At 42.8% G+C, this 72,089-nt stretch overlaps 1 protein-coding gene across 1 annotated transcript; it reads left to right on the top strand.

Annotated features, from left to right (window-relative positions):
• The first annotated feature begins 37,136 nt into the window (after positions 1-37,136).
• Positions 37,137-58,331, top strand: MAD2L1 (mitotic arrest deficient 2 like 1). The gene is made up of 5 exons (XM_077476829.1): positions 37,137-37,324; positions 39,727-39,873; positions 41,884-42,004; positions 51,553-51,656; positions 57,698-58,331. The coding sequence occupies exons 1-5, from the start codon at positions 37,255-37,257 to the stop codon at positions 57,865-57,867; spliced, it is 612 nt and encodes a 203-aa protein (XP_077332955.1). The 5' UTR covers positions 37,137-37,254; the 3' UTR covers positions 57,868-58,331.
• Positions 58,332-72,089: the final 13,758 nt, after the last annotated feature.

The raw sequence follows: 72,089 nt of genomic DNA, 5'->3' as shown, positions 1-72,089 counted from the left end.
ATTTGTGGGGAAATGCCCTACTTAAACAAGTTACCGTAATCAATCTATGTCTTCTCTTCAGATCATACAGTATTGGTGGTATTTAACAGATCCATGTCGAATAATGTAAGTCTGCTAAATGCATTCCACCATAGTATAAGAGCAATACAAACAGGGCAAAGCAAAAATTTGCATTCCTACCAATAGGAATGAGGGCCATTTTCAAAATTTTCCCATAAGCGTGTCATAGCTGGCCAGCTTGTTGCAACAGATGTGTTACTGAAAGAAAAAGAGTTTGTATATTTTTAAGGGGAAGCAAATCCCTCCAATTAAGTATAATACAATATTTAGTGAAAATTTGACTTTTTAGGCACCACTTACATATAAGTAAAGTGTTAAAATATAATATTATGATGGATATACCAATAAACGTTTAACACTTTATTTGCTGTATGCAAGTAGTGCCTAAAAAGTAAAATTTTCACAAAATATTGGGGGAGATTTACTAAAACTGGTGCACTCAAAATATGCGCAGCTGTGCATGGTAGCCAATCAGCTTCTAACTTCAGCTTGTTCAATTAAACTTTGACAATAAAACCTGGAAGTTGTTTAGTTTCTATGCAGAGCTGTACCAGATTTTGCACTCTAATTTTAGTAATCCCCACCACCCCCCATATTTTTTTTAAGAATTTTTTTTTTTTTTAAATAATATGCTGACAAAGTTCCCCAGAGACAAGAGATGCAGCCTAATGTGTACTGACATAGTAAATAAAAGTATAATGCCATATTATTAGTAGTACCCAGTTGACCAATGAAGAATGTTTTAGAGCACCAGGCAATCGGGGCACCCAGGACACTTACCCTGAGCCATTTGGAGGTGCAAATTATGTGTTGATAGTGCTGGATTGGATAGGTAAAACACTTCATATTCCATAATCCATATTTGATAAGTTTTTTTTAATTTACTTCTATTAAAGTGAAAAATGAAGATAAGATTTGGTAGGTAAAGCCAATTTTTATTCTGGTATCTAAAAGTTATACAGAAGACACTAAAATCATTTGCTGCAAAACACAATTCATTATGTCCAAAATTGTACTTTAGGAAGAGTTCCTGTCACATTTTAGTTAACAATCAGGGCCGGACTGGCCTACGGGGATACCGGGAGATTTCCCGGTAGGCCGCCTGCCCTGGGGCCGCTTTTGGCTTCGGCTGCATTGCTCATCTCTTCTCCTATATGGATCACACAGTGTGGGCTGGCTGTGCGTTCGGCCGCTGTGATGTAACACAGTCCCGCCCCCCCAGACCTGCTCGTGTGATAGGCAGAGTGTTGATTCTATCTACTATCATACGAGCAGGTCTGGGGGGGGGGGGGCGGGACTGTGTTACATCGTGGTGGCCGAACACACAGCCAGCCAGCACTGTGTGATCCATAGGAGGAGATGTCGCCTGTACAGCCCGTTCTGTGTGCCTGGATAGGAGGATCGAGGGGGGCTGCAAATAGAGGAAATTATCTTTCTATATTCCTCCATGCAGCCGCTGAATACTTGCAGATGTGAGAGGAGGAGAATCAAGCATTCAGCGGCTGCATGGAGGAATATAGAAATATCATTTTCTCTATATGCAGCCCCCCTCGATCCTCCTATCCAACTTATTTTACTGCCCCCCAGTTCACCTTGTGCTCCCTGCCCCCCCAGTGCTCTGATCCCCACCACACTCTCCTGCCCCCCCCTGCTCTCCACTCCCCCCAGTGCTCTTACCCCCCAGTTCTTTCCCCTCAGTGCTCTTCCCCCCGCTCCCCCCCAGTGCTCTCCCCTATGCTCTCTCCCCCCAGTGCTCTCCCCTCAGGGCTCTTCCCCACACTCTCCCCCCAGTGCTCTCTCTCCCCTCTGCTCTCTCCCCCCAGTGCTCTCCCCTCAGTGCTCTCTTCCCTCAGTGCTCTCTCCCCCCAGTGCTCTCTCCCCCCAGTGCTCTCCCCTCAGTGCTCTTCCCCCCCGCTCTCTCCCCAGTGCTCTCCCCCCTCAGTGCTCTCCCCCCCAGGGGCTCTCCCCCCCCAGGGCTCTCCCCCCAGGGGCTCTCCCCTCAGTGCTCTCCCCCCCTCAGTGCTCCCCCCATGCTCTCCCCCCAGTGCTCTCTCCCCCAGTGCTCCCCCCGTGCTCTCCCCCTCAGTGCTCTCCCCCACGGTGCTCTCCCCCACAGTGCTCTCCCCCTTGTTCTTTCTCACCCCCCAGTGCTCTCCAGCTCTCCCCATCACTCTCCAGCCCCAACCCAGTGTTCTCCAGCCTCCCATCCCCCCCTGTTCTTTCTGGCCCCCTGGTGCTCTGAAGCCCCACCCATCTCTCTCCATCCCCCCATGCTCTCCACCTCTGTTCTTTTTGGCTCCCCCCAACACTCTCCACTCCCCACCCCTTTACTCTCAACTCCCCCTTGCATTTTGCCCCCACCCATGTGCTCTCCAACCCTGCCAGTGCTCTCCACCCCCCATAGTGCTCTCCAGTCCCCCATTCTTTCCACCCCTGTTCTGTTCTTTCTTGCCCCCACTGGGGCTCTCAAGCTCCCCCCCATTGCTCTCCACTCCCCCCACTCTTTGTACCCCCCCAGTACTCTCCAGCCCCCGTGTTCTCCAACCCTGTTTTTCTGCCCCCCCCCCAGTGCTCTTCGCCACCCCACACTCTTAGCCCCCCCCCCAGTGCTCTCAGCCTACCGTGCTCTCTGTGTTCTTTTTGGCCCCACCAGTGTTCTCAAGTTCCCTCCCAGAGCTCCCTACTCCCCCCTGCTCTTGCCCCCACCCATGTGTTCTCCAACCCCGCCAGTACTCTCTGCTCCCCCTTCTCTCCAGCTCCCACCCAGTGCTCTCCACTTCCCCAGGACCAGAAGACAGGCTGACCGGGGCCGGAAAATGAGGACGGCTGAAGGTGCAGGTGGCCAGGGACCACTCCATCTCACAGCAAACATATCCTCTGGAAGGAGCACCATCCCCATCCAAAACAAGAACAGACCCTGCCTGCTGCTGGCCATCATGGGTATCCTGCTGGCATGCAAGGTACCGTACCGAGCATCAACAACACACCTTCCCACAGACAGGGGCTGCAGACTGGGACATGGGGTGCAGGAGGGGCTGCATTCATAGGCTTAGTGAGGCTGCATTCATGGGAACAGTGAGACTGCATTCATGGCACAGTAAAGCTGCATTTGATGGGCACAGTGAGGCTGTATTGGTGGGCACAATGAGGCTGCAATGGCGGGCCCAGTGAAGCCGCATTTGTGGGCACAGTGAGACTACATTCACGGGGAGAGTAAAGTTGCATTTGGTGGGCAAAGTGAGGCTGCATTGATGGGCACTGGCGAGGCTGCATTGAGCTCTTTTATCAAGTCTGCAGTCTCTGACCATCTCCTGTATCATGTCTGCAGTCTCTGAGGGATTCTGGAGAGGAGTCAAGAGTGGGAGTGCCACCAGGATGGGGGTCATGGGAGAAGTCAGACTTGTGTGGACTGTGGAGAGGAGACTATAGGATAAAACCAGAGCCACCAAGCTGGAGCCGACTGACTGAGCCCTGCACAGTGCATCTGAGAGGAGGTCAGTGAAAGCACCGCCAGGCCAGTCTGAAGGGGGGGGGGTGACTGATGTAAGGGGGGAGTTAATACGATAATGTAAGGGGGCACTGATATAAAGTTTTTCCCCCTTATATTAGTAACCCACCCCCCCTTACCTTAATGTATTCTTTCTGCGGAAGGTGCCCCCCCCCCCACGTTCTGAGTTCCCCCCCAGGACGATTGACCACTTTTAACTGGAATTTGCACATATATATATATATATATATATATATATATAAGCCCTGTGGGATTTCATATCTATACATAATACACGCTTTATCAAATGTTCTTTAAAATGTATGGTTTTTGCTTTCATGAAAAGGAAATAATGACGTTATGCTGTTGAGCTGGTATAATAATGCTGTGGGGCTGGTATGAAATTTTTTCCAGGGCTGGTTTTTAGTCCCAGTCCGGCCCTGTTAACAATAATTTCTGAAGCCTGACTGAATATGAACTGAGCCCTGGTTTTACATTGATGCTACTTTGAAATCACTCCCACTTCACTTAAAGTAGCGTGATTTCAAAGTATTAAGGTCAGCGCGATTTCAGTTGCTACTTGATAGACATCTGTGTGTCTTAATGCATATGTCTATTGAAGTTGCACCTAAAATAGGCAAAAGTAGAGCAGGAACTACTTTTGCAAATCGGCGTGGCGCCGCAAAATCGGTGTCGCAATCATTTGAATAGTGTCTTCGCCTCCAATGGGCTGCGACTTGCCATGCATTTTGATTTCTCAAATCGCATGACAAAACACTCCAATGTGAACCTAGGCTGAATGGAATAAAGTAGAAAGCTTTGGGAATGGTACTGAGACAGATGAGGTAAAGATATTAAGTTGACTCTTCTAGCATTCACTCCAGAGACATGGATGTATCACTCACCATGTACTCATAATTACAGATACTTCATTGACACAGTAGATAAATGTATCATACTCCTAACTGCAAAGGTGGCAAACTCTTTAAATTATTATCCCCAAGTCAGCAATCACTGGGGATCAATAAATTATATTTCAAGATGTTATACTCTCATGAAGCCATGCTGATATATACAAATCCAGTATATTAATCACACAGATGATTTGGATCAATATATGTGTGAAGGTCATAAGAGGATCAAATTATCAAAGCTGACACATGGCTGAAACATTATAGCAGAAGTAAAGAGCTCAAAGTTCAGGAAAAGTATCAGCTTAAGTGAGCGTGGTTATCTACTCCATGAAACATTCCCTGGTATAAGAAGACAGCAATATTTTTAAGATATTAACCCTTTTCATGCCCAGAGTTTTTTGATACCTATATGCCCATACCAAGTTTAACAGCATTGGTACTTTTCAGTTACTTTGACAATAATTCTTACAGAAAATGACTTCCCAATAAGACCCCTTTCACACTGAGGCCCTTCTAAACTGGCAGTAAAACATTTGAGGGCATTTGAAGAGCTTTTCAGGCGCTTTTGAAGAGCTTTCCATTAATTTCAATGGAGAGGGGTGTTTTTTCACTGCCCTGCCAGCCCACTGCCCCAGTGTGAAAGCATTCATTGATTTTAATGGGAAAAGGTTTTCATGAGCTTTACAGGTACTTTTTTAGCATGAAAGCACTTGAAAAGTGCCTCAGTGTGAAAGGAGTCTAAGCCTAAGTAAATAAACCTAAATTTGTACCCTTGCTTCAGTAATGTAAAATACATCAAGAATCACTAAGGGGTTATTTAAAGATGGCTTAGATGTTCATGCACTCAGATCACAATCCAGTATATTTATTTTGCTGTGCGAAAAGTTCCCAGGAGGGTAACTTAACTTAAAACAGGCATGGGGCCAAACTGAGACTAATGCCCCGTACACACGAGAGGACTTATGTCCGACAGACTTCCAAAGGAGTTCCGCCGGAGTTCCGACGGAGTTCTGACAGACTTTTCGGCCGAACGGACTTGGCCACACACGATCACACTAAACTCCGACGGATTCGAACGTGATGACGTACGACCCGACTCGAATAAGGAAGTTCATAGCCAGTAGCCAATAGCTGCCCTAGCGTCGGTTTTAGTCCGTCGGAGTAGCATACACACGAGCGGATTTTTCGAAGGGGACCGGGTCCGGCGGAGTTCCGTCGGGAAAATTTGAAGCATGCTTCATTTCTAAAGTCCGTCAGACTTTTGCGAAGCTAAAGTCCGTTGCAGCCCACACACGATCGGATAGTCTGACGGACTCGGTCTGACGGACTTTGGATGTTGAAAAGTCCGCTCGTGTGTACGGGGCATTAGGCTACTTTCACACTGGGGCGTTGCGGGCGCTGGCGGTAAAGCGGCGATATATTTAGCGCCGCTTTACCGTTGTTTTAGCGGCGCTATTCAGCCGCTAGCGGGGCAGATTTAACCCCTGCTAGTGGCTGAAAAAAGGGTTAAAACCGCTCGCAAAGTGTCGCTGCAGCGGCGCTTTGCAGGCGGGTTTGCAGCGCTGGCCCATTGTTTTCTATGGGAAGGGTCGCTTTAGGAGCGGTAAATACACCGATCCTATAGCTCTCCAAAGATGCAGCTTGTAGGACTTTTTTGACCGTCCTGCAAGCGCACCGTTCCAGTGTGAAGGCCCTTGGGCTTTCACAAAAACAGCTTCCACCGCCCCCTCGCCGGGAGAACACAATGGCTCTCATAGGATTCATAGGATTCCCCTGTCAACACTGACTGTGATTGCAGGAAAGAAATTTGGAAAGAAATTTGCCTATGGCCGGCTTAACTTGATTGTCTAGCTACTATTACAACTACTAAGCCAACTTCACTGATATCTATTGAAGGCAAGAAATTGGTTCCTTAAAATATGGATAAAGCGATTCAGCTGGGATTATCAGCGTAGCTATTGTTTTCTACTTCAATATGGTCATTTAGCATGGAGAACCTCCTTAAACCTCCTGGGTACACATGAGTGGAAAATTATCCAAAATCAGTTGATCGGCAGGAACTGGCTGACTTTTGGCCTGTGTGTACAGCTATCCGTTCTTATGACCAACTTCTGTCGATCAGGCATGCTGGAAAACCAGCATCCGATCAGCTGCCATCACTGATCAGTGTGTTCTGGTGGGGGAGCAGACCCCCTGTCAGAATGCAATAGCACAATGGGGGAGGTCGGTGCACTAACATTGCTGGTGTTAGTACTGCACTTTTTTTGTTCAGCCTGCTGGGTTTAACGAAAAAAAACTTCTCGTGTGTACCCTACATAAAGGTGTGTTGCACTATGTGATCAGTATCAGTAGAGGCAGGAAATGGTTCTCTTTAATCTGTAAAGGGCTGTGACACATGTTGGTTATATGTAAATAAATTAAATATTTAGATAAATGTTTAAAGGCCCTTGATTTTTTTTTTTTTCTCTCTATATAAGGAATGTTTCAAATATGTGACAGTATTTCCAAAAGAAAAAGCTAAAAAGTAGGGGACATCTTTTTACTGGGTTGTGGTTCTCTGCTTACATATGGGCTTGCTCTAGCGTGTCCGGAGAGACCAATTCTGAACAATTCTATGCAAGAAACTAGTGGATCATAGAAAGGGAGTGTTAAAGGAGTATTACATCCAAAACCAAAAATGAAATATATTGCAGTTTACCAATCATTAAATGTGGTGGCTGCATCACTTTTCTTTTCTTAGACTTTTTTACTTATGTTTTCACCTGGTTATCTGGCCAGTAACACACCTCCTTTATTAGAGTGCCCCCACTCTATATGAATGAGCATAGGGGCACCCATAAAACAGCAGCATTCGATGTGTTAGATGTACTAGCAGATTTAGCTAACACTTTAAAATCAGTTACAGCAAACAGTTTTTCCTTTAGCGATAAAGGTTTTACTTAAATAAATAAAAGCTGATCAATGCCAGCACCCCTGAACGTGTTAAATGGTTTGTTTCGTCTCTGTAACTGATACATTCTGTTGGCGAGCTTGTTCTTTTGAAAAACAACAGACTTACTGGCTGAATCACCAGATGAAAATAGAAGAAAGCCTAAAAAAAGAAAATGAATGCAACCATCTCATCTAAGAAATTGTAAGCTGCAATATAATATATATAATAATATAGCATGCTTGCTTTTGGATTTAATACCATTTTAACCTCTCCTGAGAAAAGCACAAAGGCTGTGAATGCTGACTTCTTCTAAAAATGCTAGTTGCCTTACTCTCATGGATTTATTCTTTTAAGTCTCTAAACAGGTATGCAAATAAGGTATTCTGACATTTCTCTCACTTTTTTGATCTACTTGCTTGTTCCAGTGACCCAAAAAATATATTAAGTCAGAATAATATCCAGGCAAATAGCACTTATAGGACGTCGGCAATGAATGTCTTCATGTTTCTCTTTGGAACTGAAAAGGAAAATCCTTACTACAGTAGCTATGGGAAAACCAAACCTAATTTTTAGGTACACATTGGTCTGAAGTCTTGAGATTCTTCCCCTTGGACACCAATAAGTTGAAACCTGCCCTGAAAATACATTCCCTAAAACACATCTGACATACAGTATAGAGGTTAGATGAGCTCAAACGTCTCCTTTTCCTGTTGTCTGCAGTAGACACTTTGCTGCAGAATTGGGTTTTGTGTCTGCAGTGGACGTCACTGAATTCAGCTTGACGTCAGGAAGAGATCCAGACAACACCGAAAACTATATTTGATGATCCCTAGACAAGATCGATCTGTGGATACCTCTGGATATCAACTGACTGATGGGGAATCAGTGTCCCATTTATACAAAAGGCTTCACTAGGCCCGAGGGGGTCTCTGTATGAGGTGAGAGGCTGGGGCAAACTATTGGTACACAGCAGATGGTGACACTAGGATAAATTGGATGTCTTCTAATCTGCTTTGCACAAAGCACTTTATTTTTAATTTGTATTCACTACCCTTGTTTGGACACCTTTGAGCGGATGGTGACAACACTTTCTGTTTACTTGCACAAGCACTTTATATAAGTCTTTGAGTAATAATTTTATTTTTTATTTTTTTCACTTTTTGAATGTTCATTTTGTTTGATGTACTTATTATTACTTTGATACACCTTTGATACAACAGTCATATACAAGATTTTTTCTGATTTTTTTTCTGATCACTGAACTTTTGAATATATGTGAATTTGCCATTAGTAAACTGAACCAATTAAGAACGTAAATAGAAATAATAAATTTAAAAAAATTACCATAGGCTTTTTTGATTTGGTTCTATTATACAATGTAGTCTACAAAGAGAAACGAGTCACAAAAAAAAGACAGTCAACAGTATGAGCTGGAATGGCTTATCTAACGAATAAGATAACTTACAGTCTGTTCATTCTGTGCTTTGAATTGCATAAGATTAGTTCAGCAAAATTCAAAGAGCTATAAAAATCAAGAATTTCCTAATGTTTTTTTTTTCTTTTGCAAAGGCTACAATATATTCCAAATTGTTTGTAGCCATAAAATAAAAAGTTTATTACATTTTATTTGAAGCCACACATTTTGCTGTTTCAAGACTCTATTTCTAAGGAAAACTGTAATTTCAGCAAAAAGTACTGACTATATGGTAAAATAAAAACCATTAACAATCATCTAGTCCCTACACATGTTTATTTGCTTGCATGGGCTTCTCATGGGTCTATAGTGAATATTTGTTAGTAGAGGCCCCCACATGCACAGGAATAATCGTCATCCACTATCTGGTAGGTTTGGCCACAGTCTTGTAAACACAGAAGCAGCTTCATCCCCTGAGCTCATAGTGATATCTTCACTGTATAAGTCTAAAAACCCATTTGTTTATTTGCTTTATCTTGATCTTTTAAACCAGGAGTCTCCAAACTGTGGCCCGAGGGCCAGATGCGGCCCTTTGCGAGCCTTTATTTGGCCCTTGGGGCACTATTTCTCCCACTGACATCAACAATGGGGCAAGGTTTCTTCCACCGATACCAATACCAATGACGGGATACTATTCCTTCTCCTAATAGGGGCAATACTCATCCTCTTTGACCACCAACCCTCAGGCCATATTTATTCTCACTAATGCCAGGCCTGTGACATTTTTGCCCCTGTTGGCCACACATTCCAGCCCTCCTAAAGTCTGAAGGACAGTAAACTGTCCCTTTGTTTTAAACACTGTTCCAATCCACTACGTTTTCAGTACTACTCTCTACAGTATTGTTACGTTAAAATATCCCAACACTTGTGATTGGTGCCTGTGATAGCCCTAGCTCTCAGGTTATGGTGTGCTACATTAAAGTCTTTTCCAGCAGCAGCCCTTACATACCTTACTTCATTTTCCATTTAAACTCAAATTTAAATTATACTATATTTTGTGGGAAATTGTTTAGCAACTTTTCTTTATTGTGGTTATTAACTTGCAGTATTTCTGACGATCGCTGTAATAAAAACAAACCTCAGCTGTAATAAAAATCCAAAGAGAATTACTCTATGGAACAGGTTTCATACTCAGCATAACACTGAACAAACTGCAGCCTGCTTTTGCCATCTAGTGGTCAATTTTCAGTACAACATTAAGTTAAAAATAGCCATAATGATTGCATAGTAAAACTTAAAAGATGGCTAAAAATGTGATAATCTATATATTAACAAGCCTTTACTAGCAATGCTATATGATGCTTTTCAGACAATTTCTTGTAGTCAGATTACAAGACTCATATGCATGTGTCCAGTGCTTAAAACCGATCTTCATTGCATCTGAGCACCACAAACCAAAAACACTATTTAATTAATTTCTAATATTTAAAGCAAACTTCCCCATCCATCCATGTCTACATGCTTTTTTTTGTTGAGAAATCACTTTGAACAAAAAAAAAAAAATTTTAGCATTTCTGGATGTGGTCATCTTGAGTAAGGGCAGATGATTAACGTAGCATTTACTTTCTTGAATACATCTGCCCTTAGCTCAAGCATGCATGCAGGAGAGTGTACTTAGCTGTGAAAACCCCTCCTCCCCTCCCGAAGACTCCTGGATTATGTAAAATAACCCAGTTATTGACCCTCTTGAAAGGGGGGGGGGGGGTAGGTTCGCGCTTGGATTATATATGTAGACTGCTGCACCTGGAGTAGGTTCCCCTTTAACATTATATTACTTTTGTGGCTACTGTTTTCTATAAAACCAATATAACACTTATCTTAAACTCATAATTATTATACATGGCCTAAACTTTCAACTGTCATAAAAAAAAAAAAATGAAAGCCATTGGCAAGTGCTGTGTTCTAAAATAGATACTGTGCTATATCTATTACAAAAATCATCTGTCATAATGGGCAATTTCTCAGGTTGCAGTGTATGTCTAAAAAGTAGCAATCAAGTGAAATAATGGATCTTTTTAACTTTTCTATGTTTATCAATACTGGGAGAGATGTGTAGTATGTTGTACTATACTGTATGTTGCCATTGCTGAATGCTCCATCTAAAAATTTTAAATGTCCAGCTGTCATGGCAATCAGTTGACTTCAATACTTTCGACTTGTTGACCCAGAAAATGCATGCATATCAGGTATTCTGATTTCACTTGCTGCATGGTTGTTCTGGATTGGTGACTCTGAAGGCAGAGTTAACTGTGTTACTAGTATTTTTCACAAGGAGTTAGGCAGGGATGGATAAAAGTAGGAGTACAGATAAAAAGAAAGCTGTTTGCCTGGACACTGCACCAAAAGCTCAAGCCCATTATAAGCACAAGTGCATTTCAATAATAAATGGCCTTTTGTTTCCTGATTATCTTGCTTCCACTGCTAACCCTTAGGGCTTGTTCATGCATGTGCCAATGCTCTGTATTTAGGCAGCGTTTTTATAGTCTCATAACTGCCCTTCAATGTCTGCCACAAATATTACAATGGGCCTCACATAGGAGTGGTACCGTTATGTGGTATTAAAAATTAGGCAGCATGTTGTTTTCATGAGGCATTAACGCTTGTCAGTCACCTCATTAATTTCAATGGTGAGGTGCCATAACAGCACCCTTAGAATTTGATGGCTTGTTAGTGAAGCATCTATAAAGTGTTAGCTGGGTGCTGGGGGAGAGGCAATGGAGGTTCCTGTATCCCAGAATGCACTGGGGAGTAATAGAGAATTAGGACAGAGCAGCTCCAGCCACTTCCTGTTTGTACAGAGCAGCCATATGGTAACACCATTTGCTTCTGTCTGCAGGCAAAAGCGCCAAGCCAGCCAGCAATACTTCCAGTGCGAGGTAGGAGCAGACGCATTGAGAATTTTTGACGTTAACAACGTTTTTTGTGTCAGCAAAGTTGAGCTGGACCAAGCTAAGTGTCAAAGAGATCAAAGTATACAAATCCATCTTACAGAGAATTCACAAAAATGTCTGCTATTATACCACAGCCTAACCACACCACAAAGCAGATCATTTTCTCTACATCTACTTCCCTTTAATCAATTCCCCCTAGAAAAACAATGCTTTCATGGCATTTATCAAGCATTCTTGATGCTTTTACAACACTACAAAAACATGTCAGAAATATGTCATAAATTTTATAGGAACGTTAATGAGCAGGGCTTTTTTTCTCAGAGAATAGGTGCAGGAACTCCCCCTTTTGGGAGTTACCCATTGTCTTTGCCCCTACCTACCTCTGAGCACCAGTCCTTGGTTTCACCCCCTACCCACCTCCCAGCATTGCCCCTTTTAGAGAATACAGAACCAAGTAACATTTGTGGTATTAAGTAATTTGTATGGAATTTGTTGTGGATAACAAGAAAAGCAGTAAAATAGACCCCCACAGTCGACAACAGTAGACCCACCAGCATAGACCCCCCCCCCCCGCAACAATGGACCACCTACAACAAAATACCACCCAGCAACAATAGACCCTCTAGCAGTCAGCTATAATAGACTGCTCCCTCAACAGTAGATCCCTTCCAGCGACAACTGACCCCCCAGCAACATAAGACCCACCCCAGCAACAATAGATCCCCGCCAGCAACAATAGACCTCACCAGCAGCAATCAACCCTTCTGCAGAAATAGATCCCCTCCAGCAACAATAGATCCATCCGCAGCCAGCATCAATAGACACTGTAGCACAACCCAGCATTCCCCGTCATTGCATACATTCAGTGGTGGAGGTGCCGAAACTTCGTTCCCCCGCGTTCCCGCTGAAAAAAAGCCCTATTAATGAGTATTGCTTCATTCTTCATAATCAACACATGTGTAAATGAGCCCTAATGATGAACATATTTCTCACTATCTGATTAAATGTTCATCACGCCATACTCAAGTGAAAGAATGGGTGTGCAATGTATTAAACGCTTCCCGCCAAAGTAGCGCATGTATGCAGCCTCTCAGCGGGTGGGCTTTAATGCTGAGAGGTCACATATAAGCAGTTATATGTACTAAGAACCCACGAACCTGTGCGCTCCCAGCATAGTCAGCGGCAGGGACTGGAAAGCTCCCGAAGCATACTGGCGATCGGGAGCTTTCCGATCATGTGATCGCTGTGACAGCAAATCACAGTGATTACATGAGCCGAATGCCCGCCTCTCGGCATTTAGAAGCTCTTAAAAGGCCAGGAGGTGGTGGCTGGTAGGGGTTAAAGAAAAAGTTGAACATAAACTGCAGAGATAATTGACAGACAAAGTTGTCCAAAAAAAATTGACATGCACTATTTTTGCAATGCAGCACATTAGTGCATTACCTTTTGTTGTGGTAAGATGGATAGGTGTGAATGGGCCCTTTAGGATTTATACATGAAACAAAAAAATTTTAATTGGTTGTTACAAGAACCAAAAAATAATAATTCTTCTTAGCCTGCTTTTTAGAATAATACTGTGTTTGGTATAATTTGTTATGCATTTAATTATTTATATTTTGCTTTTATCGAAATTATCAAGATTGCATATTGGCCAGCATGAAGAAACCACATGAACAAACTGTAAGATGTTAAAAACTAAATCGTAACTCAAGCAATTTTTGGTATTAACACTAGATATTCAAAGACATGGTTGATTGAAAATGTTCACAGACATGCACAAAAACACTGATGAAACTATGTATATACAAAGTAAAACAACACAAGACTATCCCTATTCAATCACTGAATGAATAATAAATGTATTGAAAGACCAAGGCGGCCAGTTATAATAAACATCAGCCAACTGAAAGCAGCCTGGAATTTAATCATAGGCTGAAATCACAGGGGGTAGGATTATTTTTATTGCACTTCTATGTGAACAAAATTAATATTTGGTCCCTTGTGATGAACAAAAGTATCCCCCAGCTAAGGAATGAAATAATACTATCTGAAAGATCCAGGGGGATAGCAAAGTGTTATTTAGGATAACACAAGTCATTTAAGTGTTCTGAAAGTCTTGTTAAATTATGGTTGCATAGATACATCAATGTTCCTGCATAGCATTTGTTTCATATTGGGCAGAAGACCTTGAAAATAAAGCACATTTACATAGCTGGATTCTCTGCACATTCAAACAAAAATTCATGTTTATAATACTGAGTATGGATGAGCTTCGAGTTATGTTCACCCGTTCCCCGAACAGCAAAATGTATGGGGCATTCGCTGCAAATTCGAGCGCCCCATAATACACTGCAAGACCGCAGTGCATTGCTGTATGATGATTGACCAAAGCATACACCTGACCTGCATGCTTTGGCCAATCACAGCCTGCTCCTCAGCGAGAGCTGGCCAATCATGGCTCATGGGGACTAGGTGCACGCCCCACACTATATACTTACACAGAGCCCGTATAGTGTGTTATAGTGGACGGAGATAGAGAGATTGAGCTTGTTTAGGCTGGCAGGTTAGTTAGTTAGTGGCAGTGTATTTGATATATATATATATATATATATATATATATATATATATATATATATATATATATACACTCTGCATTCAGTGTAGCCTATATATACAGTGCATTCGGCGGTATACAGTAGATAATACAGTGCAGGCGGTGTAGTGCAGTGTAAAAATACCCATCATGTCAGGAAGGCCTCCAAGGAGAGACAGACGCTCACAGGCCACTAAGAGGGCAAGCAGCCTCTGAAATAATATTTAACAGCAGGGACTTTTCCTGCACCCAACAAGAGTAACTGTGAGGGGTTACCGTGTTCTGGCACCACCACCACCTAAGGCCCAATGTTTCAGCAGAGTATATAGTGCAGTCCGTATAGTATATATACCTACAGTTCAGAGTATATAGTGCAGTCCGTATAGTATATATACCTACAGTTCAGAGTATATAGTGCAGTCCGTATAGTATATATATTGCAGTTCAGAGTATATAGTGCAGTCCGTATAGTATATATACTGCAGTTCAGAGTATATAGTGCCCTCAGTGTAGTATATATAATACAGTGCAGGGTATATAGTACAATGTTCAATATATAATATAATGTATTGAAGTGTTTAAGGGGAGTCTTATGACAGAATTAGAAAAAAAATGGTATGGTTTCCCCTTTGGGCCATTTAAAAAAAGATTGGCATGGAGTTGACTTTAATACCTTAATATCCATACTAGACCAAAAGGGACTAAAATTGGACTGGAGGGGGGGCACGCTGTTTTTTTAAATGATTATTTATGTATATTGCCGTGATCTGGCAATACATTACAGCCGTGACCAATTTTAAATGCCATTTTTTTCCATTAGAAATTTTATTTTGCTGCAGGACTGTTATGAACATGGGAAACATGCTCTGTTTTACAGGCAGACTAAGGGTACCCCCAGGCACGATATTTAAAGGAATATTAAATTTTTATTGTTTCACTTTAAGCATTCGTAAAATCAGTGCTCCTGAAAAAACAGGCGTTTTAAAAACTTTTTTTTGCATTGATACATGTCCCCTGGGCCAGTACCCCAAACACTTTTTATGGCAATAACATGCATATAAGCCTTTAAAATTAGCACGTTTGATTTTTCATGTTCGTGTCTCACAGAATTTAACGGTGTTCACATGTTTGCACAAATTTTTTGTCTGTTAGAAAGTTCTGGTGCGAACCGAACTGGGGGGTGTTTGGCTACTACTGAGGATGTCAGTGAATGCTTTTCCTCAGCAAATGTTTTGAAAACAATGTGATACATATTTTTTAATGAATATATCCAGTTATTCATAATTATTTTCATGATAAATAAATCAAAGTGATTGTAAAATATACTGTACTTTAAATTGTTTTTTTTTATCTAGTTCCCACCGGGCCTATAGCAGATTGACTGCTGGGCGGGACTCCTGTTCTTTCCTGGTGGACATCATATTATGTCCTCCTGGTCATGCTGCTTGTGTGCTACCCCAGGGGCATGTAGCATTATGATCAGTAGTGAGTTATGTCCCTTGGACACAGCACATCATCGATCAGGGTGAAGAGCCAATAATATTGGCTATTTTTCTTTTTAACAGTTGCGAACATTGGCTCTTTACCATGTGATCACCTGTGATCAATCACAGCTGATCCCATGTAAATAAATGTTGGTTATCGGCATTTTCTTTCTTCAGCTCTGTAACTGTGTTGGAAAGAAAATGATTATCAGTGTAGCCCCATCAGTAACAATCAGTGTTCATCAGTGCAGCATATCAGTGCCCATCGGTGATGCCTATTAGTGCCCATCAGTGCCACTTATTAGTGCCCGTTAGTGCTGCCTTATCAGTGCCTCTTCATCAGTGGCCATCAGTGCCACCTCATCAGTGCCGCTTTATCAATGCCACCTCACCAGTGGCGCTTTATCAATGTCGCCTCATCAGTGCCCATCAGTGCAACCTCATAAGTCCCCATCAGTGCAACCTCATCAGTGCCACCTCATCCGTACCCATCAGTGCAGCCTATCAGTGCAGCCTTACCAGCGAACATCAGTGAAGAAGAAAAATTGTATATTTGCTACATTTTATAATATCTGTTTAGCAAAAACAAAAAAACCCAGTGGTGATTAAATACCACCAAACGAAAGCTCTATATGTCTCAAAAAATTATTATAAAAATGCTCAATTGTCATTCAAAGTGCGTCAGCTCTGAAAGCTGAAAACTGACATGGGCAGGAAGGGGGTGAATATGACCAGTAGGCAAGTCGCTAAATAATAAACATGTTATACTTACCTGCTCCCTGCAATAGAATTGCTCAGAACAGTCCCAATCCTCCTCTTCTGAGGTTACCTGCCAGCCCTCCTAGCTCCTCCTCTTCTCGGTGTACCACCATAGGAAGGAGTTTCCTATCGTGGGACACTTGCAGGCCTAAGCCACGCTGCCGGTGTCCATAGACACAAACAGCATGGCTTGGCCCTGCCCCTCGCTCCCTTATCACAGGCGTTGTCTGATTGGCAAAGCCTGTAAGAGCGAAGAGAACGTCATCACGTTATGAACGATTGGATATTCTGATAACTTTGTCCGACGGTGTGCATGCAACACCAGTTTTGGACAAAATCCGTCAGACAAAATCCATCGGATTTTGTTGTCGGAATGTCCGACCGTGTGTACAAGGGCTAACACTCAATAACAACAGAGAGTCTAGCTGAGAATCACTATTTCAATATAACAGTTCAGACAAGCAGCTACTTGTGATTATACTCATAGACAACATTCCTCTCAGTGAAGTCCAGAGTAGCTCTGGCAACAAAGCTGGAGAGATCAAAGTGCCAAGGACAAAGTGCACAAAGTACCCCACTGAAACTTAAAGCGGAACTATACTCACCTAAAATGCAAAGATGAGCCATGCCTAGAACTCCCCGCTAGCCGATGACATCTTTGGGCTACCAGCTTCCGAGATGACATCACTCCCGCACATGCAGGGGAGTTCAATCAGATTCAACATTGCTGAATTTGTGCAGTAAGCTGCACTTACACAGCTTACTCTACAAGGGTGGACAGGCAGGAAAGATGCTTTAATGCTTTAAAGAGACAAAGCATATCTCTTCATCATTAAAAATCCTACCTATTCATACATTTTTAAACCATTGGCTAAAGTTCCACTTTAAATATTCTGTTAGCAATTGTTGAGGTGTTCCCCACAGTAGCTGGGCCTTCCAGGGAAGCTGCATGCTATTAAAAGAGAAGTGCGGGAATATAACAAAAACAAACCATCATACTCACCTGGGTTAATGCAACATTGGCCCGATACTGCAGCTGTCCACCACCTCCTCAAAGACCGCTGATCACTCAGTTCTTTGTCTTCAGTGAGCAGAGATAGGTGACTGTCAGTCACTGGCTCTCTGCCCCTCCAGCACTCACTGGAGTGCCAGGCTGTTGAGGGGCGGGAGAGGCTGGCTCAGGCTCTTAGCAGCTTACTGCGGGGCCGAACCAGCTGCTGGTCCAGGCATCTGGGTGGATTAAATTAAATTTGGGACCTCTCCAGAGACTGGACTGGCTCAGCAAAGGCTCATCTGAGTCAGAGGAGTGCAGAACTAACTCCATTCCTGTGATCCACAGGAAAAGTAGAGCCAAAAGAGATTTGGTCCTACTTCTCCTTTAAGCTCTTTCTTGGCTAGCCAGCAAGCTAGTTCTGACAGTGGAGGTCCTCTCACCTCACTGCAGACCGCTTGCTCACTTACCTCTTCCTCATAAGGTGCGGCCTGCTGAGGAAGAGAATCTGAATAACATATTTTCTCTAGGTGTGTCCAGGAACCCAGGGAGTTGTGGGGAAAGGAGTTAAAGGCGCCTGCATCTAACATGGTGAGTATTAATGAGGTATTTGAAAATCACCCCCAACCCCTGCATTAGAATGCTACAGAATCTGGACTCAGCTGCAGCTATGTTCAAACACAAATCAGCCTTCACCCCTTGGTCTTGCAGCGCAATCTAAGAGATCTTACATATTCTCCTCAAGGATTACAATTCCTTTCTGAATTTTTACTAGCACTTAAAACCAGAGATACATATTTTTTCCCAGTGTGGCTATACTTATGTACCCAGTCTTCCATTACCCCTTAACCAGCCATCACTCCACTCCACTATGCAGTTCACTTTTCTGTATGCACCAAAACTTTTCCTGAAGGCTTTTCATATAGAAAATCACATACCACCATGATCCAATCATAGCACTATTTCTGAAAGTTTCAGGGGAACACAGACTCTGTCCCATCATCTCCAATGACAGGGGAACTATTAAAGCTGTGTTTCATTATCAGAAAAGTGATGTTTCTTTTTTTATTGTCTCTGTAGAATGACTTCCACAACAGATGTCCTCTTCAGCAACTTGGGATGACTTTCTACCAGTCAGAGAAGAGCCACTGTTGCCACACAATTGAGGGGGAAAAGAGTCAGTTCTCTTAAAGTATTTGTAAAGGGATTTTTTTTTGCTTTGGACCAAGTGGAAAAGCTCCCCTGTCGGGTTTTAATTGCTGTCTGTGTTCCCACTGGGGAGATTCACCTTGTTATTCTTCCTGGTGACTATTGTCACTAAGACAGAAAGTGTTGTCAGCAAAGCAAGTGAAGGCAAATATACCCATATACCCGTTTCTATGACAACTGGAAGTGAAGGAAAATCTCTTCAGGAGGACAATGGCAGCAAATAAATAGTAAAAAAGTTTCAGCTGTACATACACTTTAGGGCTTATACAGGACTGAACACCATCCACATCATGTGCTGCAGGTATGATGGCTGGTTTCCTTTCCCTTAGGTCTTAAGATGGAGTTTTATCTACCAGGATGCACCGGTTTCCTTTCCTCAGAATGAGGGATGATGGGAGATCTTGTTTACTGCTTTTTCAGAAAGTAGAAACTGTTTCCTTTTTATATGTTCCAGGCTCTATCTAGTAACCAAATATAATATTGCAGGCAGGGCAACTAAAAGAGACGGGTCATTTTATTTTTTTTAGATTCATACTTACCTGGGTGGATGAAGCATCTGTCCCCTGGCGCCTCTAACACTGAGAACTGAGCTATCGAACACCACGATCACTCGGTTCTCACAGCTCCGTGAGCAGAGAGCTGGCCACTGTCAGTCAGCAGCTCTATGCTTTGTCCCCTCCTCGCTCACTGGAGCGCTGGGCTGTGGTGGAAGCAGGAGCAGTTGGCTCAGGCTCTCAGTGGCTCGCTGAGAGGCTGAGATGGGTGCAGGTCCAGGGATCTGGGTGGATCCCAAATCTATGGTTGTGATAATGTCCGAGCCTGGACCGACTCTGTGACGTCAACAGAGAGTGGACTTCATGCTGAAAATGAGTCAGGGGAGTGCAACGAACTGCACTCCTGTGATCCACAGGAGAAGTAAAGCCAAGCCAAAATTTCCATTCTGGAGGCAGGGTACTCCCCACCTGGCATCAGCAGATACCGCTATTTGGGTCCTCAGAAGAAAACAACAAAACCAGATCAGAAACTTGTCTGAGGAACAACTTTGTATCCTTGCTCCTGTGAAATTTAACTTCAACCTTTCTGACTCTCCCACTCTCACTTGGAAGTTTTGATGACAAGGCCTAGAAGCCACTTTTTCTGTGGTTATACTGTTTCCTCCACCTGTCCCAAAAAGTGTTAAAAAGGCTTTGCGCTTGTATCCACTGGCACAAGTACTTAGTGTCCTTAGTGTTGAAGTCTGAAGGAGAAGCACTGACTACTCCAGTTTTCTGGGTTAGGAGTGTTGCTGGAGTAAGCAAAATAGGGCCCATTTGGGACTGGAACTAGAGGTCTGACATTGATGATGATGAGACCTCTGCCATGAAAGTTGTCAGACCCTACTTAAAGGAAGACTTGCAGTCTTGCAGTCCCTACTTAAAGGAAGACAGAATCAAGTATTCTGCTAGCTATGCTAATCATTCTGTCCCAGGCTCCTTTCATGTGCGATGAGTGAGGTGGATTAAAAATCTATGTACAGCCCGCACCACTAAGATATCCATTTCTTTGGTGTTGATGTTTAAAGAAATTTTTAGATCTTTGGCTGCCCCAACAAAGTTAGTACCTCTGTCTAAGCTGATGTGTTTCACAAGGCCCCAGATAGCAATAGAATATCTAAGAGCATGTATACAGCTGGAAGTGTCCATAAATTCAGTCACTTCAATTTGGATAGCTCTGATGGTTATACAGGTGAATATGACCACCCATCGCTTATTCTTGCATAAAAGCCTTCAGTGTGGCGTGTAGGGACAGACCAGGGGCCAAAGAAATAAAGGCCAACATGGGTGAAAGGAAGGTTCTGGACTGAGACTATTAGCTGGATGGTTAGCCATATTTCGCATTTGTAGCATGCACCGAAGATTGCGGCAAGTAACACATTTGAAGATTACACCACTCACGCATCTTTTAGCTCCAACTATCCACAAGCCAGCAGCTCGTAAAACCCCATCTGTAAATAGTTGTCCTTTGATATTTAACTTGGTTTAGCACAATCAAAGAAGCATTGTAAAGATGGCTAGGAATTATTAGGAGGTTGTTATCATCTGGTTCTAAGTTTGATTCCCTGAGATGGCCATCTCCTCTCAATAGGTAATTTTCTTCAAGAAAAAGATAACGTTTTTGGAGAGCACTGTCAGTGGGAAATTATTTCTTGTATAGGATACAGTCAATCTCTCTGGCATAAGTTTCATATTGCACAGTGCAGATGATGTAGCCTTGAGACTGTTGGAGGTCTACTGCTGAACTAATCTTTTGATAGTGATGCCAGCCTTTACAGTCATAGATATTTGCATAGGTGGCATGTTTAAAGGAACAAGCTATATGGATGAGGCTCAAACAAGTTACTTTCAGTTTGTGAATCTGTTAAATCTATGGGATTTAAAGAATAAGTCCACCCTTACAAAAAAAAAAATATATATATATATATATATATATATATATATATATAAAATTAAAACAAATTTAAAATAATAGTCTTTTTATAACAGCTTACCTGTAAATCCTTTTCTTTTGAGGTACATCACGGGACACAGAGACTCAGTAATTACTGATGGGTTATAGGGTATCACTATGTGATTGGACACTGGCACACCCTAGAAAGGAAGTGCAATCCCCCATATAACCCCTCCCCCTACTGAAGGCACCTCATTTTTGTAGCAAAGCAATATAAGTGTATTAGAAGAGGGGAGGGACCTCTGTGTCCCGTGATGTACCTCAAAAGAAAAGGATTTTACAGGTAAGCTGTTATAAAAATCCTATTTTCTTTCTCGTACATCACGGGACACAGAGACTCAGTAATTACTGATGGGATGTCCCAGAGCAATGCTATCTGAGGGGCGGGGAACCACACAACATAGGGTGTAATGAGACCTGAGTACCCTGTACCACTGCCTGCAGCACACTACGCCAAAAGGCGATATGCTCATGCCTTCTCACATCCACCTGATAAAATTTGGTGAATGTATGAACTGATGACCAGGTTTGCCGGTCTAGCAGATTTGAGCCATGGAGGCCTGGTGATGCACTTCCCACGAAGCACTAATAGCCCTCGTGGAGTGAGCCTCATCTTAAAAGGCGTAACTTTCTGCTTCAAACCATAAGCTTGAACAATTACTTGTCGAATCCACTTAGCAATGGAAGATTCCAGGCTGAGACCTGGCCCTTGATGGTACTCCAGGCCAGCCCCATTTGCAAAAAGTCAAGGATTCTACCTATGACATATGTACTGGGATGCCAACCCTGGATTGACACCAGGAGGCAGACTCTATGATAAATCATTCTGGAAGCTGGCTTCCTTGCATTAACTAAAACTCACTAATGATCTACTAACTGCTAAAACAAACAGCCAGTACTCCATACTCCTACTACTTGACCTCTCTGCTGCCTTTGATACTGTTGATCACCCGCTCCTCCTCAATAAACTACATTCCCTTGGCCTCCGAGATTCTGTTCTATCACAGCGCTCCTTCAGTGTCACCTACAACTCTGTCTCCTCCTCTCCTCCATTGCCTCTTTCTATGGGGGTCCCCCAAGGCTCTGTTCTTGGACCCCTTCTCTTCTCTATTTACACCTCCTCCCTTGGTCACTTGATAACCGCCCATGGCTTCCAATACCACTTATACGTCGATGACACCCAAATCTATCTGTCTACTCCTCACCTCACTCCTTCAGTCTCCTCTCACATTACTAACCTGCTAACTGACATATCAGCATGGATGTCACACCACTTCCTTAAACTAAACCTCTCTAAAACTGAGCTATTAATATTCCCCCCTGCACATGCCCCCCTCAATGACTTTTCCATCAAAATCAACAATGCAACCATCAGGCCCTCCCCTCACGCCAGGGTACTAGGTGTAATCCTAGACTCTGACTTGTCATTTCAGCCCCAAGTCCAATCATTGTCAAAAGTTTGTCGAATTCACCTCCGTAACATCTCTAAAATTCGCACTGTTTCACCAAGCTCCTCATTCTCTCCCTTGTTATCTCTCGCCTTGACTATTGCAACTCCCTTCTTATTGGTCTGTCTCTCCATAGGCTATCCCATCTTCAGTCTATCATGAATGCTGCTGCCAGACTTATCCACCTTACCAACGGCTCAGTGTCTGCCAACCCTCTCCTCCAGTCCCTACACTGGCTCCCAATCACCCAGCGAATTAAATTCAAAATACTATCCACAACATACAAAGCCATTCACAACTCTGCCCCGAGCTACATCACCAATCTTGTCTCCAAATATCATTGTCCCCTCCGCTCTTCTCAAGACCTCCTACTCTCAAGCTCTCTCGTCTCCTCCTCCCATGCTTGTCTCCAAGATTTCTCCAGAGCCTCTCCCATCCTCTGGAACTCACTACCTCCACTGGTCCGGCTATCCTCTACTCTTTAGGGATGTGGTTCTGCGCGACCTGGATTCCCTTAAAGTGAGGAAGGTCAGGATGCAGAGGGACCTTGAAGTTGGGCTAGATTCATTGTGCACTAACAAATCTTTGGTCATTAGACCAGCAGATAAGGGGGGGGGGATTGTGGTGTTAGATCGTGAAGATTATCTAAAGGAAATGCACCGCATCCTAGAGGATGATGAGACCTACACTATTTTGAATAGGAATCCTGTCGTACAGTATAAAAGAACCCTTGAAAACATTGTTGACCAAGGCTTCCGAAAAGGGATTCTTAATGAGAAAGAGAGGTTGTTTTTGGTACCACGGGCTCCCCGTACGCCCGTTATTTATTACCTCCCCAAGATACATAAAAGTGTTACTTGCCCCCCGGGACGTCCGATAGTGAGCGGTATTGATTCCGTCACTTCCCGGGTGGGCAAGTATATCGATCATTTTTTGCAGCCATTGGTTCACACCATGCCGTCCTATATTAAGGACACAAAACAAGTCATCAACACCTTGGCCGGCCTGACCCCCAAGAGGGGCTTGTGGCTGGTAACAGCTGACGTCACGTCACTCTACACCATTATTCCACACCAATTAGGCCTGGAAGCAGTTAGACTATATCTAGAGAGGGGATCAGGCCTTGTACCCACACAGATTGAGTTCATTATGGAACTTTTAGAATATGCAGCAAGTCACAACTACTTTTGGTTCGATAACCAATTCTATCGACAGGATAGGGGGGTGGCCATGGGGGCTAAATATGCCCCCAGTTTGGCCAATCTGTTCATGGCCAAATGGGAGGAGGACGTCATCAATGCCCCTAGGAGACCGGAAGTGGCCCTATGGGCACGGTATATTGATGACGTCCTCCTCCTGTGGGACGGGACAGAGATTGAACTACAATCCTTCATGGCCAATCTCAATGTTAACGATAGGGGCATTAAGTTTGGTTTTGAGGCCAGCCAAACAGAGATCTCCTTTCTGGATCTCAAAATTAAGATCGAGAATAACCGTTTTATAACATCAACCCACTTTAAAACAACTGATCGAAATTCCTACATCCCCCTAGACAGCTGTCACCACGAACCTTGGTTGAGGGCTGTACCTAAGGGACAATTTATGCGCTTGAGACGCAACTGCACCGAAACGAGCGTCTTTGAAGAACAAGCAACCCTTCTTTCTAAAAGATTTCTGGAAAAGGGATATAGTGGTGAGAACCTGTTGAAAACTCTCAAATGGGTTCGGGAAAAAGATAGGGCAGAACTGTTAGGGCAAGGCAGGCTTGCAGATCCAATGACAGCCAATGGAATTCCTTTTGTTACCACTTTTTCAGTTCAACACCGTAACATCAAGCAACTGATACAAAAACATTGGCACCTGCTAACAAGCGACCCAGTTCTAGGTACTATCTTACCACCTAAACCACAAGTTATCTTTAAGGGAGCATCGTCCCTGGGGAGTCGCGTGGCACCAAGTGTACATGACCCACCAAGGGCTGCTAGATCCTTCTTTCAGGATATGAAAGGTTATTACAAGTGTGGGAACTGTCAGATTTGTACTTTAAATAGTTGTAAGGACAGGAGGATTTTTAAATTTTTTTCCACGAGTACATCAAGACCTTTCGATATTGAGTCATTTATCACTTGCGCATCTGAGGGAGTCGTGTATCTGATACAGTGCCCTTGCGGCCTCCAATATGTGGGGAGGACCAAAAGGGCACTGAAGACGAGACTCAATGAGCATGTTGGTAATATTAGGAGAGGCTTTGACAAGCATCCGGTGTCACGCCATTTTGACCAAGTACACCATAGAGACCCCTCCAATACACTATATGTCGGTATCGATAAGTACAGACCTCACTGGAGGGGCGGTTCACTGGTCAGGGAGATTTCTAGACAAGAAATGGCCTGGATCCACAGGCTCAAAACTTATGTGCCTTTTGGTATGAATGTTGACACGGACGTGAACGCCTTCATAAATAATTCGTGAGGGCGCTCACGTCCCTGCCTCATTCTCCTGTCCATTCTATGGATGTTCTTCAGGAAGTTAGGTGTCTCATACAGTACAATCGTGCTAGACATATTCGCGATACCTATAAAAATAATTTTACCATGTTTTTTAATGTTTTTGTTTGTAACATTGTTGAATTAATTTTGCCATCTGTTTACCATTGTTAGTTACTAAACGATTTGGTTTATTGTTTTGCCATATCTTTTGTGAGCTCTTCCCATTGGACCTGCGCTCTGGGCCGGCGGCTCTAAGACAATTTTGGGGCCATCTATGATGGGGTTCTTATAGCCACAACCTGACAAATATTTGACATATCCTGAGCTTGCAGTTAAGATGTAGGAGACACATGTTGTTGCGATAATTTATAAAGGAAACACACCATGCACTATTGAGTGATCTTATAGTGAATTATTGAACACTTTAGATCGCCCACCCATTGTTATGATCTAGATACCAACACAGACCAGCTATGTGAGTTTGGTGTATGTGGTGGATGTAGTTATGTCATTAGTTCACTGGGGGCGCAGTTCTGGTTTTTGCCACGGCGAGCTATGTGTTGTGCATTTGACTCTGTTAAATGACCCTGCACATGCGCAGGGGGTATGCGGACGGATGTAAGGAAGCGTCGGGTCTCTTGTTACGCCGCGCCGTAGGCGGCGTGGAGCCATTAGGGCGGGACCATCATAGTCACATATTGGAAGTGACCTCATGTGACGTGAACGAGGCTTGGTTGGTGCAGGTACAGTTTCCGATCGGGTGACCGGAAGTTACCGAAAACGGAAGTGGGGCATACGTCCGAGAACTAACGACCGGAAGTGGGGCATGGGTGATCCCGATGGGACGCCCTGCACACGTACCGGTCGTTCTTTCTTCCTCTTTCGATCTGCACCACTGGACAGGGCTGGTGTCCTGTATTTACAAATAAAAGAGGGATACTTTGGGGATTTTGTTTATTAAACATTAGTAGTTGGACTATTGGGCGACGCAGGACCGGAAGTCATGTCAGAACGATAGTGAGGCTTGGATATCCGGGATGGTTACAAACCGGAAGTGGGGCTAATGACACGGTCTTGGCGTTCCATACACATTCCTTCCCCCCCCCTCCCCCTTTTATCGTTTCTTTGGCCAGCATAAGGGTATGTATCTGTAGAGTTGGGATACATGGCCCATATGACATATTGAGACACTGGCAGTGCCTAATTTAATTCAGCTGAGTATTAGAACGGACATGACAGGTTACATATGAGGGCGGGGTGAGGGTGGGCCCAACCTTGTGGATTGACCTTTGGAATCACTGCCTGACGAATCAGACGTTGATTCCAAGACGAGGCTTGGTTTTGGCGGGAAAAGCCAGGTGCCCAGAGTGAGGCTCAGATGATTAGAGACATATAAATGGAGGTGACACAGCGTGCCGCTCGTGCCCCTGGATGACGCAATTTTGTTGCGAAACGCGTAGGGCTGAGCGGTGCGCTACATTCACCTCGGTTTTGTGACGGGTTCCAGGAGAACGAGTTTGTCCGTGTGTGTCCGGCCGGCGCCACGGACTTAAGGCGCTTTTTTCTTTTACACACTTGTAAGTGTATTTTTATATTTTTACCTTAAAATAAAAAGGGTTTTACACTATTTTGAGCTTTATTTTTTTCCTATGGTTTTGATGCCCCTGGCTCTGAGTCTGTTTGGACTACTGAGTTGAGTGTCCGGGAGGGAGTTTTCTTCCCAAGAGTTCCTAAAAGAGCGAAGCCAGGAAGACATCGAGGAACCCCTTTACCTTGTGGTTGGAAGTGACGTCCATCCCTATAAAGCCCCGTGTGACCCTCTGTAGTGGGGGGTCAATCATATCTGGTAAGCAGTAAATCTTATCGTGTGTTGGTGGTGGATTGAACATAACTGCTCCCATATTTGGATTTCCAGGATTAGTGTGGTTTTTACCCAGAGGATTTTATTTTGGTCTCACGTTAACCCCTTCTTGTTCTTTATACGGACTCATTGTTCATACACTGGGTGTTTATACTTTATATACTTTATATACTTTATACTTTATATGTTTATTTTTATCATAGGTGTATGTCACTGATTCTTATTTTACGTGCCCATCAGCATTTGTGGGTTTTTGGGATCAGAAATTTCAATACTTATATGTTTTGTATCACGTATATGTATTTACACATATAGGGTTGCCATACCCTATATAATATCTATTTCAATATTTACTTGCATATTTTGCACTAGCAGTTGGTTGCATCTACTAATATCTATTTCAATATTTATTTTTATATTATTGCACAAATAGTTGGTTGTATTTGTTTTGTTATCCATTTAGCGCGGCTTATGGTTTTTTCGTTTTCTTATTTGCATGCATGTGACATAGCGAAGCCGCAGCTTAATATCCTCACAGGAATCTCTTTATATATTTACACATTTACACATTCACATTCTTAACCTTAGCGCAGTTATTTTCTTTTTTCCTATCCTCTACTCTTACCACCTTCAGGCGATCGCTGAAAACTCATCTCTTCAGGGAAGCCTATCATGTCTCCAACTAATCTCCTACCATTTCCATCAGCTCATTCCTGACAGTTTTAACCTTTTGTACCACCTGCCCCACCCTATTAGATTGTAAACTCTTCTGAGCAGGGCCCTCTTAATCCTCTTGTATTTTATTGTATTGTAACTGTATTGTCTCCTTTTTATATTGTAAAGTGCTGTGTAAATTGCTGGCGCTATATAAATCCTGAATAATAATTAACCAAGGTAGAAATCACAGGGCCTGAAGCCCACCACTCTTTAAAATGTGTGTTTCAATAACTAAACCATCAAATTTAGCATTTGTAAGGCAGGATGGAACACTGGACCTTGGGATAACAGGCCTGGATGTGACTGCATACCAAGCTCTTCTGGGCCACCAGAAGTACTGACTTCTTTTCCTGTCCGATCCTGCGAAGAAGTTGTGGCAGTAGCAGAATAGGAGGGAATGCATAAATCAGCGAGAGCTGATGCCATGGAGTCACCAACGCATCTGTCTCGGATGCAGGAGAATTCCTTGTTCTTGGTACAAAGTTGTTGATCTTGTTGTTGAACCTGAACGCAGAGAGATCTACATTCAGAATCCCCCATCTTTGGCATATGGCCAAGAAGATGCTGGGTGAAGAGACCATTCAATACAAAGAAAAACACTGCGCTATCTAAATGTTAAAAAACAGCTAACACACTAAAATGGATATTTTAGTTCAAAACAGTGTAAACAGTGCAAAAGTGTAGCGCTAAAAAAGAGAGAACTATGTGCGTAAATCCGTGACAAAATATATCACATCCACATATAAACTCACATGGTTCCAATGACATATATTATATTAGTTGACAAAAAAATTTGTGTTATATCACTTCTATACAAAAGTGTATTCATATGTGTCCAAATATACATGTACAAAAACAAATAACATGAAAAAATCCGTAAATAAAAAGTCCTTTTTAAAGAGAGAAATTCAAGTCCCACGAGTGCGATTAAATGTTAGATGAACCATCCAATCCTTAAAGGTATAGCATGCGAACACCCATGTGCCAATACCACCACCTTAGCAGATGCAGGCTTACCGGATGTTTCTGACCCAAAAGAATGTATATTCCAAGGGTCAAACACGCTTTTAAGATAACTGTAGGATAATCAAACTCGCAGGTGCTGGAATACCAAAATCAGCAGAGAAATTTCTTCCAAACACAAATGGATATAGAACAGGTTTTCTCCAATCACATAACAGGCCAAACTCCCAAGGATGAACATATGGAATAGAAAGATGAGGCCATATAGCGTAATTCCGTATTAAAAGATCAATTTATTAAAAAAGATAACAAACTCACATTTAAGTAGTTTATCAAGCGCTTTCAGTAAAAAAATGGCGGCAATGGAGTCCTCCCTATGCGTTTCGTCCTCATAGACATCGCCTGGGGTATCTCTCCACTGCAGCCGGACTTACTTATATAGACAATTGGGGCCAATAGGCAAGATTCCACCTTCCTGTGTCACCGCGTATCACTTCCGGTTTTGGGCTAAGATGGCCGCCTGGCGTGTGTTCCATGCCTCAATTGGATCCTATAATTTTATGTTCCACCATAATATCCTATGCTTGTGACTCGTCAGGTCACTTAAAGTTAAAATTACAATTAAAACTGAAATAAAATAAAGATGGTCATCAAACATGCCTTCTACACTTTTATTTATTCTATCTTTCTGTATTTCCCATATTATTCGATGTTGGAACGCATGGTATCCAGAAGTGACGCAATGAATCATACCACGTAATTTCTGGATGATCACAAGTTGATGTCCGAGCGTGCGGACCACGTCTCCGCGATTTGCTAAGTACTTCCGCTATGGAACGTACAGTGCCACCTCCGGAAGTGACGTAGTGGAACACAGTGCGTCACTTCCGGGTAGTAACAGGATGGTCTCCGAGCATGCGAACCACATCTCGGTGTCAATGCACTGTTTGCGTATCATTTGCGCTCCACGAACGGGCATGCGTTCCACGCCTGAGATGTATCTATTGTTTACATTCCCCTTTCTTCTATATATGGAGTATGTTAAACGGCCCATCTCCAAACCAGGCTCGCCAACTCCTCCCACCTATATTATAATTACTAAATTTTCGCAAAAGTAGACAGTGAATCTACTTGTTGGGGATAAAAATAAAAATGGTAAAACAAAATTAGAATTAAAATTAAGATATTTTTCGCTCAATAGAGCCAACACTTGCAGTGTGGATGACCATACTTTGCAAATATACCTCAAAATTAGGAAATATATCACGGAGTGATTTTAATACGCTTTGACGCAGGAAATGAGATGGATTCTGCCATAGAGCTACCTATATACAAAACAATCTCAAATATATAAAAAATTATTTGCATAGAATTAAGCACATCACATAATCCAGGTCCCACCAAATGAGTATGATCTATTCTACATAGAAGCCCACAAAAAACAAAAAAAACAAAAGAGAAAACCACTACCTTGTATTCTAAGCCTCATTGATGAAAGCATTAATGTCCCACTCTACGTTCATACCAAACGGGGAGTGGGACTGGAGCACGTAAATCCAGTAAGTCTCCAACCGAGACACCCCTCTCGTCATAGCACCCCCCTCCATGAGGGTACATATTTATCTATGGCAACAAATTGTGCTCCCTTCGGATTACTGTTATAAAATTCTCTGTAGTGTCTAGGGACAGTGTGTTTAGAATCCTTGCTTTTAATTAAGGCAATATGTTCCCCTACTCTGACTGAAAATGTCCTTGTTGTGTGTCCGACGTATTGCTTGCCACAAGGGCAAGTAATTAAATACACCACGTATTCAGAACTGCACGTGCAAAAAGTTTTAATAGTGTATTTCTTATTAGTGACCGATGACATAAACTCAACTGTTTTATGTTTCCCTAATGTGTTATGTTGACATACCACACATTTCTTACAGGGAAAAAAAACAATCAAATTGTGAAAAAAAGACGAGCGAACAGGTGGGTTTATGATATTTGGTGCAATGCAAATTTGTAGAGAAGGTGCCCCTTTGAAAATAACTTTTGCTCGTTCAGGTAATTTAGAACCTAGGATGGAATTATTTCTGAGAACATCCCAATGTCTGTTTACGATGGTTTTTATTTGTTTATGTTGTTTTGAAAATTATGTTAACATGGCCCATTTGAAACTCTCATCGGGTTCTCGTTGAGGTTTAATGGCTAAAAGGGAGTCTCTACTGACATTGGTTACCTTTTGTAATTCTAACGCCAGTGTCATATCCTTTATCAAGAAATCTCTGTTTCAAGATTTTCGCTTTTACAGTGAATGTGTCCATGTCCTCCGAAGCCTAAGAAATTGGCTCAGTGGAACTGAACTCAACCACGATTAATGGTGGCAACTGTCCATAGAAATAAAACCATAAAGCTCCATACATAGCCTGTTGCCATGTCACAGAACTTATAGAGCTTGACCCCGTCCGTATCTGGCACGCTTGCTGGGAAGGTACTGTTTGAAAGACAAGCAGCCAGAAAATCAACACAGACAACTTGATTGGGAATAAATAGGGCTGCAAAACGTTGGTTGAAGTGGTTTATGAGGGGCCGAATTTTGTAGAGCCAATTGTATTCAAGGTCTCCACGAGGATGACAAAGTTCATTGTCGTTGAAGTGCATGAACCGCAAGATCTGCTCATATCGTTTCCTGGACATCGAGGCAGAGAACACGGGCATATGGTCAATTGGGTGCATGGACCAATACGTCAACAACGTCATGAATTTATGTATGCCCACATTGAGGGAAAGGCCCAGAAAGGTCTTAAATTCAGAAACCGTAATTGGTTTCCAATCTCTGGCAAGGGAAGGCAACTGGGGATTAGTGGCGATGTGTTGACCAGCATATAAATTAGTTTGGTCCACAATAGATCTATAGAGATCTTTCGTGAAAAACAGCGAATAAAAATCAAGTGGTGTAAAATCAGCTGTTTCCACCTGAATACCGGATTGGCCAGTGAATGGGGGAAGTAAGGGTTCTGCAGAAGTGGTGCGCACCCAATCAGGATTGGCGAATTCTGCAGGAAGGACACTATGGGAACAACGGGCCTGCCTTTGTCTTCTTCTTGGTGGCAGCGGGACACTACTTGTGCTTGCCACCTCGCCAGCTTGAAATGCACTTATGGAACTCGCCACATCACCACGTGTTACTGCAGTGCTGGATGTACATCCAGGGTATACTAGACCGCTGGTGCTTGCCAGTTCACCAGAAGGAAGGAATAGCGGCGCTAGTACTGGCTCTCTGCTCCATACGAGGGACCTGCAGTTCTTGCACTTCAACAACATCAGAAGATAGGGATTGGGTACGCCTGACCTTAGCTATCTGTCATGGAGCCGCTGTCCTCTAAAGGATCATATTCTGAGCCTGAATCTGACAGATGAGTGACCTCCTCTTCACTATCTATCATGCTCAGAAACGTGTAGGCCTCTTCACTAGTGTACCTTCGATTTTCCATTTTGGGCTCTAAATTTACTGGTACAACTAGTGAGATTCACTGGTAAAAAAAGCACCTAGGCTGTCAGCGACTGTATAAAACGCTACCAAAAAAAACTGTTAGCGATCGTAGGGATCAGGCCTGACTCTGCGAATGCTGCAGTTATGTGTGTTGTGTTTTGTAAGTGACAGTGATCGATCGATACTGTACTTGGGTGTGCTGGGCTGGGCGGAGGGGCAAAACGCAGGTGCTAGCAGGTATCTGGGCTGATCCCGCTAACAATGCGTTTTTTGGAACCCTAAACTGCTGGGGACGCTAGTATAGATCTGATCAGATCAGATATTGATCTGTTCAGATACTATACCACTAAGGGAGGTGTATGCTTTGCGTGTGGGTGTTGTGGGGGTACCTGACGCTATATAAAAACCTGACAGGGAACCTAAATAACAAAATAACTAACTGGCTAACCAGAGTAACCAGTGACACTTATACGGTGATCACTGGTGAAAGGGTTAACTCTAGGGGCAATCAGGGGGTTAAAACCTTTATTAGGTTGTATATGGGGGTACCTGAAGCTATAAAAACCTGACAGTGAACCTAAAAAATAACTGGCTACCTAGCGGCACCAGTGACACTAATGCAGCGATCAGAAAAACAATCGCTAAGTGACACTGGCAAAAGGGGGTGAAAGGGTTATCTGGGAGGCAATCAAGGGGTTAAACCTTTATTGGGGGGGTAGGGGGCTACCCTGGACCTAAAGGGGCCTAAAGCTAACTGCCCTGACACTTTTTACAGTCACAAATGACACTAAATGCAGTGATCAGTAAATAAATGACCACTGCAATTAGTGACACTGTGACTGGGGGGGCAAGGGGTCATCGGGGGGTGACTGGGGGTGATTTGTGTGCCTACGTGTCAGTGTAGTATTAGTGCACTTACTATGATGTCTTCTTTCTTTGCCGTTCTGGTGAAAAAGACCACCATGAGGAGAGTGACATCACTTCCTCCCGCCTGTGTTTACAGTACACAGGCAGGGGAAGCTTCTCATTCGCCAGGAGCGATCACGAGGGGGTGGCCAGAAATCACTGGCTGCCCCCTCATCACGGATCGCTCCTGAAGCGAAACGGACCGCCGCCGCCAGCAGGAGGGGGTGCTATCAGACCCCCCACCCACTGGAAGGCAGTCACATACAGGTACGTGGATGTGCCTGTCCATGCCATTGTGCCGACGTATATGTACAGGCGGCAGTCCTTAACTGGTTAAACCACGCCAATTTTTTGCCGCGGCACATACACATTTTCCTTTTCCTTCTACACCACACCTTAAAACGAATGCCACGCCCCCTAATTATAATAAGAATCCGCCTACAAACAAAAATGTGTCCCTATACATTTTTTACAATGTTGGCAACTATGCTGACTGCAACTGAGTGCAGACTGTACCAAGATGGCTGTCGCGGTGTAGTGATGGGATGTCACTTACATTACCAAATCTGACAGTGTTTCGTAACACATTTTTAACATTTTGTAACAGAAGTGACGTTCCGACGCTGCCATCTTGCTACACCCTCCACAGTAAGGATACAGTGAGAAGGCGGCAAGTGGACATCTTGTTACACCCACCGGAGTCATGCATTTTACACTTATTTTTAACAGCAAACTGAGCTTATATAGTGAAATTCAGTATTTAAAAATGAATCAATGAAATCCAGAAAATCGACAAGAGAAATGGGAAACCACCGCTCCAGGTCAGTTCACCAAAAGACTGCTCACTCTCCAAGCAGGTAAGGGTCCAAGGTGCAGGCTGATTGCACAAACCAGATAGATGGAGGATGAAAAAAACTCTGGACAGCCGCACTCCGGATCAGATGAAAAGTAAAAAGTGCCTTTTATTTCTTCAAACTAAAATAACCTCACATCACACAAATAACAGCAACAAAGGGAGAAAAAGGAAAAAACAAAAATTAATCCTGACGCGTTTCACGCTAAACCTAGCGCTTACTCATAGCACATAGCTATGAGTAAGCGCTAGGTTTAGCGTGAAATGCATCAGCAATTTTTGTTTTTTACTTTTTCTCCCTTTGTTGCTGTTATTTGTGTGATGTGAGGTTATTTTAGTTTGAAGAAATAAAAGGCACTTTTTACTTTTCATCTGATCCGGAGTGCGGCTGTCCAGAGTTTGTTCATCCTCCATCTATTTAAAAATTAATCTAACTGTTTAGATGTTGAATTTTAGAAGCAGCGGCAAGCCTGCTGATCTCACAGGTTTGCTAATCTGACAGAACACTGCTGCCTTGAAAAATCAACATCAAAACAGTCTTACGGATTAAAAAATACTTAATTTTACTATATAAGCTGAGTTTACTGTTAAAAATAAGTGTGAAATACATGACATCAGTGGGTGTAACAAGATGTCCACTTGAAACACCGCCTACTCGCTGTATCCTTACTGTGGACGAGTGTGGGTCGTAGAAAGATGGCAGTGTAGGAATGTCACTTCCATTACAAAATCTGATGAAACAACGGGTCGCCGATTCTGACGGTGTTCTGTCAGATTTGGCAACCCGTCAGAATGTGTAACGGAAGTGACGTTCCGTCACCGCCATCTTGCTACACCCTGCACCCATCCACGGTAAGAATTAGGGTTGCCACCTTTTCTTCAAGTCAAACCCAAACACTTTAGCGGCGCATGCAATTTCATTTCTATAGTATAGACTATACATATACTTTGCTATTAAATAACATTTCTAATCATATGAAGTTTATAACAAGAGTCCCCATTTACATCAGAGACCACAGAGTTTCCCTTTTACATCTGAACTTGCTGAGTTCCCTTTTATTGTAAGGGGGGGACTCTGCAGACTCTGATGTAAGGGAGAACTCTGGGGACTCTGACATAAGGGATGCTCTGGAAACCCTGATTTAAAGCAGAACACTGAGAACTCTGATGTACGGAGAGGATTCTGATGTATGGAGAGGACTCCGATGTAAGGGGAAACACTGTGGCCTCTGGTGTAAAGGGGAACTCTGATGTAAGGGGTGCTCTGAGAACCCTGATTTGCCTTAGTGTACTCAGAGGCAGGACAGAGAAGGGGGGAGAATTCAGTCACAGACAGGGATGGATGGAGAGCTCACTCACCCCTTGGCAGTCAGCACCTCTCATCCAGATGTGTCTGAGGCTGCTGACAAATTTCCAGCCCCGACTTTCCTTTAATGGGGCACAGTGTCAGGGATTGGAGTGTGGGCAAACACAGTGGGGTAGGGGCGGGGGGAAGAGGTGCAGATCAAGCCCTCTCTCCTCTCCCGTCTGTATGTGTTTGGGGTGGGGGGGGGTTGTTAGTGCTGGCTTTGGGCAGTGTGAAAAAGAGTGTAACAGACACTCTCAGCTTAGATAACCGCAGCCAGCAACTCTGCCCGCAAGCCATAGTCCAGTCTAAATAATGTGTCCGGGTTTCAGGCAGTCTGAAACCCGGACACATGATTCCAAACCTGAACTGTTCGGGTGAATCCTGGACAGGTGGCAACCCTAGTAAGAACACAGTAAGAAGGGAGTGTTTCATCAGATTAGGCAACCCGTCAGAATGTGTAACGGAAAGCGGACATCTTGTTACACCCACCGGGGTTTTGCATTTTACACTTATTTATAACAGTAAACTGAGGCTATATAGTGAAATACAGTATTTAGAACTCCGTCTGAATGTTTAGATGTTGAATTTTAAAAGCAGCAAACTTCTGTCAGATTAGCAAACCTGTGAGATCAGCAGGTTTGCCGCTGCTTGTAAAATTCAACATTTAAACAGTCAGGCGGAGTTCTAAGTACTCATACCTCCCAACATTTTGAGATGGGAATGAGGGACACCTACTAACAAATGTATGTAGGCATAGGACACGCCCCCTGTCACACAAAGGAGAATGAAAGTGGTTGTATAGTCATTTTTATGACTTTTACCTACAGGAAAGCATATAAGGCTTACCTGTAGGTAAAAAAAATATCTCCTATTCCCCTCACAATGCGCCGCAGACTGCAGCGGCGCATGCACACAGGGGATTCTCGGCTGAAAGTCCGGCAGACGCCGGACCCTGCCGGAAAGGAATCTCCAGCGCGCATGCGCGTGAGTGACGATATCGCGGCTCTGGTCACTCACACCGCTGGAGCCACGATACCTGGAAGTGTGAGAGGTCGGGGCCTCGTTCTAAGGTAAGTATTTCATAATGAGCTAGTATGCGGCGCATATTAGCTCATTATACCTTTTCCTGTGCAGGTCAGGAAAAAAAAAAAACTTCAGCGGGTTTACTACCGCTTTAACAAAAAAAGGGTTAATTCAATCTACAAGGACTTTTTTAACCACTACGATTACTTTATATTGGCTTTTAAAATGTTAAAATGTACAAATGCAGCAATTTAGAAATTGGATGAAAGGTTTAGCTCTGGGAAACACTTTTTAAAAGATAAAACGTGCATTTTTTATTCAAGTATATGGATCTGACCAAAATGGGGAGGGGGAAAGAGGGACATTGCTCCAAATCAGGGACAGTCCCTCGAAATCAGGGATAGTTGGAGCTATGGGTACTGTATTTCACTATATAACCTCAGTTTACTGTTATGAATATGTGAAAATGCAAAACTCCGCTGGGTGTAACTAGATGTCCGCTTGCACCCTTTTCAGTGTATCCTTACTGTGGAGAATAAGTAGGGGGTGTAGCAAGAAGGCGGTGACGAAACGTCACTTCCGTTACACATTTTGACGGGTCGCCGAAACTAATGGAACATCGGCCCTTAGTAAAAATGGCCGACGTTTACTGCTGAAGCATACTGCACCCAATACGCATGACTGTATGTACTTTGCTTACCCTTACCAAAAATGGCTGAAGACACAGCAAAGACGATTATCTACACGTAACCAACCAGAGAGCACGCTCGTCGGTTGGGCGTGGCTACTACCTCGCTGGCGGTTTGAAGCGGAAGGCGCGACTTCTCGTAGCAGACAGTGTTTGGGTTGCAGTGAATCGGGTGACGGTTGCCAGGCCAGGAAGAGAGATGTCGGGGCAGCTGACATGTGAAGGGATCACGCTGAAAGGCAGCGCGGAGATCGTGTCCGAGTTCTTCTGTAAGGGGAATGAATGAGCTGCCCTGTATTGTGTTATGGGGGGGATCTATAGTCTGCTTTGTATAATAGGCTGACTGTCACCGGAACCTCTCCCGTATATCGGGGGCGCAATAAGGAGCGGTGACTGACCAATCAAGTGTTTCTGATCTGGGGTGGGCGTGTCCGGGAGCTGAGCAGCCTTGTGCTGCATGAGGTGTACAGCTAGAGGAATTCTCATTACAATTCCAGGTGTGGAAATAGTGCTGCAGCTTGGAGCCTATGTACTTCTATGTACTTCTATGTACATACTATACCTGGCTGATACCTCTAACCCTCCTCCATCCATGCTTTCACATTCTGGTTCAGTGGTGGTTAGCCACATGAAGACCAGGCATTTTCTGGCACTTTTTTTGTTTACATATCAAACTTTTTTTTTGCTAGAAAATTATTTAGAACCCCCAAATAAAAAAAAAAAAATATATATATTTTTTTTTTCCAAATGCAATTTTTGGGAAAAAATACTCCTTTTTAAATTTGAATGCAAAAAAAAATGCATGACCCAATTTTTTATTTTTTTTTTGTAAAAATCTAAAAGATGTTATGCTGAGATACCAAACGTGCCACGCTTTAAAATTGCACACACCCGAGCAGGAGTGACAAACGACATAAATGTTGCTATCTATAGGCAACACTTTGAAAGCCTTTATAGGTTACCTCTTTAGATTTTTCCTGAGGTCTAGTGCTAGAATTACTGCCCATGATCTGATATGTGGGGCGATAGTTGCGTATGTGCAGGACCTCTGCACGTGTTTACCTTTGCATGCTAGCACTGGGGCGGGGACACTTAAAAAAAATTGTGGATTCACCGCAAGATCACTTTATCGGGGGCAGGAGAGGGGCCAGCCCCCTCCCACCAGGTTACGGTTATCTACGCTGCTTACTGGAGCCGTTGGTAGTGGCGGAGATGATCGCACGCTTTCCCCCTGACAGGCATGGAGCCGCGTGAGGGAAATGTGGACCCCCGCTCAGCTCCATAACATAGAATGGCGGAAGCAACGTCAAACGTCACTTCTGCCCAATGGCCTTAAAGGGTTACTTTTTTAATTAGAATTTTAGTGTAAATGTTAGATCTGGGGTCCTTTTTTCTATTACAAGGGATGTTTACATTGTGACCCAAACTTTTTTTTTTTTTTTAAAGGGACAGTGTAAAAATAAAAAATGTAAAGCACCCTGTCCCACCGAGCTCACGCGCAGAAGCGAACGCATACTTAAGTCGTGCCTGCATATGAAAACGGTGTTCAAACCACACATGTGAAGTATAGCTGCGATCGTTAGAGCTATAATTCTAGCACTAGACCACCTCTGTAACTTGAAACGGGTAACCTGTAGAAATTTCTAACCATCGCCTATGGAGATTTTTAAGGGTAAAAGTTTGTCGAAATTCCATGACCGGGTGCAATTTTGAAGCATGGCATGCTGGGTATCAATTTACTCGGCGTAACCTTATCTTTCACCATAACAAACAAAAATTAAGCTAACTTTACTGTTTTTTTTTTTTTTTTTTTAAATTGCACTTGTAAGACCGCTGTCCAAATACAGTGTGACAAAGTATTGCAACGACCGCCATTTTAGTCTCTAGGCCAGTGATGGCGAACCTTTGGCACTCCAGATGTTTTGGAACTACATTTCCCATGATGCTCAACTACACTGCAGAGTGCCTGAGCATCATGGGAAATGTAGTTCCAAAACATCTGGAGTGCCAAGGTTCGCCATCACTGCTCTAGGGTGTCTGGGGAAAAAGAATGTGTTTAGGGGGTCTAAGTAATTTTCTATAAGAGGGAGAAAAAAAACAGATTTTAACTTGCAAACAAGTGTCAAAAAGAGACTCGGTCCTTAAGTGGTTAAAGTGATTGCAAAGCTTTGATGTTTGTTAAAAAAAAAAAAAAAAGTCATACTTGCACGTTGCTATTTGCAGAACTCATGGCACCTCCTCTTCAGCGAGTGTCCCTATAGAAAGATCCTAAGGGGGCACTCTTGTGAGTTTCTTCAGAGCTGCCCTGTCTGTGTCTATAGATGCACAGCGCAACTCTGCCCCACCCTTGCTCCCTCGTCAAAGAATTTGGCAGGGGCCAATGGCTCCTGCAGCTATCAGTCTGCCAGCAAGGAGAGAGAGAGTGGAAAAGCTGCTGCTCTCAAGGCAGGATTGAAATTAGGCTTAGGAAAGTATAAGGGTGGGGGGGGCAGGGGGGATCCTGTGATACAGGTTTTGTAAGGTTTTAGGGATTTCGAACCACTTTAATGTGACCCTCAGGGTGTTTAAAAAAAAAAAAATGTAGCTCTTGCCAGATTGAGCTTTAATTTTATATATTTGTATTTTACTGGTATGGTTGTTTATAAAACACACCTCATTTTTGTCACCACAGTTTTTGGCATCAACAGTATTTTGTATCAGCGTGGGATTTATCCTCCAGAGACCTTCACCCGTGCACAGAAATATGGGCTCACCCTGCTAGTCTCTACAGATCCAGATCTAAAGGAATACTTGAATACTGTGGCGGAGCAGCTCCAAGGTACTGATGGGGGGGGGGGGGGGGGGAGATCCTAAGGTTCCCCTTAGGCTCAGTTCACATGTGTGAATCAGATGCATATTTTGAAACGCATTTGATTCGCAGAACCTGTGCACCGAACTGGCTTTCAATGCCGGTTCACACAGGTCCAGGGCGGCCGCGGTCCGTTTGAGAGTCCTGTGAGATTTTTAGGTAAGGTTCATGTGCAAATTCAAGTAAAAATTCGCACCTGAACCAGTGACTAAAGCTGCACCAGACTCCTTTTTAAAAACTGACTGCAAACCGCAGCCGGAAATGTGTGAATTGAGCCTAAATGGGTTTCTAGAGGAAATTTGCAAAATGTATCTAGTGAATAGTATTCATTGAAATTTGTTACTGTACATACAAGAGGCTGTTTGGTTACTGGATGCTGTACTTGTCCTCACACATTCACTTAGTATCGGACGCCATACAAAAGTTAAACTCCAGCCTTACCTTCAGTTCTGCAAGGTTGTATAGGCTCCGCTTGTTTCCTGAAATTGGTTACTATGACTCCACTGCTCACTGCCAGCTTTTCACAGTGGGCATTAGAAGCTGCAGCAAGTTAGAACCTGCCTCGTATCCTGGCTGGAGGATGTGCAGAATCGTGTAGCCTTTACCCCCCCCCCAGTCATAAATGCTGCTGCCAGACTCCCTACCCCAGTCTGTGATTATCTCCTACTCTGTCCACTTTTAGGCGATATCTGAAAACCATTCTCTTCAGAGAAGCCTATCCTGTTAACAACCATACATGTGTTTTCTCTGTTAGCCCATCCCCCACAGTTATTACATTTTTGTATCACTGGACTGTCCCTTTTTTTTTAGATTGCAAGCTCTAATGAGCAGGACCTTCTGTTTTGAATAATATAATAACTCCTCCCTAGAGCCATCCCACTGTTTACATCAGGTCCAAGGGCATTTGAGGACTATTGAGACGGGGTGCTCTGATGTTTGGTACCCTGCTGTCCTCTTCCGCCACCTTTTTAATTGGGTCTACATAGAGAAGCACATAGATGGTGATGTCTAAAATAAGGTATGTAATGAAAACAGGATTTATTTAACCACTTGCTGCCTGCCTACCTTCAAATGATGGCTGGGTGGTGCGGCTCTCGTTCTGGGTGGACATCCTATGATGGCCGGTCACATGAGTTGACCGCCACTGCCCTACAGAATAATTCTATTCATTTCAGTCTGACAGTTGTGCATACGTTTTTGGTTCTGCTACTTTCACCTAAATTATGAGCTGTCTACATGGTCCAAGGAAAGGAATCCATATCTATAAAAAGCAGATTATTCATGTGTTCCCTGTCCTCATTACTTTATTTCAACATAATGCCCCATTTTCCAGCTTTTGGCCCTCACCTGCTATCTTTGAGATCTTACACTTCTTCTAAACAAGATTTTTTTTAAAAAGCTTTTATTTTTTCCTTGTCCCCTCGTTCCAGCAGGTTTCCTTCTCTGTGCGACTGGTCCTCTGAATCCCTTTTTTTTTTTTTTTTTTTTTTTCCCCCTCTTGAGCTTCATCCCTTGGGTGCACTTTGGTGTCATCGCATACAATGTAGGAACAGCAGTCCTGCATTATAGATGAGGAAGCCAAAGGCCTGCCCACAACCTGGAGTGTCTGAGGGGAGAGGAGAGTCCCGGTCCCAGGGTAGCGAGGGGTTCGGCAGGTTAAACTGCTTTCTATTCATGAGACCCAAACAAGCATTTTAATCCTTGCAGTGCAGGGGATTTAAGCATTGGCGAGGGGGCATTTGAGATTTTCTTGCGTTCTGCTTTAATTGCAAAATTAGTGTTTGGTTTTGCATTAGAGCTGCAGGAGGTTCTAAAGGTTAGGATGTGCTTTTCTAGGTTCTTCACACAATTTTTCTATTCCCATTAGAAGTTGTGGTCAAATTGCGAACCCTGTTGGCTTTGACTGAACTCTTATTCTGCCTTTTTTATTTTTTCAGTCTTGCCTGTTTAAAGATTTTTGAATTATGCATATCATTTCAGATTGGCTGTACAAATGTCAGGTCCAGAAACTGGTTGTAGTTATTACAAGTATTGACAGCAGTGAAATTTTGGAACGTTGGCAGTTTGATATAGAATGTGACAAAACTGTAAAAGATGACAAGTAAGTATAGTGTGTATGTGTGTTCACAAAGATTTCCAATTGTGATGCTTAAGACTAACCTGTCTCATGGTACCTTCAGTAGCTTGCCACTGTTACATCCTAAATATTGGTGTTATGTTCTGAAAGGTAGACGTGGCATTTAAGACACCACAAATACTTGACCTATCACCCTCATTCAGCTAGCAATTTTCAGAAATGCAGTCGATCGAAAAATCTACAGGGTTTGGTCACGGACTCCCAGACATAGATATTAGTGGGGGCAGGCCTAATGTCAACTTGACCAAAATGCAAGCCTAGTAAAGCAGGGGATCCAAGGTGTAACTGCTTCAGTTAGAAAGTTAACCACAAAGATTAGATTAGGTTCACTTTAAAGTGGAGCTCCACCCAAAAGGGGAAGCTCTGCTTGTTTCTGGCTTTGACATTTACCAAATCCTGGCTTGGCTCGCTACAGTGAACGGAGCCAGAAGTTTGGTTTCATTTCCTGTTTCCCTTACTTCAAATGCCGCCACCACCACCCAAAACAGAAGAATCTGCTCGGATGAGGATGTTGCTGAATCCAGGTGTAGGTAATAATAATAATACATTTTATTTATAATGCACTTTCCATCAAAAGACCTCAAAGTGCTACATGATTACAATAAAAACAAACAAACCGCTTAATTTACAAAACATTTGCTAAAAAGAAAAGTCTTCAACCCCTTTTTAAAATTTTCAGTAGACTGAGAAACCCTCAGACTATCAGGCAAAGCATTCCACAAACGTGGGGCAACAACACAAAAAGCCCTATCTCCCATGGTTTTCAACATAGTTTTTGGAACCTCTAAACAATTCAAATTAGTTGAGCGAAGGGAACGCGATAGATTTTGCAATCTAAGAAGTTCCTTAAGATAAGGTGGAGCTTGTCCATGTATGCATTGATGGACAAGAAGAGAGACCTTATACTCAATCCTTGTAGAGACCGGCAGCCAATGAAGAGATTTTAAAATTGGAGTGATATGCTCATGCTTCCGCACTCTCATTAGGATCCTCGCTGCAGAGTTTTGAACGTATTGCAACCTCTGCATGCTCTTTCTCGGAATCCCAATGAGAAGTGTGTTGCAATAATCCAGCCTGGAGGAGACAAAGGCATGAATCAACCTTTCAGCATGGGAAAAAGAAAGGTAAGTGTCCTATTAAAAGTCAGCAGTTACAGTATTTGTACAGTGCCTTTGAAAAATTCATAACCCTTGAAATTTTCCACATTTTGTCATGTTACAACCAAAAACATAAATGTATTTTATTGGGATTTTATGTGATGGACCAACACAAAGTGGCACATAATTGTGGTGGAAGAAAAATGATAAATGGTTTTCCAAATATTTTACAAATATGTGAAAAGTGTGGCATGCATTTGTAATTCAGCCCCCTGAGTCAATACTTTGTAGAACCACCTTTCGCTGCAATTACAGCTGCAAGTCTTTATGGGGATGTCTCTACCAGCTTTGCACATCTAGAGTGACATTTTTGCCCATTCTTCTTTGCAAAATAGCTCAAGCTCTGTCAGATTGGATGGAGAGCACCTGTGAACAGCAATTTTCAAGTCTTGCAACAGATTCTCAATTGGGTTTAGGTCTGGACTTTGGGCCATTCTAACACATGAATATGCTTTGATCTAAAACATTCCATTGTAGCTCTGGCTGTATGTTTAGAGTCGTCATCTTCCTGCTGGAAGGGGAATCTCAGCCCCAGTCTCCAACAGGTTTTCTTCTAAAGCATTGTACACACACAATAAGATTGTTGGCCAACAAAGCATCAGACTTTTGTCTAAAGGAGCGTGTTCCTGGAACTTGTGTTGCATACAAACTGTACACAATTGTCGGCCAACATACATGAATGTAGTGACGTACTACAAGGAATTTCAGATCTTGAGTGCTACCTTTTGGGCAACTTCTGCTAATGTCATGTATGTTGAGCATTAATTCTGAGCATGCATGTTTGTACTTTCAACTTTTGTGTGACGGACTTGTGTACAGACTGGTAAAACAGACCGTTTCCCGCCGAAAATGTACTAGCCTGCCATCCAGCATTTGTTGGGGGAGGAGGGGAGTTGGACAATAATTGTCTGATGGAGCGTACTAATGGTCGGATTTCAGGCCAACAGTCTCATCACACAATTCCCTGACGAAAATCCGATTGCGTGTATGAGGCTTAAGATTGCCCTATATTTTGGCTCCATCCATCTTCCCATCAACTCTGACCAGCTTCCCTGTCCCTGCTGAAGAAAAGCATTCCTGAAAGAAGATGCTGCCACCACGCATCAAGGTGAGGATGGTGTGTTCAGTGTTAGTGTTTCGCCACACGTAGCGTTTTGCTTTTAGGCCAGAAAGTTCCCTTTTGGTCTCATCTGACCAGAGCACCTTCTTCCACATGTTTGCTATGTCCTTCACGTGGCTTCTCGTAAACTGCAAACAGGACTTCTTATGGCTTTCTTTCAACAATGGCTTTTTTCTTGCTACTCTCCTATAATAAAGGCCAGATTTGTGGAGTGCACGACTAATAGTTGTCCTGTGGACAGATTCTCCCACCTGAGCTGTGGATCTCTGCAGCTCCTCCATAATTACCATGGGCCTCTTGTCTCTGCTTCTCTGAATGCTCTCCTTGTCCAGCCTGTCAGTTTAGGTGGACAGCTATGTCTTGTTAGGGTTGCAGTTGTGCCATACTCTTTCCATCTTCAGATGATGGATTAACTAGTGCCCCATGAGATGTTCAAGGCTTGGGATATTGTAATATAATTTTTTTTTTTTCTCCAACTTTGCCCTCACCTGTTCCTTGGCCTTCATGATGCTGTTTGTTCACTAAAACCCCTTTCACACTCGGCTACGGGTGCGTTATTGGTAACATGCTGTTAGTTTTAGCGGCGTCTTTCGGCCTCATGGGGGCACTTTTAACCCCCAGTAGCGGTCGAGTGGTTAAAAGCAGTGGGCAGGGGTGGTTTAGGAGTGCTGTATACAGTTCTCCCAAACCACCCAAAGATGCTGCTTGCAGGACTTTAGAAAGTCGTGAAAGGACTGGGGTGGCATGGGAGGTTTTTCAGGCGCTTTACAGGTGCTATTAGTGCTGAAACACCTGAAAAACGCCTTCCATGTGAAAAGGGTCTAAGGTTCTCTTAAAAAAACCTCCTGAGGGCTTCACAGAACAGCTGTATTTATACTGAGATTAAAGTGGATGTAAACCCACCACTCACCCAGTATTATACACGATTTTATATAGCGCCAACAGTTTACACAGCACTTTACAATGTATAAGGGGGGACAACACAATTACAGTACAATACAAAAGGTACAACAGGGTCCTGCTCATAGAGCTTACATTCTAAAGGGAGGAGGTGGTGGTACAAAAGGTAATAGCTACAGAGAATGATTTGATGGGGGTGGCTTGGGGACAGTTAGATGGGTGTGCGATAGGTTTCCCTGAATAAATGAGTTTTCAGGGATCTCCCAAAGGGGGACAGGGTAGGGGCTGATTGGATATACTGGGACAGGGAGTTCTAGAGGATGGGAGAGGCTCTGGAGAAGTCTTGAAGGCGAGCATGGGAGGAGGTAATAGGGGAGCTAGAAAGCAGGGGGTCCTGGGAGGGGGCGATGGCTGCAGATGAGGTTGGTGATGTAGATGGGGGTGATGTTGTGGATGGCTTTGCATGTTCTGGTTAGGGGAAGCCAGTGAAGGGATTGGCAGAGAGGTGTGGCAGTCACGGATCGATTATTGAGGTGTATTAGTCTAGAGCAGTGATGGCAAACCTTGGCACCCCAGCTGTTTTGGAACTACATTTCCCATGATGCTCATGCACTCTGCAGTGTAGTTGAGCAGCATGGGAAATGTAGTCCCAAAACATCTGGGGTGCCAAGGTTTGCCATCACTGGTCTAGAAGCAGCATTCATAAGACTGAAAGGGGGATAGCCCACTTAAGGGTAGGCCATTTAGGAGAGAGTTGCAGTAGTCAAGGAGTGAACGAGTTGCTTTGTGGTGTCAGTATAAACTAATGGCACAATTTTAATGTGTTCTACATACATGCAAGCCTCCTGCATATATCCCTACCTTGAAAATGTCACCTCCTTCAGCAGTAAGAGCTCCACAAAACTCTGGAATCAGCACCATGAGTAACATCCAGTCAAAACACAGGAAAGGCACCACATGACTTCAGCATGCCCAATCATGCTAAGGTGTGGAACAGCCAATCCTGGGAGAGCTGGATAAGAAAAGAGGAATGTGCAGTTGGAATTGTCTCTATCTTGTCTGTGGTTTTTCACAGCAGTGGGGGATGTGGCTACACAAACGTATCTGTTTTTATATCTTTAAATAAGAATATTGCTCAGAGCTGGGTTAACTCATTGTGGCAAGACTGGGCACAGATGACGCTACTGTACAGTTAAGGCTTCATTAAAAAAATGATTCTTTCAGGTTTGCTTACTTTAACCACTTGCCGCCCGCCAATTGTCAAATGACGGCTGTAAAGTGATTTCAAAATCCTGACCGGACGTCATAGGACGTCCTCAGGATTTTGAGCCCCCGGGGGCGCGCATCGTGGTGATCTTTGTTGTGGGGTGTCAGTCTGACACCCCACAACTACGATCTCTGTAAAGTCTCCGGAGACTCTTTACAACGTGATCAGCCTTGTCCAATCACAGTGTAAATAGGAAGAGCCGGTGATCGGCTTTTCCTCACTCGCATCTGTCAGACGCGAGTAGAGGAGAGCCGATCGCTGCTCCTCTGACGGGGGGGGGGGGGTGGTCTGTACTGATTATCTCTCTTCCCCCCCCCCCCCCATGCATTATTTGGCACTGGCATCCATCAATACAAAGCGACGTATTGCTTATCCGTGCCGCCCCATCTGTGAAGGAGAAACATACTTATTTACAACATTTTGAAACTGAAACAAAAAAACCTTTTTTGTTTTTTACTTAAAATTCAATTCAAATTTTTTCATTTATTTTTTTTTATTATTATTTATTTGGCAAAAAATTAAAACTGTAGAGGTGATCAAATGCCACCAAAAGAAAGCTCTTTGTGGGGGGAAAAAATGATAAAAATTTAATTTGGGTACAGTGTAGCATGACTGCAATTGTCATTCAAAGTGCGACAGCGCTGAAAGCTCAAAATTGGTCTGGGCAGGAAGGTGTTTAAGTGCCCAGTATTGAAGTAGTTAAATGACACACAAGTGGAGGCTATTTACTAATTAGGTGACTTCTGAAGGCAATTGGTTCCACTAGATTTTAGTTAGGAGTATCGGAGTAAAGGGGGCTGAATACAAATGCACGCCACACTTTTCAGATATTTATTTGGAAAATAATTTTCCTTCCACTTCACAATTATGTGCCACTTTGTGTTGATCTATCACATAAAATCCCACTAAAATGTAGTCTCTTAGATGACTTTGGATCGATTTCGGGTCTCAGGGTTAATTATCAGAAATCTCAAGCTCTTAATGTTAATATTCCTGGCTCACTCATAGAAAGGCTTAGGGACAGCTTCCAGTTCACCTGGAGTGACACATCAATATCGTATCTGGGGATTAAATTAACCTCTAGGATTGATCTCCTCCATCAAGCTAATTACCCTTCGTTATTCCACAAATTGGAGGAGGATCTCATCGGGTGGACTGGGCTGTCCCTATCCTGGCTGGGCAGAATCAATGCTATAAAGATGACGCTGCTCCCTCGCATTCTGTATTATTTCAGGGCTCTTCCCATCCCGGTGGATAGAGTACGCCTGCAACGCTTTCAAGCTAAAGTTATTAAATTTGTCTGGGGTAAGGGTGGACATAGATTTTCTAAATCTATTTTATTCCGATCCAAATCGGAAGGTGGTTTGGGACTTCCAAACTTACGATTTATATTATCAAGCAGCCCAATTGGCACAGATGTCAGCTGTCTATTCTAGATGGGAACAGCCTGATTGGATACAGATAGAGAGACAAGCGGTTCCTAGGCACACGCTAGACTTCCTGATGTGGAGCCCTAAAAAGATGAGACCTCCGATCCTTTCACCAACTCTCTCGCACTCCTTCGCAGTTTGGGATGGTCTTAAACATAATTGCTCCCTAATTTCCCAATTAAAACCTTTATCTCACCTGTTCCATAACCCAGACTTTCCTCCGGGCCTGAACATTAAAGCCTTTCAATGGTGGCTGGACAAGGGGCTATATAGAATAGGTCATTTCCTTAGACCAGTGGGCCCAATCTCTAAAGCCTACTGCACCAGCAAACTTGATTTGCCCCCCACTGAAATATTTCGATTTACTCAGATCTCAAATTTCCTACACAAAAAATGCAAGTCCCTTCCCAGTGGTCCTCAGGTGACATCTTATGAAGCGTGGTGCTGTCAGTCCGATGAGCAGAGGGGGGGGGATTTCAGTCATTTATAGGGCACTGTCTTCCACAAAGTCCAAGACATCTTATATGTCGGCCTGGGAAGAGGACCTTAACCAATCCTGGAACATTGAGCAGTGGCATGGGGTGTTCCTGAAATCCTTCAGAGGTATCCTTAACCCAAGTATGATAGAGGCTGGTGTCAAGGTGCTTACAAGATGGTACCTAGTTCCTTCGAAATTGGCCAAAATGTTCCCTTCCGCCTCCCCACTGTGCTTCAGGGGATGCGGCCTTCGAGGTGACATGATACACACGTGGTGGACATGCCCTAGAATACGGAAGTTCTGGTATAGGATCTTTACCTGGATATCCAGAGTTTCTGCAACACCGGTTCAGATGTCTCCTCTAGTGGCACTTCTTAATTTCCCTACAGAGGGAGCCTCCAGGAGTACGCAACGCCTCATCACTTTCATTTTATTGGGCGCTAAGCTCACTCTTGCCAAAGCTTGGAAGCAACCCTATGTCTCCACTATACAGGCCAAAAGGAAAATTTCCTGGATTATGTTACAAGAAAAGACGGCAAGCGTACTCCTGGACCGCTCGGATAAATTCAGGGCCACTTGGGAACCATGGGCGCACTTCGTGGGAGTTTCTTTATCCACATAAATGCTCACGGATTTAGACCCTGAGTACGGTTCTGTTACCCCCAGGCGACTCCTGTGGTAAAATGCCACTTCCCTTTTCCTTTTTATATCTTTCTTCCTTCCTCTTCTTCTCCTTTTCTACTATTTTTTATTCTTCACCTTCTTCTAAGGAGCTTAGTGAGAGACGATCTTTCGTGGACACTTCATTGCGGAGTTGGGCCGGGCCAGCTGATTTCAGGGCCAGTTCCTGCATCGCAATGTGGATCTCAGTATTTTACACTCGGTTCATAGAAACCTGATTTACGTACTTTCATCCAGTTGCACTGGGTTTCTGTGCCCATTAGGGATGTTGTTCCTTTCATCTTAGGATTACTGTTACATTATAGCCATACTACCTGTTTTTGTTACATATGATGGCTCAAGTATATAATTTAATAACCCTGGTTGATCTACTCCTGGTCCTATCTGTCTTTATTCTTGGCAGGGGGATGGGGGCCTTTGGCCACAGCAAAGAGCCCTTATGGGGTGGCGGAGACCCCTCCCTCCTTCTATGACCATTATATTTTATACGTATTTTCTTCATTACTTGACTGGGAATTTGTTCTAATGCCTATGTTAGCTCAGGCCTATTAGAGGCAAATATTTACCTCAGTTACATGAATGAGCACTTTCCATCATATGTATTTCGTGTTGGATGTTGGTCAGTATTATAACGCTCTGTATGCTTGAAAACTGGCTCGACATATTCAATCTTAAGAATGTCCATATCTCTATATTGTCTTTCACTATGTTTTAGTCATTTTCACGTTGACTTTGTTTATTGTACTTGATGCAAAATAAAAACATATTGAAACTAAAAAAAATCCCACTAAAATACATTTACGTTTTGGTTGTAACATAACAAAATTTGGGAAATTGCAAGGGGTATGAATACTTTTTCAAGGCACTGGATCTGCTGACTTTTATTTTTTAGGAAGGAGCCTGGAGGCACATATTGTAATCGATAACCAGATTCTTGTAGTTATGCTCTACTCCATGCTTAAAGTATAATTTCAGCTTTGCTATCACTTTGGTTTCAGTTCAGCTGAGGGCTAGTTTATACTTGCTTCAAAACATGGCTTCGGACAGGCTTTAAGCTCTCTGAACGCCAGTCGAAGGCCCGTCACTAAATAAAATGGTTAGCTTACAGTCCTATTTACACATTGCTTTTGGTGCTTTGATGGGGCTTATGTGGAGCTTTGCCATAGAGTTCTATGGCGACTTTGAAGCACTACTGATGCTACATTGGGTATAGGACTGTAAGCTAACCATTTTATTTAGTGACGGGAGCTTTGAGTGACGTGTCGAGCTTTAAAAAAGTGTGGCCAAAGCAAGTGTAAATGACTCCTAAATGCATCTCGTTTGCAAAGAACCGCTTTTGTTTGTGGATGCTGAGGATAAATTCAGTCAGAACTTGAGTTATTTATGCATGAGTGGAGGGCTCCCCAGGCACACGGAGGACTTTTCGGAATCGGGAGGGGGGGTGCAGATGCCTGTCCAGGTATTTGCAACCACTTCCGGGCATATTCTCCCACAGGAGTCTGCCTCTTCCTGTCCCGCCGTACTGTCTGCTGGGACACACACGGCTCCCAGAGACAGCGCAGACCATTGCCATTGCGCTGCGCGGCTCACGCAGTAGGGAGCCGCAATGCTTCACTTCCTGATTCCCTCACTGAGAATGGCACTGAGAGCCAAGCAATTCCTTGGCTGCTGACATTGCTGGAATCCAGGAAAGGTAGGCGTCCATTTATTAAAGGTCAGCAGCTGCTGACTTTAAAAAAAATAAAACCTTTTCGCCAGACTCCCTCTTTAAAGTATAACTAAAGACTAAACTTTGTTTTTTGGATGGAGTGAAGAGGGATTAGAACACCTTCCATGTTTTTATTGCTTTCTGGGCCCCTGTTATGGAGATTTACTTGCTCTATTAGTCCCATTTACCATGATCATTAAAAGTATTAAAAAATAAAAAAAAGATCCCAAATTTTGCTTTGCGCCCAGAAAAGTAATGGAGGGAAAATCTTTTTTTTATTTTTTTTTTTTTTTTTTTTTTAATGGGGACACTAGTTTTGGTGAGGAAAAAACAAAAAAAGGTTATAAGCTTCCCTTGCTCTATCCAGAGTTTTGCCTACAGTTCTACTTTAAAGAAGGTAGGATCAAGCTTATTAATGCCATTATGGGGCAATTGGATGAAAAGTGTGTGTGTGTGTGTGTGTGTGTGTGTGTGTGTGTGTGTGTGTTTTTTTTTTTTTTTTTTTTTTTTTTTTATCCGATCCGCCAGACGGATTGGGGAAAACAGATCACCATCTGTTTTCTGCAGGTTGGATGGCGGCGGGTGTCAGTGCACATCTGTCCCTCCCACCTCTTCTGACAGAAAAACTCCTTATTATGCTTTGCACACCTCCAAATGTTAATTATTTTATTTTTTTGAATATGTTGGCTAGCTTTTGAAATCTTAGTGCTTTTTTTACCTGTTAACTCCCCTATCTAATTCCTGTCTTAATGAAGTATTTTTATTTTTTAGCGTTGTCAGGAATAAATCTCCAAAGGTTATTCAAGAAGAAATCCGATCAGTCATTAGACAAATCACAGCTACAGTAACGTTCCTTCCATTGCTGGATACAGCTTGTACGTTTTTCAGCGTTTATTTCTATATATCTCTTTTATATACTGTTTTATGTGGTGTCTTGCAGCATTGGGGTTGTGGGAATGGTTTAAAGTAAACCTGTGACAAGCCTGGACAGTTGAGCTAAGCATGTAATGAAAATGCCTAAACCCTAAGGCTGAATTCACACCTATGCATTTTTTTTGTGCTTTTTGCATTTTACAGATTTGCACAACAGTGTTCCATAGGAAACCATGGTAAATGGACTGTAGTGCAAATCTGCAAAAAAGCACTAAAAATGCATAGGTGAGAATCCAGCTTAAGTGTTTACATAAACTGGCCCATGCAGACAAGGGGCCCAAATAGTTTAATAGGCACTGCACTGTTTGTAAAAATGTTTAATGCAAATGCATACCTATAAGCCTTTTCTGTCATCCATGAAGCCCAACCAATATACTCCCAATATATGCATTTCTATGCCCTGGCCTATTTCCAGGACATTGCAGAGGTTGGGTGTTCACCCACAGCATCGCAGGAATGGGCGTGCTTCCTGGTTCAAACTGCTAGTAGTTGGTATAAAAGAAAAAAGCATGTACTGCGCCTGGGAAGCATTTTGGCGCCTTTGCCTGGATATAAACCAGATAAATAAGACTTCAGTGTTAGGAAAAGCGCAATGTATTGAGGCGCTTGCGTGCGAGTAAGCGCAGACCACTGAGCCATACATATCCATGGGAACGTGCAGGTGCTCATACGAGTGTGCATACCTAATACAGGTACCAAGCCCGTTTTTTTTTTTTTTTTTTTTTTTTTTTTTTTTTAAACTGGACTGATGCACTAGATCAGGGCTCTCAAACCGGTGGCCCTCCAGTTGTTGTGAAACTACAAGTCCCATCATGCCTCTGCTTGTAGGAGTCATGCATGTAACTGTCAGCCATGCAATGCCTCATGGGACTTGTAGTTTCACAACAGCTGGAGGGCCACCAGTTTGAGACCCCTGCACTAGATCCTTGCCATTCGGACTGTAACCTTTCCTGTGTAAGCTGCTACCTGTTCTTGCATGACCTGCTGCTGACCTGATCTGCCTCAGATTACATCTGAACTCTGCCTGCACTGATCCCTGGCTTGTCTCTGGATTAGGTTTCTGCCTGCCACCTCATTGTTACTAACTTTGGCCTGGACCCAGACAACTCTTCTGCCTACAGCTGACCTGCCTAACAAAACTGGCCTGTCTGACTCTATTCATTCAGTACCTATGCCTTTCTCTGGATGGCCACTCATTCGAGGAATCATTAACGGAAGCCATCTCAATGAGTTTAACTTCAGACCAATATCAATCCTCAACCTAGACCTCAAAATCCTTGCAAAAATTCTTTAATACACAAAGACCAAGTCAGGTTTATCCCCCTCTAGTCAGGCAGGTGACCATGTCCAGCGGGCAACACTCCTGGCGTGTGCTGCTCACACGCCAAATTCCCTCATGCTTTGTATCCCTAGAGATATGCAAGTCCTTTGATACTTTCTTGGCCTTACCTACACTTTATCCTATGCAATTGGGGGTTTGGCGAAACCCCCCCACGTATTCTCTATCTCTGTGGGCCTCAGCGCTTTCGAATTCCCTCTCCTCTTCTTTGCTCTGGCCCTCCCAATTCAGTCAAACCTTAATGTTCATGACTTAGTAATTGGTGGCCATCAACAGAAACAGTCTCTTCGCAGGTAATATCCTTGTATTCATGACCTCCCTCCTAATTTCAGCACCCAACTTACTGGATACACTTTCCAGTTTTGGACACATCTGGCCTCGTAGTTAATCCCAATAAATCGACAGCTCTCAACATCTCCCTACTGTGCGCTCTGCAGACTCTGCTCCGCAAAATTCCCTCTTTTCCATGGGCTGCCAGACACATCCCCTTCCTGGGTATTAAACTCACGGCTAACCCTTCGATCGTTGCAAACTATCAGTGTATGCTTTCCCATCTTATAACTACTGTCCAAATTGGCCTTATTACCCCTGACCTGGATGGGCAGGATCACTGTCATTTTTAAAATGTCTTCTCTAAAATCCTCTACCTCTTCTGGGTACTCCAATTTCAGTGCCTTCCCACTATTTATGCATCCTGCAACTGTGTGTCTCAATATATCTGGGGCAAGCTAAGGCCTTGTTTACCCAAATCTACGCTATACATGCTTAAGATCAGAGGGGGGCCTTGGGGTGCCTACATTTTATATATAATTTCCTCTGGGTGGCACCAGCCCATTGTTCCATCACTAACCCAGTTACAAGACACAGCATCATTATATGGGATAGACTGAAAAGTCGCTTTGGCCTTCACTCTACTCATAACGCTTTACTCTCCTTCCTACACAACATATCCTTTTTATACAGCTTAGTCCCTTCCCAACCTCGTTTTCTGCTTGGTCAGCGGTAGGCCTGATCCGAGCACATAAATTCTTTGCGACCAATACTTTCAAATCCTTCCCGACACTTTGTGAGACCTATGGTCTTACCTCCTCTGAACTCTTTTTCTATACTTGCAAATGTAATTTTTAATTGCCCCATGTACCCCTTCTGGCTCCTCAGACCCAGGATTTGCACTTTTTGAATGTGTGCAAATCTGACCTCCCATAGACGCGGGCTAATCTCTAAACTAAATGCCCATCTACGAACTCCCGTCTTATATTAGCAAGTAAGAAAGATCTTAACCTTGCCCTTTGAACATGCTAATTGGTCACTAATCTGACAGATGACAATCTTCCTCTCCCAACATCACTGCCTTAGAAACAAACTTAAAAAACAAAAAACAAACTACAAAGTGCTCACCAGGTGGTACCTTCTCTGCCAGGATTAGCAAATTCTTCCCACATCATTTGCTACACTATTTGGCTGTAACAAGTTGAGCATGCACCTCCCATATTTTATCGGAATGCCCTATAGTACAGTCCTTGGCAGACATCTTTGCCACTCCCCTTTTGCTGGACCCAGCTGTGGCTCTCCGGAATAACAAACCCATGTCTTTGACACGCCGCCAGTTTTAAGCTTCTGCTTCATGTCACTACTGCAGCTGAACAGACCATTGCTAAGGCCTGGAAATCCACCAGGAAATTACCCAAGCAATGATCCATTCCAAATCAGAAGCTGTTCTATTGGATAGAGTGCATAATTCGAGAAGCTTTGGAAACCCTGGGTGATCCATTATTTGGCCCCCTCTGTTTTTTCTGAAACTCTACTTCTCCTGTAATTTCGCCAACGTGCATTCTCTATCATGACCTTGAGTCTGTTGCCATGATTCCACTCCAGCCTTTGCTATGCCTTTTCCCTCGTTCAACCTGTTAGCTGAATTCACAGAAAACAAATTGTATTCCTTGTAGCTCCTTTTTGGCACAAAAGGCCATGGTTTTCCCTCCTTCAGTTTCTAACAGTTCTCCTCCCTTTTTCTTAATATGAAAGTGAATTAATACTCCTGCACTCACTATCTGATTTCAAATCTTTGTGCTGCCTGCTGTCACTGTTTGTTCCCACATCTGTTCGTATTGCATCCCAAACAAATTATGGAAATGAACACCCCAAAAAAAGTGCAACAATATTATATACAAACATTGTGTATATATCTATGTATTAAGTCTTTTTATACAGTGATTTGTGAGTTACCCCAGTCATTCATGTTTCATTTATTTTTTGCCAATATGCTTTCTCGGGCCTGTTCCTTATCCTCAAATCCTAAGACTTGCCACATGTTTTTTAGGAACAAATCTAAAGGGGTAGAGGATTTACATGTAGAGTAGTAAACCATTGCAAAAATTTTTTTTTAAAGAGGTACTTGATGAAAGAACATCAAAAGGTTTGGATTGACATTCCATCAGTCTTGGACTTTTTAAAATTTATTTTATTTTTTTCAGGATGGGCCAGACCAGGGGTTGGCTTTTGGCACGTTAAAACTTCAAGCTGTAGCACTTAACATGTTTTTCAAAGATCTTTTGGAGGACCCTTATTGTTTCTAGACTTTTTGGAGCTATCTCTAGAAGATAGAGATGCTGTCCATCCTGGGATATATAGGTTCTTTTTTTTTTTTTTTTTTTATTTATAGTTCAAGGTGTTGTCCCCTCACCCTTTGAGCCACTTGTTGAAACTCTGGGCCAAGAAAATCGGCCAGCTTCAGTCACTATTAAAGAGCCTTTTCACTATTTTTGACTACCGTGGTGTTCTCAAGACTGATCCAAGGTGTTTTTTTTTTTTTTTTTTTCTCCATTCTTTCCCAGCTCTCAGGAGATCGTGCTACCCACTTTCTGTAGTAACCCCCTTGTGCCAGAGGAAGCTTTCAGCTTGTTAGATGTTCAAAGGGTTTTCCTAGCATATCTGGAGGCTATTAAGAATGTCAGGAAGTCTGATCCCTTTTTTGTTCTCTTTTCAGGAGATAGCTTGCCTAATGCATTGGGACTTCCCTTGCTATCTGTGAATCTTATCAGACCATGCATAAAGCACTTCCTTTTTGTTAATGGAAAATTCAAAAATCTAATGGGAATACAGGACTTTTTAGGTGGACAGTCCATATTATTATAATTGTATTGCTAAAAGCAGTAATGTTTTGACATAATTGAGCTAAAAAAATTTGTAAAACCATTTGTTACCTTTGGCCTTAGAAAAGATTACAAAGTTAACATCTAGGACAGGTTGTCCCTAATATACAAGCCAAAGAGGACAACACAATTCTAGTGAACGTAGTTTATCACCCGAAACAATACAGCATTACAAAGTTAAGGCCATATATGAGAAATATTGGTATCTTTTTGACTGCATATCAGAAGATCCAAAAATGCATCAAACCATACCCAGAAATCACATACAGACGCTCTAAGACACTCAGTCTGGTAACAAGTCCTTATTCAGTTGGGCTCCTTTCCCTGTGGGAGATGCAATTACTGCTCTTACCTTTTGAAAGGTAAAGCATCCTCCTTCCCCAATTATATCATATAGACATCCAAACACAGAACCATCTGCCAAACGGTAGGTGTATACATCATGAAGTGAAAATGCAAGGCCTTCTACCTATGGAAAGCCAAGCGCCCATTCTTTGAGAATAAGGGACCATGGGGGTTATTTATGAAAGGCAAATCCACTTTGCACTACAAGTGCAATCGCTCGAAATCTAAGGGGTAGATCTGAAATGAGTGTAAGCTCTGCTGATTTTTATCATCCAATCGTGTGCAAAATAAAATGCTGTTATTTTATTTCCCTGCATGTCCTCCGGATCTACAGCAGCTTTACTTCCAAGTGCACTTGCAGTGTAAAGTGGATTTGCCTTTAGTAAATAAATAACCCCCACGTCTCTTCGATCTCGAAGAAAAAGATGGAGACCCCTATTAGTAGGCATGTAGGCCTTTATTATTTTCAATTTTAAAATCTATTTGCTTTGCAGTTGCATACTTCTGATGCCTGTAGTTGGTTGACATCCAGCACTGCAAGTGCTCTACCCCTACCCACGCCTGCAGAGTGCAGCCTTATAGATTACTGTGTAAGCAAAGCAAGTTTGCAGCACCGCATAAACCTCAATCTTTCCTTTTTATAACTGCATTAAACACAATCTGTTAATGCATTTCTGCCTTAAAGAAGCCAATCGGAGGAAGCATTGTATTAATTTGGAAAATGCAAAGCTTTCTTGTAAATGGCAGAGAGCTCTGCTCGACTCAATTTTGTTCTGGGACAAATTTTCCCATCCTGTTGTCAGCATACTGCGTTGTATACTTTATGTAGCTGGTGCTACACGCAGTTTATAGAGCATCTAAACTGTTGTATCTGTTAGTGAAGAAAATAGTTTGTTTGGACCAGCGTGGTCCAAACAAGCCATTTAAAGTGACAAACATTGATTTGGGCTTTAAATACATTTTGGCATTGTCACCTTTTTCATACAGCTGCATTTTAGAATGTGGGGGGGGGGGGGGGGGGCCCTAGTTGGGTCCACTTTGTTTCAAGCACAAAACTAGGCGATTTAACTATCGTATGAGTCCTTATATGATCATAAGTCATTGCTTTCCTATGTGGATAGTCATTCATTACCTCTGTTCATTTTAGGTGCCTTTGACTTGCTGATTTACACAGACAAGGATTTGAAAGTGCCTGAAAAGTGGGAGGAGTCTGGGCCTCAGTTTGTTGCCAACTCTGAAGAAGTCCGTCTTCGTTCCTTTACTACTACAATCCACAAAGTCAACAGTATGGTGGCATACAAGAAGATAGACTCCTAGAAATTTCTTCTACTGATGTACAGAAAGCTGCTTCTTTTTCTCTGCTGCATATGTCACTAGAGACTTGTGTTCTAATGTAGCTTTTAATTGTCTGGTATCCCTTGTCTGGGATGTTGATATATTGTACAATAATTGGAAAGTAATGTGGGAATTTTATTCTTGCATAAACATTTGGAAGTGTGAAGAGATTTCATATGTTAAATTCTATTTTTTGACACTGCACGTTGTTGATTTTGTACCTCCTTACCAGGAGATTTTTTATTTTGCTGCTTTAAACATTACATTTCCTCTCAAACACAAAACTTTTGGTCCCATCACTACTCCCAGTTAACGCTTTTGTTTTATTTATATGGATACTGTTTTTGTAAACCTTGACATCAGATTATTTTTTTTTTTCTTGTAAATGTCGAGCTATCCATTTCATGACCTTTTGATATAATAAAGTGTTGATGCTTCTTAACGTATGTAACAACAAAACAAAATTGGCTTTTTATGTTTTTGTGGGCTGTATGGTATAATATTTGCATGGCAAAATGGTCTAGCACTGTGCTGATGAGCACAACTGCAGCTAAAATAATTCTTATGTTGAAGGGCATAGGATACTTCAATTCATGACTACTTTAGTTATGCCGCAGGTGGACACTGGCCAAAAAAGCAGCAATTCCACACCTGGGCATAACCCCTCCCAGCTCAGCTAAGGAAATTAGATATGTAATTCATGCCCCTGGAACACCTAATGGTGCTCTTTGGATTTTGGGCCACTCTGTGGCTAGGCTGTGAAAGTCTCATGTGGTATCACCATACTTGGGAGGCATAGTAGATTGTGTTTTTGAGGTGTAATTCTAAGTATACCTATGCTGTGTTGGGAATATCGTATTGACAACTTTTTGTGTAAGGGAAAAAAAAAATCTTTTTTTCTTTCCCGCATTTTTCAAAAAAAGTGGCAAATTACTTTCAAAATACTTGCTGCCTTTCATACCTTGCCACCTTGGAATCCGTGGGTTGGATGATCAGCCGGTAGAAGTCCTCCCTGGACCCATCGCAGTCCAAGGTGTACTTGGGGTACCAGATAGACTCGACAGCCCAAAGAATATTTCTTCCCACAGAAAAGATTTTGATGGTTCAGGGAGCAGTATTGTCTCTCCTCGAATCGGGGGAGGCCTCGTTGAGGAACATCATGAGAGTTCTGGGGCTCATGACTTCCTGTATCCCAGCCGTCACTTGGGCCCAGCTCCATTCCCGGGAACTCCAGGCTTCTCTTCTCTCCTCTTGGGGCAGCATTAGAGAGGCCCTGAAGGAAAGAGGGTGGTTTGGAAAGGGGTAGTACACTCCCTACACTGGTGGCTCAACCCAAACAATCTATCGGGAGGTCGAGCCTGGTCACAATTGGATCCAGTAGCCATAACTACAGACGCAAGCGCCTGGTGTTGGGGTGCTCACTTGGGAGACCAATATGCCCAGGGGCCGTGAAACTGCAGCCAGAACAGTGCTTCATCCAACTCCTGGCAGATGGAAAGGTGCTAAGATTTTCCAAGAGGCAGGTCTAAGGCAGGGAGGTGCAAATATTCTCGGACAATCTGGTAACAGTATCCTACCTGAACTGCCCAGGGGGGACAAGGTTGGGCAGGTTGAGGAGATTAACTCAAGAAATCCTGGAGGAAGCAGAGAAGAATATTCTCTCGCTTTCAGTAACCCACAAAAGGATCGCTCAACCTTCAGGCAGATTTCCTCAGCCCGTTCTCCAGGGAGAGTGGGAGCTGAACAAGGAAATGTTCGCTCTGGTAAGCCGTCATTTCGGAAATCCTCAGGGATAGGGGATACTCGGAGAAGGGTGATAGATACACTTGCTCAGTAGAAAGGGTTACCAGACAGATCTACGCAAAGGTCTGGAAGGTCTTCTCCAGTTGGCTTCAGTCAAAGGAGGGAGCCCTCCAAATGGTTCCAACCATTCTAGATTTCCTTCAGGATGGGATGGACCAGGGGTTAGCACCCTTAGGGTACAGGTTGCGGCCCTGTTGGTATTTTTTTGACAGAAGGCTGGCTCGAGACCCCCCTTTTTAAAAGATATCTGTTGGCCAGGGAGAGGTTAGCCCCGGTAAGGACAATTCGGTTCCCATCGTGGGATTTATCCCTGGTATTGGATGCCCTGACGAAAGGGCCTTTTGAGCCGGTAGCTCAAGTTTCCTTTAAATTTCTTTCATTTAAGATGGCTTTCCTTCTGGCCATTACCACAGCCAGAAGGATTGGCGACCTACAAGCTCTCACGATTAAAGAGACGTTTTTGCTAATACTAGAGGATAGGGTAATCCTAAAACAGGATCCTCTATATCTACCAAAGGTCACTTCTGGGTTTCATAGATCACAGGAGATTATCCTTCTGCCAGAGTCCTAGAAATGAGAAGGAAGAAAGGTTCCACCTCTTAGGGTGGGAGACAGCACCTAACATCTATCTAGAGAGGGTGAGAGAATTTAGGAGATCAAACCATCTGCTGATCACCTTTTCTGGCCAAAGAAAAGGTTTGCAGGCCTTCAAACCAACAATAGCCAGTGGATCAAACAGACCATAGCAATAGCTTATAGGCTTTCGGGTAAGCCAGTACTAGTCCACCGGAAAGCGCACTCAACAAAATCTCTGGCAACCTGGACAGAGAGGGCAGGCACTTTGATCAGATTTGCAAGGCAGCAACATGGATGAGCCATAAGACGTTTGAGGCACTACAGAGTGGAGCTGTAGTCCCCTCAGGACTTGGCGTTTGACAGGAAGGTCCTTCAGGCGTTGGTCCCACCCTAAGGTAGGCCTGAACTTCTTGCTCATCGTCTCAGTTGTGCCGTCCTGGAAAATGACCGGAGAAAATTACCAGTTACTTACTGGTAACTGGTTTTCTAGGAAATCTTCCAGGATGGCAGGCCTACTTCCCTACCCTTAATTGTTGGTGATGTTTTTCATTCTTCACAGAATGTTCCCTCTGACACTGGTGTGTGCCTATACTTTGTCATAACTGAGGGTTGGAGGGAGATGTGGGGACTTTTAAACTCTGATTGTGTTTCCTCTCAGGTGTGCCGTCTTGGAAGATTCCCTAGAAAACCCCTTACCGGTAAGTGTAACTGGTAATTTTTTTATAACTTTCACAGTAAATATTTGTATGCGACGTAATAGCATTTTGAAACTGTAAATTGCTTATGTTAAAGATGCTACAGTGAAAAATTCTAATTTCTATAATTTACATCCTATTGATTTGTAATAAGTAATTAGAAGTTCCAGTAAGCACAGAATATAGTATTCCACTGCAAGTGCTACTCCTCACTTCAGGGGCTGGAGTTGGTTACATTTGTGAGTTGTCTTGTACCGGGTTCCACTGATTGCTTTCTGGATATTGTCCTATTCCATAACTAAATGGATCTTGTCCTAATGTCTCTTGGTTTACAAAATGCAAATGCCATGTACTCTGACAGGTTTTGTTTTCTGTCTTCAAATTCATTGCTCGATTTTATCCTTCGTATCTCTGGTCGCTTTCAATAATCTGACATGCATATTGCGTGTTCAAAAAAAATGCAATAAACTCACTATTTAAAAATAATATATACAATTTAAAGTGTTTTTTTCTTTTGTCCTGAGAGGGGCTGTCTAATTAAATTTGTCAGCTCCAGGAATATGACTTCCCTGCATTGTAAGAGACCGATGCAGCTGCTATCAAAATGCAGTCGACCCACAGTATGTGGAGGGGCAAGGGCACTCCTAGATGAATGGCTTTCTGTTCTAAATCCCCTTGCCCTTCTTGAGCAATCGGCACTAGATTCATTCCTTTGGTCAAAATGAATAAAATGCTGACTATTGTTGCTGTTCTGGCATCAGAATGTAACAAATCAAGCACTAGGAGAAATAAATACCAAAGCTCCAGGATCTGCACCGAAAAATTAAAAGTACACGATTGAACACCTGTAACTGTTTACATTATTTTGTGGTCCTGTTTAAACATTAAAGCCTAAGTTCAGCCACAAACAGCAAAACCAGCACAAGGGACATAACAGAGTCAGTATGTGTCCCTTGTGCTGATGCCTCTTCTGTTGAAAACCTTCCTCCGTCCTGCTAATTTGTCAGTGAAGAATTCAAAGAAAAGTGAACGGTAGCCGCAGGAGGCCAGATGTACAGTGGGAGTGTACTATGACATACACTATATTGCCAAAAGTATTGGGTCACTTGCCTTTACACACACTTGAACTTTAATGGCATCCCAGTCTTAGTCCGTAGGGTTCAATATTGAGTTGGCCTACCCTTTGCGGCTATAACAGCTTAAACTCTTCTGGGAAGGCTGTCCACAAGGTTTAGGAGTGTGTCTATGGGAATGTTTGACTCAATATTGAACCCTACAAATTAAGACTGGGCTGCCATTAAAGTTCATGTGTGTGTAAAGGCAGGTGTTCCAATAATTTTGGTAATTTAGCATATCTTTATCCAAAAATATATTGTGAATAGAGAAATGAAAATCTATTTGCATGCAACCCCCTACAGGCATTTCGGTCTATAGGGAGTATGTATGATTAATGATACATTTTCTGAAATCTTGAATATCAACGAAATGCTCAGATGTAGGCCAATGCTAAAGAATGTTCCTTGGCTGTTAATATAATGTATTATGTTCCCTGCATATAAACCATTTTCTTTAGTGATGGATGCTTTAACCACTTGCCTACTGGGCACTTTCACCCCCTTCCAACTTTCACTGCTGTCACACTTTGAACGACAATTGCATGGCCATGCAACACTAGACCCAAACTAAATTCCTGTAATTTTTTTTCGGTCGTATTTAATCACCACTGAGTTTTTACTTTTTTTTGCTAAACAAACAAAAGAACAAAAATTTGGAAAAAAAACGTTTTTCTTAGTTTCTGTTATAAAATTTTGTAAATACTGTATTTATCGGCATATAACACGCACCTTCTTTCCCTTAAAATCAGGGGAAAATCGTGGGTGCGTATTATACGCTGATCCCCCGCTGATTGTGAGCGCCGCCGAGATACCCATAGCCGAGTATGCTTGGCTCATCTCCGCTCACAGTCATGCCCAGTCCTGACCTATGATGGACATAACACAGGGACTGGGCATGACTGTGAGCGGAGCCAAGCCTAGCCGAGTGCACTCGGCTATGTTTATCTCATCGGCGCTCTGCTCCGCCCAGTCCCGTCATTAGACCTGTGTTATGTTCATCATAGGGCAGGGCTGTGAGCGGAGCTGAGTACACTCAGCTTTATGTATGTTGGTGGTGCTTGGCTCCTCTCAAACAGCGGAGATCGGTGCCAAATGTAAATAAAAAGGCTGCAATGACACTGGGCAAGGCTGCATTGATGACACTAATAAGGCTGCACAAAGGGGTTAGATAGTTCTTTGCCAATGGTGTTCTTCAACGTAAACAAAAAGTGAGATGTTCTAGCTATTAGTGTCACATAAACCAAAGAAAAATGTTGGAACGATAAAGACATTTTGTTATTTGACAAATTTATTTTTCATTCAGACTTTTGAAACTAGACAGCGAGGTTGATTTGCTATAGGCAAATATACTGCTCCAGAGCTTAGTAAATGAGGTGAAGCTTCACTTTGCAAAGAATACCCAATCACATGTAAGGAGAATTTTAAAAAATGCAGTTTGCTTGCACATGATTGGATGATAGGAATCAGCAGAGCTTCACCTGCTTTAACCACTTCTGGACTGCCCGCTGTATATATACCGTATTTATCGGCGTATAACACTCACCTTTTTCCCCTTAAAATCAGGGGAAAATCGTGGGTATGTGTTACACACTGACCCCCTACCGTTTGTGAGCCTGTGGGCGGCCAAAGGCTGCCGAGAATGGCCGAAAGCCGCCGAGATACACAGGACATCCGGCTCTGTATCTCGGTGGCGCCATTTTTAAAAGGCAAAGCTGAAAATTAAACTGACAAGGCTGCAAATGGACAAATCTGCAAATGACACTGACAAGGGTGCAGTGATGGACAAGGCTGCATGACAAAGCTGCATATGACACTGACAAAGGTGCAATGATGGACAAGGCTGCAGATGGACACTGACAAGGCTGCATTGATGGGCATTTAAATGTAAGTTTTGTTTTCCTTAAAATTCCCTCCTAAACTTGGGGTGCGTGTTATATGCTGATAAACACGACACGTCATTACTTTGATGTTAGCTGCTGCCATAACAACAGTATATATCTGGCATAACTCCAGTATTTTTTTATGCAGTGGGCGATTTGGCATCCGACAAAAGTGGTCCAACGTTTGGATCCCCTGGAGCGATGGACAGGAAGCCCAATGAGGGCAAGATAACCCCCACTCGACACTCTGCCCTTGGAGGACCGGAGCAACGTCTGACACCACTTCCACCTAACAGGCTTAGAGGGACAATTTTATTTTTATTTTAGCAATTGTAAAATTCAATATATATATATTTTTTTTTGCATTTAAGTGTAATTGTGAGATCTGAGGTCTTTTTGACCCCAGATCTCACAATAAAGAGGACCTGTCATGCTTATTTCTATTACAAGGAATGTTTACAAATATGATTATATATAGATATAGACAGTGTAAAATAAATAGGAAAAAATTAATTTAAAGCGCACCCTCCCTCCGAGCTCACGAACAGAAGCGAATGCATATGTAAGTCGCGCCCACATATGTAAACGGTGTTCAAACCACACATGTGAGCTATCACCGGCATCGTTTGAGCGAGAGCTATAATTCTTGCACTAGACCTCCTCTGTAACTCTAAATAATTAACTTTTAAACAGTCGCCTAAGGAGATTTTGAGGTACCATAGTTTGTTGCCATTCAATGAGCATACACAATTTTCAAAGCATGACATCTTGAGTATCTAATTACTCAGCGTAACATCATCTTTCACATTATAAAAAAAAATTGGGCTAACTTTTACATTTTTTTTCTTTTGCTTTTTTTATTCATGAAAGTATATTTTTTCCCAAAACAATTGCGCTTGAAACACCGCTGCACAAATACAGTGTAAAATAAAATATTGCAATGACCGCCATTTTATTCTCTAGGATCTCTGAGATATATATATATCTTTCCATGTGACAACACTGAAGAAATTACACTTTGCTACAATGTAAAGTAGTGATTGTACAGCTTGTATAACAGTGTAAATTTGCTGTCCCCTCAAAGTAACTCGACACACAGTCATTAATGTCTAAACTGCTGGCAACAAAAGTGAGTACACACCTCGGTGAAAATGTCCAAATTGGGCCCAAAGTGTTAATATTTTGTGTGGCCACCATTATTTTCCAGCACTGACTTAATCCTCTTGGGCATGGAGTTAACCAGAGCTTCACAGGTTGCCACTGGAGTCCTCTTCCACTCCTCCATGACGACATCACGGAGCTGGTGGATGTTAGAGACCTTGCACTCCTCCACCTTCCATTTGAGGATGCCCCACTGATTCTCAATAGGGTTTAGGTCTGGAGACATGCTTGGCAAGTCCACCACCTTTACGTTCAGCTTCTTTAGCAATGCAGTGGTCATTTTGGAGGTGTGTTTGGGGTCGTTACCATGTTGGGATACTGCCCTGGGGGCCAGTCTCTGAAGGGAGGGGAGTATATCACAGTACATGTTGGCATTCATGGTTTTCTCAATCAACTGTAACTCCCCTGTGCTGGCAGCACTCATACAGCCCCAGACACTCCCACCACCATGCTTGACTGTAAGAGATTGGCAAGACACACTTGTCTTTGTATCCTTCACCTGGTTGCCGCCACACATGCTTGTCGTCATTTGAACCAAATAAGTTTATCTTGGTCTCATCAGACCACAGGACATGGTTCCAGTAATCCATGTCCTTAGTCTGCTTGTTTCCAGCAAACTGTGGGCTTTCTGGTGCATCATCTTTAGAAGATGCACAAGACGACAACCATGCAGACCAATTTGATGCAGCGTGCGGCATATGGTCTGAATACTGACAGGTTGACCCCCCCCCACCCCATCAACCTCTGCAGCAATGCTGGCAGCACTCATACATTCCCAAAGACAACCTCTGGATATGCAGCTGAGCACGTGTAGTCAACTTATTTGGTCGACCATGGCGAGGCCTGTTTTGAGTGGAACCTGTCCTGTTAAATCGCTGTATGGTCTTGGCCACTGTGCTGCAGCTCAGTTTCAGGGTCTTGGCAATCTTCTTATAGCCTAGGCCAGTGATGGCGAACCTTGGCACTCCAGATGTTTTGGAACTACTTTTCCCATGATGCTCATGCACTCTGCCGTGTAGTTGAGCATCATAGGAAATGTAGTTCCAAAACATCTGGAGTGCCAAGGTTCGCCATCTTTACGTAGAGCAACAATTCTTTTTTTTTTTTAAATCCTCAGAGAGTTTTTTGCCATGAGGTTCCATGTTGAAATTCCAGTGACCAGTATGAGAGAGTGATAACACTAAATTTAGCACACCTGCTCCCCATTCACACCTGAGACCTTGTAACACTGAGTCACATGACACCGGGGAGAGAAAAAGGCTAACTGGACCCAGTTTAGACATTTTCACTTAGGGGTGTACTCACTGTTGTTTCCAGCGGTTTAGACTTTAATGGCTGTGTGTTGAGTTATTTTAAAGGGGACAGCAAATTTACACTGTTATACAAGCTGTACACTCACTACTTTACACTGTAGCAAAGTGGCATTGTCATGTTGTCACATGAAAAGATATAATAAAATATTTACAAAAATGTGAGGGGTGTACAGGCATACCCCACTTTTAACTACACAATATGGTTTATTTACTAAAGCTGGAAAGTGCAAAATCAGGCTCACTTCTCCATAGAAATCAATGAGCTTCTAACCCCAGATTGTTCAATTAAGCTTTGGTAATAAAAGCTGGAAGCTCATTGGTTTCTATGCATAAGTGAGCCTGATTTTGAACTAACTAAACCCCATTGTGTACTTAAAAGTGGGGTATGCCTGTACTCACTTTTGTGAGATACTGTGTATGTATATATATATATATATATATATATATATATATATATATATATACTTATATATAATATACAAGGTTTGAGGGTTCTAATAAATTTTCCAGCAAAAATTATTAATTTAAACTTCTAAACAATAAGTGTCAGAAAAATAATATCCATTCTAAACCAACTGCACTTGCAGTGCACAATATATTTGCCTTTAGTAAATCAACCCCAATGCGCATTGTATTCTCAGATGCCATTGTTTCAAATGTTAAGCCTTCAGTTGACCAGTAGATGTCACCCTTGTACTTTTTACAAAAATACTGTACAACATCTTATGTACCATTTTAGACATTAAATTATATTTCCTACATTTGATGTCCAATGCTGGACTTTTTCTGCAAGTTACTTTCATTCTACTCCTGTAACAAATCATGATCAAAGATGTATATGTTTACATAATGTGAACCAAGATTATATATCTTATTCAATAATATAGAGTATGAAATAAAGCCATGTATACAGTTGCGAAGACTAATATAGCCTCTTTTATGAAACAAAAAAGACCACAGAGAGTTAAAATTGTAATTGTCTTTATCTAATACTTTGCAGGGCTTACTGAAGTTTTATTTAGCAACCCAAACTGAATGTAGCCACCTCATTTTGTCTGCTCTTCTAGTAGTGGTATATTATTGTCCAAAGGACAAGTTAATTTAAAGTGGTTGTAAACCCTTACAAACCACTTTGACCTACAGGTAAGCCTAGATTAAGGCTTACCTGTAGGTCCAAGAAATACGGTTTAGGAGATATTTACCCGAAGACAGGCACCGCTGTCTACGGCACATGCACCGTAGACAGCGGCGCACTGGGCAGGCCGCAGATCGCGGCGATATGCTGCGAGTGTCGGCTCCCGTGCACATGCGCGGGAATGACGTAATCACGGCTCCGGCGAAACACAGCACCGGAGCCGCGAGACCCGGAGTTCGCTCCGGGATCCATGGCAGCGGCGAAGAGGAAGACGGAGGACCGATTCGGGGGCTTCGTTCTCAGGTAAGTTATTCATAATGAGCTAGTATGCTATGCATACTAGCTCATTATGCCTTTGCCTTGCAGGGTGTGTTTTTAATTTTTTTCCCTTTACTTCCTCTTTAACCACTTAAGCCCCGGACCATTTGGCTGGCCAAAGACCAGAGCTTTTTTTTTGCGATTCGGCACTTTGTCGCTTTAACTGACAATTGCGCAGTCGTGTGATGTTGCTCCCAAACAGAATTGATGTCCTTTTTTCACAAATATAGTGAAAATAGACATCAACAAAATTGATGTCCATTTTCAAAAATAGAGCTTTCTTTTGGTGGTATTTGATCACCTCTGTGGATTTTATTTTTTGCACTATAAACAAAAATAGTGACAATTCTGAAGAAAATGCATGATTTTTTTACTTTTTGATATAATTAATATCCCCAAAAAATATATAATTTTTTTTCCCTCAGTTTAGGCCGATACATATTTTTTTGGTAAAAAAAAATCACAATAAGCGTTTATTGATTTGTTTGCACAAAAGTTATAGCGTCAACAAAATAGGGGATAGTTTTATGCCATTTTTATTATTCATTTTTTTTTACTATTAATTGCTGTGATCAGTGATTTTTATTGGGACTACGACATTATGGTGGACACATCGGACACTTTTGGTGCGATTTTGGGACCATTCAAATTTATACAGCGATCAGTGCAATTAAAAATGCATTGATTACTGTGTAAATGTGACTGGCAGTGAAGGGGTTAACCACTAGGTGGCACTTTAGGGGTTAAGTGTGTCCTAGCGAGTGATTCTAACTGTGGGGGGCTGTTTGTGACACGACACTGATCACCGCTCCCAATCACAGGGAGCTGTGATCAGTGTCATTAAGCAGAAGAGGGGAAATGCTTGTTTACATTAGCATCTCCCCATTCTTCCTCTCCGTGAGATGATCGCGGGTATCCCCGCAGACATCGAGTCCGCGGGACCCACGAGCATGCTCACGACTCTCAAGCCGCCTCTTAAAGGGCAACATCCAGGTACGTTAATCTGCCTGTATGTGCCCTTCTGCCGCAGTATATCTGTGTGAGGTAGTCAGGAAGCGGTTAAAGCTTCTTTGGAAAGCAGTATAATAGAGTTATTTGTTATGTGTTACTCTCGCGCTACCACTCTGTGGGTGGGGTAAAAAATGTATAGCAAGCCTGACGCCTTCACTTAATTAGCTTATCCTTCACTAATCATAAATAAATTGTTAGAGAGTAGTGAGTAACAGCTAACTCAATCTAACCGATATGTGATGTGAACTTTTGTGGTAGGAAAACCTAGTTAATCACTCCTAATAGATAACCATCAAAATAAATATAAATATAAAGTGGCTTCAGTGCATAAACCAATCGAACGTTACTGGGTGTAGCCTCAAGGCTAAAAGCAATCACTCTGTGATGCCCCTAGTCGTCCATTGATCGCCACACTCTTCACATTGTGTTAAATCAGCAGCAATAGAAAATAGGTGTATAAACCTGCAATATAAATAATGATCCAAAACATGTAAAGAAAAGTGATCCTAGTGCATAAATAACTTGTGTGTCAAGGCTGGACAGCTAACACAAAAATCTAAACAACATTATAATGGTGCATGTCCATCGATGCAAGTCCTTATATAAAAGTGTGGCGATCGCTGGATGAATAGGGGCATCACAGAGTGATTGTTTTTAGCCTAGAGGTTACACCCAGTAACGTTCGATTGGTTTTATGCACTGAAGTCACTTTATATTTATATTTATTTTGATGGTTATCTATTAGGAGTAATTAACTAGGTTTACCTACCACAAGAGTTCACGTCACATATTGGTTCGATTGAGCTAACTGTCAGTGCCTCGCTACTCTCTAACAAAATATAATAGAGCTTTCTACATTTATCGGACATGGTATGCAGCATTTGGATTCAGTTAGCATGACTGAGTAATTTCTGTTTGTTACGGTGCGAGAACCATCAATGTCAAGGCACAAAGATTACTGGCTCCTTACAAACTAAACACAGTTGAAATTCCTGTTTCTTATTTGCAAGCACTGAAAGGGCAAAAGCCTTGAATAAGGAAATGCCATTGATTCTTTGCTAAAAATAGGTATTTCAATAATTGCGGATGCTGTGCCCAAGGGACAGTGTTTGCAGCATCCTTTGTTGCGTTATGTAATAAAATAAAATAAAAAATGTGCGTTTGTTTATCGAATCTTAAATATTATGTTCAGTTCTAGTGGGCTGTAGGAGAAATTGCCCACATCCCTAATATGGAACACAGAAACAAAAAGAGACTCCAAAAAGGCGTGTGTATAAAATATGTAAGTTTAATAATACAAATTCTAAAAGTATAGACACAGCATTAGCTATATCAAACCGATTAATAAAATGTATAAAAATAATGTAACATATTGTTCATAATGACATCAGAAACCACTAATTTACATCACTCTTGTACATTTGGACAGAGTGATACTCAACGCGTTTCAAGTTCATGCGTTTTTCCTCTTCATTAGGAGCAAGTGGTATGAATATCTATGATATCTACAATTTATAAAGAAGAAAAGAAAAACAATAAGTAAAGGGTATATGGTATAAGTATACAGATAATGGTACAGAAATCGATATACAGGCAAGCAATCAATACATTGAATAAAGCCAGTGTCTACTGACCATATAGAAGCAGGTGTCTTGGTATGTCACATCAAGAATTTTAAAAGCAAGGAGGTATGGCTGTGCCGGCCCTACAACACCCAAGGAGAATAGAGACAGGTGAGGACACCCCAGATGATGGCCAAAAGGGGGGGGGGAGGGGAGGACCCGACCCAAGCCTGGCAATCCACACCAAAAATAGATATATACCACTTTCTCCTGATGAAGAGGAAAACCGCATAACCTTGAAACGCTTTGCGTATCACTCTGTCCAAGTGTATAAGACAATATGTTACATTATTTTTATATATTTCTGTAATCTGTTTGATATAGCTAATGCTGTGTCTATAGTTTTAGAATTTGTATTATCAAACTTACATTATTATTATTATTCAGGATTTATATAGCGCCAACAATTTACGCAGCGCTTTACAATATAAAAGGAGACAATACAGTTACAATAAAATAAAATAAACTACAAGAGGATTAAGAGGGCCCTGCTCAGAAGAGCTTACAATCTAATAGGGTGGGGCAGGTGGTACAAAAGGTTATAACTGTGAGGAATGAGCTGATGGAAGTGGTAGGAGATTAGTTGGAGACATGATAGGCTACCCTGAAGAGATGGGTTTTCAGGGATCGCCTGAAGGTAACATTTTATATACATATTTTTGCATACGCCTTTTTGGAGTCATTGCCCTTTAACCACCTTCCGCCTGCCGGCCGTCAAATGGCAGCTGGGCGGCGCAGCTCTCATTCTGGGTGGACATCATATGACAGCCCTCTAGAACAACCACACTCGCACCTGTGGGAGCGTGCATCGCAGCGATCGGTGGTGTGGTGTGTCAGTCGGACAAACCGATCTCGGTAAAGAACCTCTGACGAAGGCTCTTTACCACATGATCAGCCGTGTCCAATCACGGCTGATCACTATGTAAACAGGAAGACCCATTAATGGGCCCTTTAGAATGGGCCAATATTGAAACTATACTTGATTAAAGTTAAAATCTTCACCCCCAAAATTATAGACATTCATCTGGAGCTACAACCAGCTGCATACATTCAACATCTTAACAACTACTTGAACTGGAACAGCTTGAACACTGTGAAGACATGCATACCAGTGATGTGCAAACAAACCAGTCACCTGACAGTAGATTTGTGGTTTTTCAAAATGAATGAAACCAGGCTAATAGAAGCTTCAACTACTTCCCTATATGACAGACAAGATAAGTACTGTGCCACATAGTAATCCTTATCCAGGCATACTATTTCCCAGGATTATCAGGGAACCCCTGCCTCTTAAACACACAAATGCGGCAAAGGTGCATGGTGGACTGACAGGAGCCTGTTCTGCGAGTATGGCTTGAAAAGATGACAAATGTAGTACTTTCCCAGACATCCCAACCTGCAAGGGAGGTGGCAAACACATTTTAGGGAGGTGGCGCTTTGCGCCGGCACCAACCCCCCCCCCCCCCCACCCAAATGAAATGCAAACTTTACCAGTGCCAATTAAATGCAGCGTATCATTGTCCATCCGTGCCACCTCATCAGTGCCCACCAGCGCAGCCCATCAATGTCCATCAG

The sequence above is a fragment of the Lithobates pipiens genome, unplaced genomic scaffold (assembly GCF_037356315.1).
Source record: "Lithobates pipiens isolate NorthernLeopardFrog02 unplaced genomic scaffold, aLitPip1_a1.2 Scaffold_13, whole genome shotgun sequence".
Classification (NCBI taxonomy): domain Eukaryota; kingdom Metazoa; phylum Chordata; class Amphibia; order Anura; family Ranidae; genus Lithobates; species Lithobates pipiens.
Note: the sequence above shows the minus strand (reverse complement) of the source record. Positions and strands in the feature narration are given on the sequence as shown.

Excerpts from the sequence above, each read along its gene's own strand:
- MAD2L1 (XM_077476829.1), top strand. The coding sequence starts at position 37,255 with ATGTCGGGGCAGCTGACATGTGAAGGGATCACGCTGAAAGGCAGCGCG. Across the intron at positions 42,005-51,552 it reads AAAACTGTAAAAGATGACAA|CGTTGTCAGGAATAAATCTC; the intron begins GTAAGTATAGTG and ends TTTATTTTTTAG. Across the intron at positions 51,657-57,697 it reads TCCATTGCTGGATACAGCTT|GTGCCTTTGACTTGCTGATT; the intron begins GTACGTTTTTCA and ends TGTTCATTTTAG.